General features: G+C 33.1%; 6 protein-coding genes across 13 annotated transcripts in view; 3 read left to right on the top strand and 3 right to left on the bottom strand.

Annotated features, from left to right (window-relative positions):
- Positions 1 to 11830: 11830 nt before the first annotated feature.
- On the top strand, positions 11831 to 14595 carry LOC144551310 (protein-protein interaction regulator family protein). The gene is made up of 10 exons (XM_078299232.1): positions 11831 to 12004; positions 12097 to 12210; positions 12322 to 12381; positions 12480 to 12638; positions 12743 to 12856; positions 12970 to 13041; positions 13145 to 13228; positions 13405 to 13505; positions 13800 to 13884; positions 14014 to 14595. The coding sequence occupies exons 1-10, from the start codon at positions 11924 to 11926 to the stop codon at positions 14392 to 14394; spliced, it is 1251 nt and encodes a 416-aa protein (XP_078155358.1). The 5' UTR covers positions 11831 to 11923; the 3' UTR covers positions 14395 to 14595.
- Positions 14596 to 22271: 7676 nt separating this feature from the next.
- LOC144551307 (phosphatidylinositol 4-phosphate 5-kinase 1-like) lies at positions 22272 to 27790 on the bottom strand. Of its 4 annotated transcripts, none has more exons than XM_078299227.1 (11): positions 27544 to 27790; positions 27073 to 27170; positions 26487 to 26820; positions 25557 to 26245; positions 24950 to 25117; positions 24690 to 24855; positions 24260 to 24370; positions 23605 to 23792; positions 23323 to 23477; positions 22817 to 22988; positions 22272 to 22729 (listed from the first exon to the last, which is right to left on the bottom strand). In XM_078299227.1, the coding sequence occupies exons 2-11, from the start codon at positions 27114 to 27116 to the stop codon at positions 22438 to 22440; spliced, it is 2319 nt and encodes a 772-aa protein (XP_078155353.1). In that variant the 5' UTR covers positions 27117 to 27170; positions 27544 to 27790; the 3' UTR covers positions 22272 to 22437. The 4 variants fall into 4 exon arrangements, with proteins under 4 accessions (XP_078155353.1, XP_078155355.1, XP_078155354.1 ...); XM_078299229.1 differs by having other exon boundaries at positions 22272 to 22726; XM_078299228.1 differs by having other exon boundaries at positions 27540 to 27756.
- A 6493-nt stretch (positions 27791 to 34283) lies between these two features.
- LOC144551309 (uncharacterized) lies at positions 34284 to 37825 on the top strand. Its single transcript, XM_078299231.1, has 6 exons — positions 34284 to 34728; positions 36149 to 36248; positions 36737 to 36927; positions 37031 to 37058; positions 37154 to 37262; positions 37556 to 37825. Exons 1-6 carry the CDS (start codon positions 34444 to 34446, stop codon positions 37635 to 37637), a joined length of 795 nt encoding a protein of 264 aa, XP_078155357.1. The 5' UTR covers positions 34284 to 34443; the 3' UTR covers positions 37638 to 37825.
- A 3077-nt stretch (positions 37826 to 40902) lies between these two features.
- On the top strand, positions 40903 to 44784 carry LOC144551306 (uncharacterized). Of its 3 annotated transcripts, none has more exons than XM_078299226.1 (3): positions 40903 to 41649; positions 43396 to 43567; positions 44035 to 44784. In XM_078299226.1, exons 1-2 carry the CDS (start codon positions 40958 to 40960, stop codon positions 43544 to 43546), a joined length of 843 nt encoding a protein of 280 aa, XP_078155352.1. In that variant the 5' UTR covers positions 40903 to 40957; the 3' UTR covers positions 43547 to 43567; positions 44035 to 44784. The 3 variants fall into 3 exon arrangements, with proteins under 3 accessions (XP_078155352.1, XP_078155351.1, XP_078155350.1); XM_078299225.1 differs by lacking the exon at positions 44035 to 44784 and adding an exon at positions 43666 to 43840; XM_078299224.1 differs by lacking the exon at positions 44035 to 44784 and having other exon boundaries at positions 40904 to 41649; positions 43396 to 43840.
- Positions 44785 to 57866: 13082 nt separating this feature from the next.
- On the bottom strand, positions 57867 to 60171 carry LOC144551304 (tubulin alpha-3 chain-like). The gene is made up of 5 exons (XM_078299223.1): positions 59906 to 60171; positions 59598 to 59812; positions 59161 to 59360; positions 58490 to 58998; positions 57867 to 58395 (listed from the first exon to the last, which is right to left on the bottom strand). Exons 1-5 carry the CDS (start codon positions 60016 to 60018, stop codon positions 58077 to 58079), a joined length of 1356 nt encoding a protein of 451 aa, XP_078155349.1. The 5' UTR covers positions 60019 to 60171; the 3' UTR covers positions 57867 to 58076.
- Positions 60172 to 66996: 6825 nt separating this feature from the next.
- LOC144551302 (uncharacterized) overlaps positions 66997 to 71412 on the bottom strand; it is a 9316-nt gene continuing 4900 nt past the window's right edge. Inside the window, exons 11-22 of one of the 3 annotated variants that reach the window (XM_078299219.1) lie at positions 71164 to 71291; positions 71018 to 71074; positions 70582 to 70743; positions 70026 to 70118; positions 69850 to 69935; positions 69687 to 69753; positions 69351 to 69417; positions 69139 to 69272; positions 68951 to 69042; positions 68779 to 68845; positions 67930 to 68090; positions 66997 to 67245 (exon numbers count right to left, since the gene is read on the bottom strand). In XM_078299219.1, the coding sequence (XP_078155345.1) occupies positions 67173 to 67245; positions 67930 to 68090; positions 68779 to 68845; positions 68951 to 69042; positions 69139 to 69272; positions 69351 to 69417; positions 69687 to 69753; positions 69850 to 69935; positions 70026 to 70118; positions 70582 to 70743; positions 71018 to 71074; positions 71164 to 71291 (1187 nt within the window). In that variant the 3' untranslated portion in view covers positions 66997 to 67172. Of the gene's footprint in view, positions 67246 to 67560; positions 67778 to 67929; positions 68091 to 68778; positions 68846 to 68950; positions 69043 to 69138; positions 69273 to 69350; positions 69418 to 69686; positions 69754 to 69849; positions 69936 to 70025; positions 70119 to 70581; positions 70744 to 71017; positions 71075 to 71163; positions 71292 to 71412 lie in introns of those variants that run through there. The other 2 variants (XM_078299221.1, XR_013510797.1) reach the window with 2 other exon arrangements.

Genomic DNA, 71412 nt, shown 5'->3' with positions numbered 1-71412 from the left:
GACGGATTGATTATATTGGCAGGATTTTGTGGGCAGGAGATTCAGTTTCTATTATCTAATGAGTAATATAAAATTCAAAATAAGTTTCTTAATATTAGTCTGTAGAAATTATTGGACAATCACAAATCATAAAGAGTAGAACTAGGGTGCTCTTAAGCTCACCAAAGTTTTGGTGAGCTTAACTTTAAAACTTATCAAATCGATTTCAAATGACGAATCTGAACCGTTGAAACCCGCCTACCTTACGTGTGATGCATCTACATGTGAAATTTTTAAATATTCGAATTAATTTAGTATAAAGTCAAGCGGTCAAAATTAGAAGGTTAATAAATTAATTTTAGTGCATTCATTTTTTGAATGTTTTTGACCGCTTGACTTTATACTAAATTAATTCGAATGTTTAAAAATTTTCACATGTAGATGCATCACACGTAAGGTAGGCAGGTTTCAACGGTTCAGATTCGTCATTTAAAATCGATTTAATAAGTTTTAGAGTTAAGCTCACCAAAACTTTGGTGAGCTTAAGAGCACCCTAGTTTTACTCAATCATAAATATGTGTTTTTGTCAAGCCCAAAAAGTAATGGGCTTTCGGCCCATTTAATTATTCACGGACCCGAAAAAAGAAATGAAAAAGGGAGAGTGGAAAAAGATTTTTGTTCTCCTGTGATCATTTGCTTCTTGCGTTTTTCCTGAGAGTTTTCTTTCTTATTCTAGTCCATCAAAATATATTAAATTATCTCAAATCTAGTGCATAAAATTGTAAGAGAGTGTGAGAGAAGATATTATTGACTTGATAGTTGATAATGCTCTTGTATTATAAAGATTTGGATTTTTTTTACACCGTGATCTCATCATTTTCTTGGTATAATCACAAGTTAAATATAATTGATAAATAATGGCTTATGTAGTATTTGGCCATTTTGGTAACAATTCTGGTAAACAAGTAAATTGGAAACTTATTTAATTCGCGATTGTAATTGTGCCTAAATTTTAATCATGTTGATGGATAAGTACATTAAACAAAATGAATAAATTAATAAATAACTGGGTATAAATATAACGATAATTGACTTATCTGTGATGCTTATTATCTGATGCTCGCAAGACAGAGTCGCCCAGTCCAAAGACCAGTACCAGTGTACCAGTCTCAGCCAAGTTTCTACTAAGAAAAGCCATCAAAATCTTTTCTAATTTTTTTTCCTTTTTAAAATGGATTATTATTATTATTTTCTTTCCCTGTACTTTGAAACATTTTTTGCTTCACTTGCGAAAGGGAAACGAAAAATTACGACACGCATTTGTTTTTTCTACTCCTGAGAATAAATGTTCCTAAGTAATTAATTTGGCCCCTGAGATATAAAAAAAATGCAAAATTTGACATTTGAATGAATTTGTAAAGATGTCCAATATGCAACCTTCTTCTTTTTTGAGAAGAGGCTTTGAGATTTATTTTAGGTCTTAAAACTTTTACTTTCATACATTTAGTCCTTAAACATCCTTGGATCTTCATTTCACATTTGCGCTTCTTTATCTTCTTTTTTTAGGTGTTGATTCATAGCCTTTTTCAGTTTGAATTCAAAGATATGCTCAATTTATATTTTTCTTATAAAATTTGTTTAATATGTTACTGTATATATATACTTTTTCGTATAAAAGCTAGTGTAAGATTTAGAAGGACATGGCTGAAGCCTGAAGGGAGAAATATAACTTCTGTTGTCAATTAGATAGAAGTAGAAGTATATTAATAGAGAAGGGTTAAAATGCACCATTGGTTTTGTGCCCCAACCATACTCCACGTCTCTATCTCCGTTTACAAAGTTCAAACAGTTGATCCGAACCGTTCATCTTGTTCTACATATTAAAATGTGCTTAGAGACCAAATTTTATATTTTTTGAAATTTGTTTACTATTTGTTTAGATAGGTACAAAATCACTGTTTCTGGATGGTTCAGATGCAGTGATTTTGTACCTATCTAAAAAAATAGTAAAAAAATTTCAAAAAATATAAAATTTGGTCTCTAAGCACATTTTAATACGTAGTACAAGATGAACGGTTCGGATCGACTATTTGAACTTTGTAAACGGAGATAGAGACACGGAGTATGGTTGGGGCACAAAACCAATGATGCATTTTAACCTTACTCATATTAATATGTAAACAAAATGTAAAATTTTCCGCTATTTGATTAAATGAATCGAAAAAATGTATATTATTACTAATAAAATTATCAAAGTGTAAAAAAATTCAGCTATTTGACTAATAGAATTAAAAAATATATATATATATAGAGGAGGGATCAAGTTACAACAATTTTTGAGTTACAACAAGTTACAACAAGCATTTTCTACATTTTCAAACTTCAAATCGTCGATCCAAACCGTTAGATGTGATCTCTACAATAAAATGTGCTTGGAGACCAAATTTTACATTTTTTGGAATTTTTTTATTATTTATTAAGATGGGTACAAAATTCAATGGTTTGAATTTGACTAGTTTTTGTACCCATCTTAATAAATAGTAAAAAAATTCCAAAAAATGTAAAATTTGGTCTCCAAGCACATTTTATTGTAGAGATCACATCTAACGGTTTGGATCAACGATTTGAAGTTTGAAAATGTAGAAAATGCTTGTTGTAACTTGTTGTAACTCAAAAATTGTTGTAACTTGATCCCTCATCATATGATTTTTAATAAAATAAAAACTGTATAATACCTTGAGTTACATAACTCAAAGAAGATAGAAATAGGTATATCATAATTATTGCTCAATTTTAAACATAATTTTAATTAGGACCAAATATCAATGACAAAACGGATTACTCCAATATATCAAACATTGATTAGATAATATATTTAACATGTTAATCAAGTTGCATCTATTTCATTTAAAAGTGCTGGCAATATATTTGATATAAGTTAAAAAGTTCTTCTAAACATTTAGCATTCCATTAAATAATTTATAAATTTTAACGGTTGAGTTTATGTGAATAAATATTTGCTCCTGCACAGAAATTTCTAGTATCGGTTACTTAAAATAGCGAAATTTTCTTGCTCTGGCCTGGTGCCTTGTTCAAGTATTCTTCGGATGGAACTCGTTAATTATTTCATATAAATGGGATGAAATATTGCAAAAGGAGATTAATTAATTAAAACGGGATTTTACCATAAATGAGAAAATCTTGGTAATTAAATAGACAGCTTTAAAATACATCTTCAAATCATATCCAAATTTTAAGGGTACAGATATTACCGATTTTTTTATTTTTATCCAAAAATATTATTATTTTAATTAAAATATCCAGTTTTTCGCCGGAATTTTAAAAATACCCAACCCGTGGAATTTTTCCACGGGTTGAAATTTGAATTCCCACCGTGGAAAAATTCCACGGGCCAGACCCATTTTTTTTTTTTTTTTTTTTTTTTTAAACAGAAATTTGTATTTATTTTTTATTTTTTGTATTGAAATATTAGAAATATTGGATATATTTCTTTGAAAATAGATGGAATACAATATAATTTGATTTATTAGAAAGACTGCAACAAATAACCCGGATCAATATTTTTCAGATCAGATTTTTCGCGGCTGTAAGAAAAATTAATATATTTCTTTATGTGTTATTGGAAAAAAATAAAAATGCTTAGATTCCGAGTTATTGATCCCGGTTCAAAAGTCACTTCTATGTAATTTAGAAAATATTATGATCTTTCTAGTACATTTAATTTATTAAAAGTTTTATCTATTTTGAGAATTATTTTTGAATAATAATCATTAAATAAATTAAAGTTTTTGTTTTTTTTTCAAAATAGATATAACTTTTAATAAATTAAATGTACTAGAAAGATCATAATATTTTCTAGATTACATAGAAGTGACTTTTGAACCGAGATCAATAACTCGGAATCTAAGCATTTTTATTTTTTTCCAATAACACATAAAGAAATATATTAATTTTTCTTACAGCCGCGAAAAATCCGATCTGAAAAATATTGATCCAGGTTATTTGTTGCAGTCTTTCTAATAAATCAAATTATATTGTATTCAATCTATTTTCAAAGAAATATATCCAATATTTCTAATATTTCAATACAAAAAATAAAAAATAAATACAAATTTCTGTTTTTTTAAAAAAAAAAAAAAATGGATCTGACCCTTGGATATAACTTTTGAATAATAATAATTAAATAAATTAAAGTTTTTGTTTTTTTTTCAAAATAGATATAACTTTTAATAAATTAAATGTACTAGAAAGATCATAATATTTTCTAGATTACATAGAAGTGACTTTTGAACCGGGATCAATAACTCGGAATCTAAGCATTTTTATTTTTTTCCAATAACACATAAAGAAATATATTAATTTTTCTTACAGCCGCGAAAAATCTGATCTGAAAAATATTGATCCGGGTTATTTGTTGCAGTCTTTCTAATAAATCAAATTATATTGTATTCCATCTATTTTCAAAGAAATATATCCAATATTTCTAATATTTCAATACAAAAAATAAAAAATAAATACAAATTTCTGTTTTTTTTAAAAAAAAAAAAAAAAAAAAAAAAAGGGTCTGGCCCGTGGAATTTTTCCACGATGGGAATTCAAATTTCAACCCGTGGAAAAATTCCACGGGTTGGGTATTTTTAAAATTTCGGCGAAAAGCTGGGTATTTTAATTAAAATAATAATATTTTTGGGTAAAAATAAAAAAATCGGCAGATATTAACAGCTCCGTTTTTAATTGCCGCAGGGTTGAGATGAGAGAAATTATCTTATTGGGCTATACTGTCCTTATTCAGAAAAGGAAACTGACAAAGTTGAAATTTTGTGATTAAAGAGAGATATTGATCCATGGAAATAAAGGAAATAAATGATAAAACTAAAGTAGATGTGTTATTTATTTTTGTTGACATATTAATAAATATTGTCATTTCTTTTATTTTTCATCTTTTAAATGCCTTCCAGTATTATAATCAACAAAGGTAATTCAAAATGCTTAATTATTTTTATTTTTCAAACAGTTATAAATTTATAATTTTTGTTTATTAATTGTGTACGGAAGTTCTACTTTTATTAAAAAAAAATAGACCAATTTAATTAAAATTTATTGACTATATTTTTGCAGATACAAAATTACATCGACAAAAGTATGATTACAATAATAAGATATTCATGCATATTTAAATTTAAGTGATTTCTAAAATTAAAAATAATTGATTGTTAAATTTAGTAATTCAAATTTTTGGCTTCGTGTTCAGATAGAATTATTGACCCATTAATATTTATCTAGTAAACAAAATAACATATAAAATATATTTTTTTTTATTTCTTTGATGATGGTAAGCACCTTGTGGTACAGACATTGGCAATATAATTTTTTATGATAAGATATCCAGTTCTATTCATGAGATTTGAAAAGTCATTTTGCTAGTATGCACATCCTTAATCTATACTGGTATAGGGACGTTATTGATTTACACATACACATTATGTATTTGGTCTTCAGTGATTTTGGCACGTTGAAACAATAGTATAAAGTATAAACACATTTATGAATAATCTAAAAGCCACAATTCATTTATTAATCTGGTTTTTCTCCACAATAACATAAAATCTCCTTAAAATTTTGAAGTCTGTATATCCGCACTGCACTTGGTGATAAGTTGGGTTGAGAATGATGTCCTCCTTTTCATTAACTGATCACATATGAATATGAGGTCAAAAAATCTTTTAGATGAAGTCTCAGGGCAGATTTACTAAAGCGACCAATTCTCAAGCTGGGCAGTATTAAATATGAACAAAGTTAATTTTTTGAAAAATTGTTGCTGACTCTGTAAAATTTATAAGCTGAATTAACTATGGACCTAATGTCTAAAATGCAAATAATGAAATCAAATTAAGTAACTTGTCTAGAGAAAAAAAAAAAAAAAAGATTTCCTTTGATAGAGTTATGCCAATACACATGTATAACTAGAAAGCCTCTGATAGAGTTGTACAAGTCATTGTGCAATACCATACTACCATTAAAAAAATTAGTGAAACATAATTCTTGAAATAATTAAAAAAAAAAACAAACACTACTTCATAATATAAAACATAAATTACAATCTACCTACAATATCAATATTAATTACGCCTTTTTTACTACACTATTTTCAATCTATTTTTCAAATAAATATATAAAAATATTTCTAACATTTCAATACAAAAACTAAATAAATTATAATTTTTTTGTTTAATTAAAAAAAACTTAAACCAAAACCGCAATTTTTTTTGTGGTTTTGAGATGCCTAAAACCGTGGAATAATTTTGCAGTAATTCGGCCTTACACCGTAAAATAAATCTGCGGTTTATATTTCACGGTTTGGACAGTTTTCAAAATCTTGTCAAGTTAGATGTAGATTTTGAAATTTAATATTATTTTTAGATATTAATAAAAATTTCAGCTGTTTATCTTCTCTAGCGACATGGCCAACCTATGAATAGATATAATACCATTTGTATTTCTCTGTTTTTCCTCAACATATAGATACTTTGAAAATAAATTAAAATATGTGATTAAAAAACTTCTTCCAAGCTTTATTTACTAAGTAGCTTAAATTCAAGTAGCTAGAGTGTATTGTAAATACTTTTCTTTTAATATATATCGTTGCCGACAAATTGTCGACAACCTTCAAAAAAAAAAAAAAAACTTCTTCCAATATATGTTGTTTTCTAAACATAATACCATTTGGATAGATATAGATTTTGAGTTAGGCTGGGGTGCTATGGATAGCATAGTGGCCTCTATGCTACGGCTCAATATTCGAGTTTTCAAAATCCAAATGGTCGATCCGAACCGTTCATCTTATTCTCCATATTAATATCTGCTTGGAGACCAAATTTTACATTTTTCTGAATTTTTTTACTATTTATTAAGTATTTTACAAAATTGTTGATCCAACGGTGGCTGCACAAAACAGTAAAACCATTGGATTAGCGATTTTCAAAGTGGCTTAATAAGTAGTAAAAAAATTCAGAAAATTATAAAATTTGGTCTCCAAGCAGATATTAATATGGAAAATAAGATGAACGGTTCGGATCGACCGTTTGGATTTTGAAAACTCGAATATTGAGCCGTAGCATAGAGGCCACTATGCTATCCATAGCAACCCAGCCTAACTCATAGATTTTTCTCAACATATATATACTATTTGTCCGTCTTGAAAATTCCTTTGTCAACATCAGTAATTCTTACAATATTACTGACATGATTTATGACCGATGCATATTTATGTTATATTATATATATGTGCTTTTGATAGATGATCATTGCCACTATATGGAGATGTGCCACACCAAGGCGGATTGTTCAGCACAGTGCAAGCGAGAGTTATACGACCCGATTCCTGTGATATGCGTCCCTGATCCGAATTACAAGATCGGTCGGGGACTCGGGGTCCCCAACCTAATATTTGTTGCTGTATCAAGAATTAAATCAATTTATGGTTAGCAACTAATTAACATATATTTTGATGATTTGTTGCTACTGAGTACTGATGGAGAAGAAGCTGCTTTCCTGTTTACATATTAATAATTAATTGTGTGTTATTATATCATAATTATTGGTCCATTTTAAACATAAATTTTATTAGGACCAAATATCAATAACAAAACGGATTACTCCAATATATCAAACACTTGTTAGATAATATATTTAACATGTTAATCAAGTGGCATCTATTTCATTTAAAAGTGCTGCCAATATATTTGATATAAGATAAAAAAAATAATTAAAAGTTATTTTAAATATTTAGCATTCCATTAATTAATATATAAATTTTAACGGTAGAGTTTAAGTGACTCTATGATGAGTAACCAGCAGGAGTGAAAACGGAGCAGATACGGAGCAACTACGGATCAGCGGATAGTGGTAAAACTATATTTATCTCTTTTTTTATTTTCTAGATACGGATATGGAGCGGATATCAGACAGATACGGATACGAATCTGAATCAGATCGAATATTAATTAAAAATAATATAGAACATATTAATTAAAAATAATATAGAAAATATTAAAGTTCAAAATATTTATCTAATTATAATGGTGAATAACATAAATTTTTCATAACATATATTAAAATATATGGTATATATCTACTATTCGAATACGGATAATTGAAATGTAAAACCATATCAGTATTCCTATCCACGTGGATTATTCAGATATCGGATATCCACATCTAAATTTTTTTATTACAAATCGAATACGGATCGGATATTACCCATACCGTTTTCACCTCTAGTAACCAGTCAGATTTTAAATTGACTAAAATATGATACATATCTTATCTGTAAATAGTAAACATCCACAATTACTAGCTATTTAAAAAAATATTTGCTCCTGCAACGAAATTTCTAATATCCGTTACTTAAAACAGCGAAATTTCCTTGCTCCCGGTGCGTTATTCAAGTATTCTTCGTATGGAACTCGTTAATTATTTCATATATAAATGGGCTGAAATATTGCAAAAGGAGATTAAAACGGTATTCTATCATAAATGAGAAAATCTTGGTAATTAAATTGACAGCTCACCATGCTTAATTATCTCCGTGACGTAGTCATGTCACTCTATAAGTACTAGCTAGTATATACCTCTTTTTAAAATATAATAATATATCTTCAAATCATATTCAAATTTTAACCAAACAAAACCTAGTAATGGCTTCCAAAAGATCTATGCTTCTTTTTGGTCTTGTCCTTGTCTCTCTTCTCATTATTGCCAAATCAGATGGTACGTACGTAGACACTCTAGTCTTGCACTAAGATATTAATTTCTTACATTTTTTTACCCCCGTGTTATTTTTCGCGACATGGCCAACTTATGGATAGATATAATACCACTTGTATTTCTCTGTTTTTTCTCAACATATATATACATACATACTTTGAAAATAAATATAAAAAATGTGATAAAATTAAAAGAAAAAAAATAATATTTCTTACAATATATGTTTTTCTCGACATAATACCATTTGGATAGATATAGATTGTTAATTTCTCTACATATCTGTACCATTTATCTGTCTTGAAAATTCCTTCGTCAACATCAATAATTCTTACAATATTACTGACATGATTTATCACTGATGCATATTTATATTATATTATATGTGCTTTTGATAGATGATCATTGCCACTATCCTTATAATCCGAGGGGCTGCCTCACCAAGGCGGACTGTTCAGAGCCGTGCAAGCGAGAGTTATACGATCCGATTCCTGTGATATGCGTTCCTGATCCACATTACCACGGTCGTGGTCCTCGATCTAATACTTGTTGTTGTGTCAAGAGTTAAATCAATTTATGGTGAGCATATTAGGACTTGTTGCTGCTAAGGGAGAAGAAGCTGCTTTTCTGTTTACATATGAATAATTGTGTGTTATTATAACGTACCACAGGCTTGTTTTTAACTTAGCATGAATAATCAAATATAATAATTTCAGTTATCAGATTTCTGCTTGTTCCATTTCATGTAATTGCACGTCTATATCAAATGTTTAGTTGCTTCTGATTTAAACACAGCAGAATGCTATTTCTCAAGAAGTTGACAAAAGTGTTTGATTAAAAACACGAATCATCCTATTACAAAGATAATTATAATGTACACAATTGTAGCTTAATTCACACACTGATTCCAAATTCTAAGTTTCAACATATTTTGCATAAACTTTTTTATTAAATGTTTGTACAATATCAGATTGGAGAGAATCAATATTTGGTCTAATAGCAAAACACATATTTTGCATAATAATCCGAGTGAGAGATCTCTAGCAATATATTAAAAGATGTTGGTAGCCCAACCCCCAGTTCACTTATTTATTTTTTTATTTTTTTTTAAAAAGAGAAAAAGAACAATTTCATATTAAATGGAAAGTATCAATTAGGCGAATATTGCACTACTAAATTTATAGAACCAAAAATTAATAAGAGTTTCCGAGTTTCTTCTCAAAAACTCCAATCATGTAACCAATCACGGTTAATGAAAATAGAGGCTCGACCCTGTTGTTTACTCAAAAAAAATTTAATGAGAGTTGGATTCTATATTTATGGGCTTTAAAGTTTAAACATGTTGAACAAACATTTAATTTGATAACCATGCTGGGATTTATGACCTCTATGATTAAATTTGATTTGTAATAACTTAATATATATCTATTAACTATAAAGAAAGAATATATATAAGATGGAACTATGCGAGGTTTATTCCACGTGCACTATATATGTCCGAGGAACTACCTTCAGAATTGACTGTTAAAAAAGAAATAGGATTAGAGGCTAATATTAGCCTGAGAGGACCTTAATGAGTTTATTTCATCATAAGCTAATTTAGAAAATAAAGGGAGCAACTAAATTGATATATAAAGTTACTCAACATTAATTTCTTTTATAGAAAGTCACCGATTATTTTCTCCAATAGCTCTTTTCTTTTCTTTGACTATATAATGCCCAATGTACAAATAAATCCATAGAATGGAATAAATATTTTTCTCATTCAAACTCTTCTGTCTCAGATTCATGGTATCAGAGCGTGGATTGAAATCATAACTCAACACAGAAAAATCAGCCACAAACACCAACAGCTGTAAACCAGAAAAACAACAACACAACTACACAAGTAGCTGTAAACAAGAAAGAAAGCAACAACATCACTCTTATCGGCCCATATCAGAAACAGCAAAACCAACATACGGTTCAAATTATCTCATTGTATAGAACAATGCATCTGTAGTAGTAATAGAGAGGATACGAATTCGATTGCAGCTGCCTGTTTTGCTAGCTCTTCATCTATGGACACGGTCGTAATATAAACTCGTTAAATAATGTTTCCTAATTAGATAAGAGTATAAGACCCTTTTTTTTTTTTTTCTACAATACAATTTTACAGACTTCACATCCGGCCGCATCTCAAAATTCCTTTTCTCAAAAGGTTCTTCACATTTTCCCACTATAATGCTCTCGGAGTTTTGATTTCGCATAGCTTTGAATCGTTCTTCATTTCTCCCCTGCCTTTCGCTCGAAATGTCCATCATAGATGATGATTGCACATATTTATTTTGTCAACCTCTATGATATGTTAATTTGAATCTCATTTTCTATGATTTTATGAATCAAATCTCATTTGAACCAACATTTTTTTTGTTTTTTTGACATAAGAACTGTGTTAGCATTGACGTTCATTTTTTTTCAGCATATCATAGAAGAACCAACATTCATGATTCATCATTGACTCCATTCAGAAGACAAAACCGCAAGGCATACAAGTTCTTCACAGCAACAATATGAAAATATAATCCATGTCTCAAAATAATAGTACAACTTCACAGGACGATAATTCTACTTTTGTTTCATTTTAACGGTGAAGGCTCATGAATCATACTTTGATTGCTTGCTAAGCCAATTTACAGAACTGGGTTTTTCAGTAAATGATATAATCAAGTACGAACAAACATTACACAATACGAAAATTACTTGCTACAAGGCCCATTGGATCCCGCAAGTTCATAACGGAGATGAAATTGGACATTCCCAAGTGAACTTGGGTTTAAGCCCTTAAAATCGTTAATGGGCCTGCGTTAAGTCAGAATGGGTTTTGGCACACAACCCACGGGTAAATTATTGAGCACTTTGCTGTTGTCTTTTTCTTGTTACGTATAGCGAGTCAATATAGAACGGTTCTCGGACAGTCGGACTCTCGGAGCAAAACTGTTCAGCAATACTCTTTCCTTATTCCACCCGGTAACCCGCTACAGATTCAGATTGGTTATAGAAGCAAAGCCCTAACCCTTTGCTTTTCTTCCTCAATGCGTGCCTTCTTAGCTTCCCTTCGACTCTAACCTCGACAGGCGGCAGTTTAGAGAGAGCGAGAGGGAAAGATCGAGAGAGTGACATGGCGAGTGGTGCGGTAGTGGAGAAGACAGCCGACGAGCTACTAAAGGAGCTTCAAGAGCTCCAGCGCCAGCACCGTGAGGTCTCTCTTGATCTAATCTCCCTATATGTATTTGTAGGGGTGTCTTTCTTATTTGATTGCAGTTGGGTTTTCGTTTCTTTTCTTCCATGTAGATTTCGGAGCGTCTGAGGGACCCGAGGGGAATCCGACGTGGAGGTGCTGCAGTTACCGGTGGGACCCGCCAGACCGGTCCTGGACTCCGCCAGCGTGGTCATGTTCGACCACCCGTATGTTAATTACAAACTAATGAATTCAGTTCAACCCTAAATTTATTTGTTTTGAAATCCAAGAGTAAAGAGGTCTATTTTGATTTTTGTTTATTTTGAATTATGCTTTAGGTACTAGAGAATGAAGAACAGCCAGCGCAAAAGAGAAGGCTATTATCTACTCTTGTAAAGGTATTACAAAAACATTAAAAATGTTCAGTTCATTTATATTACCTTTTTACCTGTTACGATTCCTATTTTATTTCTCTTATTGGTGTTTGCAAATATAGGCTGATGGTGCAGAGGTGAAACTGGAACAGAGGATAGCTAGCAATGCAAAGGATGAAACTGCAGCAGAGGCTACAGAAAACAGAAGAGAACCAAGGGCCACAAATGATCAGGCTTCTGGTGGATTGAGACGGGATGCCAACTCTAGGATCAGGAAACCAGTGAGTAATAAAATTCAAATATGTTTCTGTGCGTTTGGTATAAATGTAATATATATAGTTTGTAGGTTTGTTAAACTTGTGTTTATTGACAAATTTGTTTGCAGGATTATAATATGCCACCTCCAGAGCCATTGCCTAGAGTGTTTCCAAAGGATGAAAACCCAAGCTTAGTTAAGAGAAATAAGCGAATGCTGGGGCAGCTTTTGGGTACATTAGAGGTACTTCAATTTTATCTTTTGTTTTTTGGATGTTCTGTTGGTTTTTTGTAAATTGATGTCATTTTAAGTTCTGCATTTACAAATATACTTATATTGAATTGTCCATGTGCCAGAAATTTAGGGAAGAGGACAAGCAGTTATCAAGTACACAGGCTTTCATGCGTAGAAGTGATTCTTTGCGCAGGGTCTGGATATTTTTTATTATTTCAGTATTTTTTTTCATATATTGCTGTTCATAGTGTTAGACTTTGGCCTTGCTTTAATTATTTATTATGTTCTTTTAATTAGGCTGAAGAGAAGGCACGAGAGGAGAGTGAGAAGTTGAAGCAACAAGAAGCAGAACTGATTACTGAGAAGCGTAGACGTGATTTGGTAATTCCTAAACAAATATTTCTTCAATGTTTGTCATTTGACCATCAATGAAAGCTAGCTGAAGGGAATACTCACTTTTTCCTTCATCTTTGCCTTTATTTAAGTGATGATTTACACTTTTTAGAATAATAGTAATCAAATTACTATATTGTGCATTCTTGTTATGTTAAATTCAGACACTGCGTGCTCGTGTTGCGGCTAAAGCAGATGAAAAAAGACTGGAGCTGTTATTTCTTGACTGGACTGAGCATCATAAAAAGCTATCCAATTTTTTAAGGTAATTCTTTTAATATGCCTTTTGTGAACAAGTACCTCTCGTTATATATTTTTAAGCTAGAAGCTGACTAGCAAATTTTGTGATGATGTGCAGGTTAATTTTAAACTTCGGTGTGCATATTGACACAATTTGTTGAGAAAAGATAGGTTAATCTTGGCATTTCATGCATCTCGAGGCTTTCCTTGTGCTGACGTGGCTACTTGAACTACAGCTCTTAAGTTGGGTTTTCAAGATCCAAAATATTAGCATTTGTAATACTTGTTTGTTTTGTTTCATGTTGGTTTATTTTATCAGGACAAAGGCTCAACCTCCTATTTATTACATGCCAGCTAAACCACTAGTTGAAGATGCAACTGCAATTGAGCAACGTAAAGAGAAGGTATGGTATTGGAGTTCTTAATTGTTACAGTTAAGACATCTTGACTAATTGTATGAGTTTCTTTTTGTTCAAAGAAACCTTTATGTCAGCATTCAATACTTTTTGACTAATTATATTCCTGTATCTAAGGAGTTGGATGAGTGGAAATCAGCACGAAGAGCAGAACTGTCTGAATACCGAAAGAAACTTGAGGAGCAATATCTTTCAAATGTAGAAGCAGAGATGGAGAGGTGGCAGAATGCTCGTAAAGTTAGAAGAAATGCTCCTGTCGGCGATGCTGCTTCAGCTGAGACAATGGACAAGGAATTGGAGACGCACAGGTTAGAACATGGGCCAAAGCCACGGCGGATCCCAGGAAGTGAGAATATTGACGAAGAGGATGTGGATGACATTGTCGCCGAAGATGAGCTCACAATGGATGATGTTATGCTTGGTGAGGCCGGTGTGAGGTTTGAAGGTGGTGATGTGGCAAGGGTTTCTGAGATTGAAAATGGAAATGCTAAGGGGTAAATTTCTATTAATGATAGGAACCTATTTGGTATTGTTGGGTTGTGTTGTAGTTATACCAGTAAACAGGTGATGTCAATTTTGATTGTTTGTCATGTGAAATTCCTACCATTTAAGATGGTTATAGATTGTAGTAAAAACTGGATCGTAGGACTTTGTATGCGTATTATTTTGATTTATGCAGCCTTAATGTCTTATATATTACCTCAGGTGAGTTTTCTGCAGTCTTCTTAATGACTGCATGTAGGGGTGCAAACGGATCGGATAGTGCTCAACCCATATTCGTATCTGTATTTTTTTTTCGGATACGGATACGGATCGGATATTAAACGGATAAAGATACGGATCGGATATTTTCGGATACGAATACAAATACGGATATAATTCAAATTTCTAATTCAAAATATATATCTAATTAATTGTGGTTGAAACCTTTTTTTATGTAATTAATCGTGGTTAAAAAAATATAAAAAAGAACTTGCTACATGAAATTTAATTGTGGTTAATTGTGGTTGATACTTATTTTAGCTGAAACCTTTTTTATGTAATTAACTGTAGTTAAAAAATATATAAAAAAGAACTTGCTACATGGAAATAATTTAACATTACTTAGTTATCAGTTATATTAATTGATTACAATTTTTGTTGTAAACAATAACAAAACTTTGGAAGAGCAGATTTTTCTTCTTTTGAGAAATAATAATTTTTTAAGGCAGTAATGCAAATCAAATTATATTATGGACCTATATGCAAAAATAGATTATGTGTATGGGAACTTTTTTCTTTTTTGAGAAAAACCAAAGATGGATGATGACTGGTGAGTGCTGAGACATGTGTTGCTGCTCAACAGTTCATTTTTTTCTTCTTCTCTTTTTCTGAGATAGATGCCCTGTAGGTGTTGCTGCTCTGCCTACGGGCTTTCACTCAAATAAAAAAAAGGTGTTACAGCTCAAGTTTTATTTTCTTTTTTTATCGCCATAGATATATTTCATTGAATGAGTAACATACATCAATTACTTCCTATCAAGAGAAAAAAATCTCCTACCAAACCAGAAAACAACTGAAAATAACGTAGCCTCTGTCCCAGTCAGTACCATAGTGCCTACAAACCTCCTATATTACTTACCGAAATGAGAGAAAAATAAAAGAAATATGCCCTAAAAAAGTTCCATAATGCAGTAAAGGAAAAAAAAATAAAAAATCAAGTTGTGCGCGCCCTGTTGTTGTTGTGTACTTTGGCTATTCATTGTGTAATCCGTTCAAGCAATGGCTGAGGTGCGATAATATGCTGGCAGTATGCTTGGTAGTTGGTGCAATATCCAGTTCAGTGATGAAGCTGTCAAAGAGTTGGCCTTTAAAGTTCTGTCTTGTTGTCCTTGCCCAGTTGGCAAGTTTCTGTGCGCCTTGTAGTGCTCCCTTCCTTGCGTGTTTTATTAGTCGTTGTCGTGAGGTTGAGAACAATGCAATGCACTCCGCCACTGTGTTTGCTGCCATCAATGCTATCTTGTATCACCGCTCGTACCAGTACTTGGCAATCTGAGAGCAGTGTGAACTATGGTCGGTGAGTGCATATATTTAGTGCCTCGAGCAAGGCCATTGCTTCAGTTTGTACCAATGTTGAGGTTGTAGTTGAGTGGTAAAGTGCATGCATTAGCCTTCCTGTCTGATTGTAACACAGTACCCCCGTACCTGTTTTGTTATGGGCGTCACATGATGGCATGTTCTGTCTAGTTGAATCAAATTTGTACCTACTCAAGTTGAATTTAAACTATGCAAAAGGTATGAGGAAAAAGCTAGTGCCAGTGTTGGAACTGAGAAGGTTGATTTGCCTATTTAGGTGAAATTGTATCAATGGAGATGCATTTTCTAAAATCTCTGCATGCATTTGTTGGAAGGTATCTATAATAATTTTTTGGTTTTAGCAATGCGCCTAGGTCAGCCTTTCAGAATTCTATTGGTCGTCTCTTATTTTACACAGATAGAAGTGGTAAATGGGTCAATATTATTTCGGTATATGTCGGATTGATGAAACAAAAGTATATATTGGTAATATTTCTCTCTAAAACAGATGTTATTAGAAGGACATGAGAAGTATTAATTATATCTAAAAAAATAATAATTGAAGAACAAAATCTGTGTGATTTTCCCAATATGATGAATATAATGTATGAGAAAAGATAATTCACATGGTCATAACTTATAGGGGTACTTCCAAGATAATTCACAATTCACTTGGATATAAATGATAATTGTTCGAACATGTGTCATTCCCAGCAATTACACATAAAGATAGATAGATATTCTTATAAGCAGAAGAGCGCGTACTAAGCTCTCTAATACAAAACCAGAGAGTATATCCAAACAAGGGACGTTCAGAGAATTTTAGGGGACAAAGGAGAAATAATGGAGGTGCAGTTTGATTGTTTTTCGTTTCCGTCTAATTTCAGCCATAATTTCAATCATAGATCCGCCAATCAACACGCTAGCTAGATTTACTCATTTAGTTATTTCCTTTTATGTTAAAGTGTGCAGGTATTAATGATTCTTAGGCATATATAGAATTTAAAGAACAAGGGCAAATTAGGTATTAGAGTGAAAAAAATTCTCTTAGCTCTCAAAAATTAGAATAAATGCCCTCAATATAGCACTCCCCTTATTATTGAATGTAAATAGTAGTTGAACATATTACATGTCTTTAGGGAAGGTTAAAAAACGCCTAGTTATAATTAAGGACAGTGATAACAATCCCCGCAGGTTTATCCCCGCATTTATCCCCGCAGATACTGCCAAAAAAATATGGGGGGACCGCTCAATCATTAATGAGCGTTTAAAAAACTGCGGGTATTTAACTTGAAGCATTAAAGTATTTACCTTGAATTTGTCAGGTATTAAACCCTATGCAGTGATCTCTATTTATGAAAGAATAAATCAATCCATTAATTGTCCCCGCACAAAATTTCCTTTTTTTTTTAATCGTCCCCGCACAACTGGGGACCATTAAACATGGGGGGACCGCTCAATCATTAATGAGCATTTAAAAAACTGTTAGTATTTAACTTGAATTTATCAGGTATTAAACCCTATGCAATGATCTCTATTTATGAAAGAATAAATCAATCCATTAATTGTTCCCGCACAAAATTTTTTTTTTTTTTTAATCGTCCCTGCACAACTGGAGACCATTAAATAAACAATCCTCTCACCCAATGATAAATACTCTGAGACATAATGATAAATACTTTATGTTACATGGGTAAATACTTGACATTATATGGATAAATACTTTATGTTAAATGGATAAATATTTCTCAGGCATACTTGCAACTTTCAGTAAAACATCAATGATAAATACTCTCATGCATAATGATAAATATTTTATGTTACATGGATAAATACTTTGTATTGCATAGATAAATACTTCTCAGACATAATTGCAACTTACAGTAAAACATCAATGATAAATACTTTCAGACATAATGATAAATACTCTATGTTACATGGATAAATACTCTATGTTACAAGGGTAAATATTTCTCAGAAATAATGATAAATATTTTTTTGAACATCAATTAACAGATAAACATTTATTAACAGTGATTGTTATTAGATAACAGTATAATTAATGCGCAGATTGTTTTTAAAGCAATAATTAACGCGGGAATTATTATTAGAGGAATGCATAATTAATGCAGGGATGAGAGTGGGGGGTTCTTATAATTAGTGGGGAAATATATGGCAGTTAAGGAAGAGAGAGAGTGCGAGGAAAATGAGGAGATGGAGATGGGAGTGGGGGGTTTGTTATAATTATTCTATAATTAAACAGTAAAAACTAGAAATTTAAAAACTACATAAAAGGCATAGATGACTAGCCTATCCTAATTCTACAGGAGCCCACTTGTCATGAAATTGGAAACTAGCTTCTCCCATTCCTTCTTTTTGTGATATTAGGAAAGTTAGAGATCAGTTTGCTAAAAATTCCATAATTCTTTCTGACCGCCATTGTTGCTCTGTCTCTAATTTCGCCGGCTGTTTGTAGGTGTCGTCGTGCAGCTATTGGATGGAGGCTGTCAGAATTCCTGAAAAAAGTCAGTCAGTCACGTGTTGTTTTTTTATTTAGAAATAATCATAACTTAGGATCAATATAATTTATGCGGATATCTGAAATACTAATTTATGCGGATACAGATAATTATCCGTATCCGTATCCGATTTCGAAACTCAAACCATATCCGTATTCAAATCTGCATAAAAAATATCCGTATCCGTATCCAAATCCGCAACTATCCGTATCTGCATATCCGAATCCGCAAAAATTCGGATATGGATCCGGATTCTGACGGGTAATATCCGACCCGTTTGCACGCCTAACTGCATGATTGAAACTACAAAAACTCAAGTTTTTATTATTGCTTGAAATATATGTAAATTGTCAGTTGATAGTCTGCACAATGTTTCCCCAAGATAGTTTCTGAACTGCATAGTTTGAAATACTGACCGGGTACAAGTTGGATCAGCTGTCAAAGCTGATAATTTGGATTGGCCTCGCCTTTTAAACTGCAGCTATAGCAGTGACCAGTATTTGTACATCAAAACTTGTTCGGAGTACACAATATTGGATGTGTTACCTTGGCTGATAATAGCAGTCCTTGAGGGACCAAAGGATTAAAAGTTTAATCTTTGCAAGGTGCTTTTGTTTGGCGAGGTGGTAGAATTAAAAATGAAAGCTTAATACGAGTAAAATATATATTGTAGTATGTAATGACTTAAATACTCTTGTGTTGTTGTTGTTGTTGTTATATTAACTAAAATTCAAGATAATTAAGTTAATAATCAATAAATAATTACATTTAGCTAAACTTTATATTAGACGGTCAATGATCATTCATCAAAAATATAAAATGTGAAGTTATACAAAATCACAGCAAGAAAACGTAAATGTCAAAAATAATTACAATTAAATCAGAAATTTGTCACAACGAAACTGGTACCAACTTATATTTGGTATTTGAGAAACTTTGACAGCATCAATATCATCCTTGCTTGTCTTATATTTCTTGAATTAGCAACCATCGCTTATTGTACGCAATAAAGCACCAATTGGTGCATACTCAGGTTGTACCAGTTGCACCAGTTGATATCGGTTCCAACAAGAACAAACTGATCCGTACCAGTATCAAGTAGCAACAGGATAATCATAGACTGGAATTGAAATTAACAGAACATTAAGAAAAACCAAATACGTCAAATTAAGAATCAAATTGAGTCTGCTTTTTAATTCTCTACTTTGTTCCTCCAGTGGCTGCTTCTCCAATTGGAGTTTTTCATTTGACTCCGCTATTTTTTCATGGATGGCCTAGTCAGTCTCATCTCCCACACCTTCTAGGGTATGTCTGGCTGGAAGCTAAAATAGTGAAATTTGAGAATAGTAAATGAGAATAGGAAAAAAAATGGTGATTTTCAAATTAGTATGAAAATGGTGTTATTTGGATTAGTAAAAATGTCGTTTGGATTGTACATTTGAAATAGTGAGTAGCTATAACTGATAAAAAATAGTGTTAACAAGATGCTAATTAAGAAAAAAGATATGCAATTGGAGTCTCAAACGAATTGTCACGACGTGGAGATAACAGAAGTGGTGTCGTCATTTCAGAACTATGTTAGCGGAAATTCGAAAATAAAGCATTTTTTTCTATCTCTTCACACTTTCAAATAGTAGTTATTCCAACATGTACAAGGAATAGAGAATAACAATTATTCTAACTATTCCGAATAACAAAAATATTATTTGAATGTACATTCCTCTATTCGAGAATAGTACTCTATTCTAACTATTCTCACTTCATCCAAACATACCCCTAATTCATGACCTTCAAAGTACCATTCAGTTGCTTCTACGGGTGTAGCGACTTGGTAAATGCCTCCTCTAGTTGAACCTTTTCTATACCATCATCACCAAAATTTCAATAAATGAACTAAGGGGTAAATTTCAGCAACTTGGTAAACTGACGAAGTGGAGAGTAAGTGAACTGATGAAGGGGGTCGGGATTAACGAAGGCAAAGGAAGAAGAAGAATATCTATCAAAGTGGATGTCAAACGATAGAGCATTTCAAAACGAAACTTTCTGTGGCGTCGGTTTAATGAGTTCGTCAATGAAGCACCGATGATCATAAGCGGAGAGGAGAGGAGGTACTTTCTTTGTTACTTGAGAACTTGAGAATACATGCTGGTGTGGAAGAGAGAGAAGTGATAAAAAAAATATTGAAGTAAAGATGCTAATGCTATTATGGACGATGATCAGAAGTCCTCAACATAGTACTGTCACCTGGATCTGCACCGGAACTGCGAAGCAGACCTGACACGCTTATTTTCATCTATGCAAGGAATGGTTTGTTTACTGTCAGCAAAGCATATCAGCTGATAAGGGGGGATAGTGGATCAACTGCTGATAAGGATTTTTGGATGTGGATCTGGAAAAACAAGAGACTATTACCCAAACTAAAACAGTTCCTATGGAGGTGCATTCACAATGCCTTGCCTGTAATGGAGATCTTGAGTGTCAGAATCCAAACTGTCAGCTGTGTGGTGTGGAGCCAGAGAGAATCTGGCATGCATTGTTTGGTTGCAACTTTGCAAGGGCAACCTGGGGAGCATCACATTTCGGCCTGAGAACTGAGAATTTGCATGGATCCTTGAGTCAAATTCTGGAATCGATGCACAATCAACTACCAGAACCCGAGGTGTGCCAGTTTGTTTGCATGATACGGGCACTGTGGAGAGTGAGAAACGATGCAGTCCTAGGGGGTAAACAGCAAAACTCCCACCATGTAGGCAGTACTACAATCAGACAGAAGAAAAGCATGCACAACCATAGCATGTGAGACTGTAATTACCATACCACCAAATCAACAGCAGCAGGGTATGCAAGGAGTCGAGCAAGGTATCAGTTCTGATTTTGTTTGCTATGTAGATGGGTCCTGGTCTGATGATGGCCGAGCAGGTGTAGGTCTGCACCTTACCAAGCAGGGAGTACCAATTAGATGGGTATCAGAGGTGGTGCAGGCAATAAATCCAGCTCAATCTGAAGCAAGGGCTGTACTTGAAGCATGCATTCTCCTTCAGCAGCTGGACTGCCAACAGGGTATGATTCTCTCAGATTCAGCTGAGACTGTCGACTCTTTATCCCACACAGAATCTGTCATACATCATACATGACTGGAGAGCCTCCAATCACATCTGGAGAACCTGGACCCTTCAAAACCAGACAGCAAGGAGGCACAGTATAGCATACCTAACCAGAGAAAACCAGGGTATCAAAATAGCACACACTTTGGCTAATCAAGGAAGATTGCATGGCTGGATGAAGGAACTGGCACAGTGGGGGTCAGACTTGAAGAATTGTGAGGGAAATAGAATCTAGATAGGTAGTTGATTTGTAGGCCTACGGGCCATGGCTGAAAAAAAGAAAAAAAAAAAAGAGGGACAGCAATTCGAGGATAAAACAGTCCGAAGAAAACTCAAAAAGGGTAAGAAAGGGGTTCAGATAACTTCATATTTGGTCTAAAGTGAGGTCTCTAACTCTAATTAAAGAACAGATGTTATTAAGCAAGATTAAGAAATAGAGGAGGGTAAGCGAGGATCACCGAATAGGTACAAAATGATATGTAAGAGCTTTATTTTGAACCATGATATTAAAAGGATAAAAGTTCCTGAGAATCGAGACGAAAGGTTTTTTCAAACATGACTTTAGTTTAAATAAATAAATGATATCAGCGAGAGACGAGAGAGAATAACTGTTCAAAAAAAAAAAAAAAAAAAAAAAAACAGAGACAGAGACAGAAAGAGTGAGTGAGACTAAGCGAAGCCAACGGCACTCCAAATGGATGGCTTGTACTCGCATGATTTATCGTAAAAACGACAGTCTAACTACGTACATAACAAAAATAAAACTACATACACAAGGAACTTGGATATTGACGATTTAAAATGGTTACATCTCAAATAGTTTCACAGAAGGTTTAAAAAGAAAATAAACCATCTGGATGCGATTACACTTGCTGCTGCTCTGGGAAAACTTTCTCCAAGAAACTTATGAACCGTTTTGCATATAAACTCGGTTCAACTGCTGATATGGACAATGGATCATACTTGAGGGATTTAACACAATGCTCAATGTGCTTTTTGACATTGTATTCTTGTAATATATCAATAATTCCGAGATAGAGAACCACATCATGGACCTCATATGTGTCATAGTCTTCATTGGACCCAGCCATTTTATCTTGAACTTTCAAACAAGCTTGAGCTGGCATATTAACACCCAATTGAACTCGCAACCTGCTATTTAAATTACTAGGTTAGTTTCTGTACATAAGCTGAATTTATTAGAAAACAAGAGGTAATAAAGATGCTTAATGATTGACAGACCTCCCAGTGCCAGGTAGAACAAGATCAACTTCTTCATCACCGGCTTCAGATGCTCTGACCATGCTGCCCCTGATGTGTGAACCAGGAGCACCACTCACTGAACCTGGTTCATGAGCAACCAGGAAAAATCCCTTCTGGCGAAATGCTTCATCAGGATTCACAGTATCATCAGCTAAAGAGAAGAAAACAAAATTCTTTGAACTGTAAGAACCAGAAAATTACTGATAGTAAATGTACTTCTACAAGGAATGTTCATATAGTATCTTTGCTCTTTCTGGATTTTATGAGAGCATATCAGACATTGAATTAATAAATTAACTTCAGATATTCTTGTGTTGTGCCAGCTTATGTGCTATTATCTTTTTGCAAGGATACAAAAGGGCATTTTTTTTAGGAGGATTGCTTTATTTTTTTTCTGCAAATTCTTGCAAAATCAGAAGGAAAGCGATAAGAAATAAAAAGAAGCTCAAATGTTTTAACAAATACAGAAGAGATGGAAGTATCACAGTTTCTGGCGACAGAATTTCCACTTTCAAGAAGTGCAGTATCCTGATCTAAGTGCGACCTCAAATGCTCAGGAGCTCTAAAATGAATACCCAAAAGCATGCTATAGTCTATTATTGACTGTGATTCTAAAAACATGCAATCCAGAGAAATTTGCCTGAAAGGGAGCAGAAAGAAAATCAGCAAAAGTGCAGAGGTGAGGTTGCAATGCAGTATTCCGGTATTACATAAGCCAGGCAACCAATTTTTGTACAATACCAACATCATTTTGGCATTTCAATTACCTAAAGAGTGCCTCTCGCCACGACTTCTCCACATAGAAAACATACGACAGATCCAAATCCTTTAAGGTGCTTGTTTCCTTAATGTTTTCTTTTTTCGTGAATCTTCCCTGTGTCGATCCTTTTAAGTCATATCTACGATGGATGCGTAGCTCGGTACAAAACATATTCCCCATAACAACAAATCGCACCTACATTAAAAGCATCTCAATAGACAACTTTACATAAAGATACTACCTATATACCCCCACCACACCTAAGTACTGTTGCTATACCAAAGACACCAGAAACATCATGTAACCCATTCAAATTATGGAAAATATTGTGAATAAACCCAGGTACATGAAAAATATCCTTCATACTCTTGCTTCCTGTTTGCTTAAAGAATTTACAACTTACCCTCAAAATATTCCATCAATACAATGAGAAAGATGGACATGTACTTGGGTAATATTCTTAAAATATAACGAAGAGTGTAAGTCCCAGTGTTTTAAAAAATAAATGGGATATTCCATTTAACTCATTTTAACAATGTACTTGGTATTTTGAAGTTTTGCAGAGGCCAGCATGACTTTTTTCTCTTGAATGTTCATACGATGGAGTAAAATTACTATTCAGGATATAAATTAGTTATAATGAGTTTATTGAAAGAGATTACCTTCCGTCCTGATTTCAGTGTTATACGATGGAGGCCAAAAAACTTAGTTATAAGTGTGTTCTCATAAGCTCCAACGTGAACATAATATTTTGGTAGCATTTTCAGCAAAACCTACAACAGTTACAACTTTTTTAATTAGTTTCAAAGACAAAATGGAGGCAGATTAATATTCTGGAAGGCACTTGAAAGCGTCCATAATCCAAGGCCCTTATACACATCGTACCCAAGATTGTCTTTTGTCTGCTATTTGAAACAATGAATAAACTCTCTATTTGCGACTACGAACCAACATTTTTAGTGATATTTGTAAATAAGAACCAGTCTTCAGATAAATTGGATGAGAATGGTATAATATGTTCAAATATATTGCCAAAAGATGAAAAGTCGTGTGTCATTTGCAAAAGAACTATCTCTACGAACAGAAAAATACCTTAACTTCAGATGTCTTCAATGTTTTAATCACAAATCTTTCATCTTGTGAGAGATAGAAGATGCTGCCACTTTTGCCGGGTGAAGAGAGCTCTTTCAAACTATGACCTCCACATATTGACATCATATAGTCGGCTGCATCTATTTTGAACATCTCACGGAGATTCCTTATATAAAACGAAAAATAAAAATAACACACTCGTGAGCAAGGCTGTGAAACACGAACATTACATACAAATTGAGAGAATGAGAAAAGTAAACCTGAAAACCATGGGGCAGTAATCTTTCCAAAAGAAATTAATAGAGTGATGTGGAGGTGTGTATTGTGTTCCCTCACAAGGGAAATGCATCCTTATTCTTGCACGAGGCCCGAAATCTGATGAGCGAACCTCACGCAGTGGCACTGGTGTAATTTTTCCAGTAGTATACCTATACAAATATGGGTAAATAATAACCGGTCAATTTTTACTTTCTCAAAATAATTGATCATCTTTTAGAATTTAGCAGAGTATCACAAAGAGATCATAATAGAGGACATGAAGTTGCGAATTTTGGGTAAAATAGGGTCAAAAGAAATGTGTAAGTCATGCGTGTATTGAACCAGTAGTCAAGAAGTATATCACCAGTGTTGTACAACCAACTAATGGAAACTGAGCCAGTGAAAGAATTTAGGCAAATATTTTAGATGTAAAAATTTGATCACAACAATTTTGGGAAATTCTGCCGGATCCCTTGCAAAACCAAGAAAATGGGGTCAATTAAAAAAAATTGCTATGTTTATGAATATTTATTTATTCCAATTTCACAAAAAACAATCCATCTAAACTATGTACGAAGTGTACCTGAAGAAGTAAAGTAAACATGATACCTAATTCCTAGTTGTAGGTTAAGCATCAAGAAATAGCTCTTGTGACCTTTATAAATAGTCTCACCAGGCCCCTTAACATGTCTTCTCCACAAATTTTGCTTCCAGTTCTTTGTTCTCATTGCTTTCAGTTCATCCCAATACCTTGTTCTTTCCATGATCAAAACCCCTTGCATATACTCCCTTTCATACACCAAATCCCTCTCCTTTTCAGTCCTTCTCTCTCCTTCAGTTGATGAACTAGCGGTATTACACACTTCTTGTGATAAAGCACATCCTCCCTCGATAACCGAAACATTTCCATTTGAAATTCGTGGGGAATGCCTGAATAGCCGTACAAAAGTTAAGATCAAAAACATAACTTTCTCTGGGCACAGACTCTTAATATTTACCACAGGACTATTGTTTGTGTATCCAAATAATTCAGAAAATAATGGGTCGCAAGGGATTTCAGACCCAACTGGATAAAGGATCCCCTGACCATCCTTTAAACCTTTGTTCCATGTCCCAACATAGGAGGTGTCATCACTGTAACGGTAATACCCGATTCCATGCATTAACCCATTTTGCCAGTAGCCATTGTAAAGATCTCCATTTGTCCATTGCATGACACCCTTACCACTCATGTTGCCACATTTCCAGTTGCCTACATAAGTTGTTCCATGGCTCCATGTGTACTTGCCAAGACCTTCCTGTAGTTTACATACAGAAATTGATCAAAAAAAATTTTTTTATTATATTACCGCTGCAACACATGGCATAAGTGTAAGAATATATTATTCATACCCCCAATTATTCCACTAGAACTCATATTTAGTTTAACACAAGTAACAGTGGAGCCTCTCAGAAACTACTAAAACCCTGGTACCTCTGAAGCCAAACCAGAGACCATACATGCAGCTTAGCATAAGTTCGTTAAAAATAAACTTTTACCTGTAGCCCTTCTTTCCAAAATCCCTCATATACGTCGAAATTTGGGTAAGTTTTCATCCCCATGCCTTCATATTTGCTCATGTGCCAGGAACCGTTATAAACAGATCCGTCGACTTCTTTTGAGGTTCCAGAACCTTCTACAAATCCTCCACACACTTCTCCTTCATATACAGCCCCTGATTGCCAAACAATGCAGCCTTTTCCAGTAATTCTGCATTGGTCCCACTCACCCTCATAGAGTGCACCATCCGCCCATGCATATTTTCCAAATCCATGAGGGACTGGTCCATGAAAGTTACCAATATAAATGTCTCCATTTGGAAGATGCTCCTCCCTGATATAGGTAAGAAACCAACATTATTAAGAGATATCAAGCTTTCTAAGGGATTGATTTGTACTTAGAGGAAATTCTCAAATATCTGGTATATCCCTAGAGCAAAAAAAAAATGTTGCACAAGGAAAAGAAATCTATTATAATTCAATATTTCTTATTGTATAATAATATCCAAGATAGTTGGAGGCACTAGAATTGTGTAAGAAGATTCTTATAATATGCAAATCAGATATTAAATAAGCTAAGCTTCACCTTATGATATCCTCGTTATTAGGTATATCAGCTGTATGTTCCATTAGAAGAAAGGATTTTCACAGAGAACAAGTTAGTGCTGTAGGAATTTCATTGATCTGCAATTCCAAAAGGTCAAATTAGAGAAGCATAGACAAATTCAGATGAAAGGAAGTACCCTTCATACATATAAAATTTTCTTGACATAATCCCAGGCCTGTGCTAAACTAACTGTAACTGGAAATGAACTTCAATTTACTAAGCAGTTATATAAAAAAAGTTGAGAATTTTTCAGACTATTTTGCCCCTGATCCTGCTGATATGTGGGAAAAGCATGAGAGCAACTGGGAGTCAATCAGAGATTTCCCAAATTAACTGCTTTCTTTATTAGCCAATATGAGACATCAACCTACTTAAAGCTTAAATCAAATTTCCAAAATTAGAAGAATAATCAAACAGAAGGGAACCAAACTAAAATGTTCGATTACATACCTGATTAGCAGGATCACAGCCATTGATCCCCGCATAGATCTTTCGAAAGGCTAGTGAACTGATATGACAGACGCATAGAGAGAGAGAGAGCGAGAGAGAGGAGAGAGATGGAGATTCTTTTCGAGATGAACAAAAGGAGAGGAGGCGCAACTGCGCAAGTTGGAACACGTTACGGTGGGAGATGGGATGGCGCCGACCAATGATCCTCTTTCCGGACCGGATTTCATGTGTCCCTCTTTTGTGTAGTGACTGCTGGGGCCCAAAGCCTTTGTTCTTATTCCACTTCCACCAGTGTCCTCTTTTGGGATCGAATGATATTCTCTTTCTTAGGAGAAAGCATGGCATTTTGACGGGCTGATATTTATTCACGGCCCTACAACAAAATAATTATTAGCATAATGTTGATAATACTAATAATTTTGTAAAGTAAAGATAAATTTAAAATCTAATATTGTTAACATAATTTATTTTATTCACATCTCATGTATATAAATGATGAGATGTTATATATGTTTTATTATACATTAAATGTCTTAAAATTTTAACAGTCTAAAATTACCAATCCGATGAATTATCGAACAAAACAATGCATTGAAGTTAGATTATTTTCTCTCTCAGGTATGCGCTACTTTTTTTTTTTGATTAAAACTCTTAGACATTCACACGACTCGAACCCATGTTCTCTCGTGGAAGAACGGATGCCTTATCCAACTGCACTAAGCAGTGTTGGCATCAGGTATGCACTACTACGTACAAACTATCTCTATCTCTCTAAAAAAAACAACAAGTAGACTATTCTGCATCAGATGGTTGAGATGACGCACATCTCTGATCTAAACTGGTTTAAATAATAATACTTAATCAGTGGTCCATGCATCCAGTTGACCCCTATAAACCCACAACCCGATAAAAAAAAGAGCTAAAATAACATCAGTTTTGTTCCGTGGGATTCCCGACTACCGAACTGCGCGCGCATGATATATACTGCGAACAGTTGTCACCTGTGCGATATTTTCAAAGATATGTTAAGCATCGCCCGGAGAAACCCCTGGTGAACCATATATGATGTATCCATCCAACGGTGAGGGAGTTTGAACTGTAAAAGTTTATGAATTATTATTTATAGGTGGCAAAAATTGGTTATATCTATGTGATTTAAAATTTTCTCCACTATATATTAACTGATACACATCGTATATTTATAAATATCAACAACACTTTATTGATTAAGTTCCAAGTTTTTCGTTTGAAAAATGCATGCTTAATTTAAAATAGTTAATACTATTCTAAATGAATATAGATGATAGATTTTTCATCTTTATGAAATAATTTTGTTGTCAATTTCTAGTGAATGACTAAGATATTTTTAATTTATTTATTAGCATTGCAATTAGTACAATAACTACAAATCTATCATATTGCTAAATTGTTATTTTTTTTTTGTCCTTCATCACACTTTTTATTAACATTTTTAACTAATTCAATCAAAATGATGATTGTTTGACTTGTGAGAAGATTTATCATAAGAATTTTAATATATTAAACGAGGGTTAAAGTGCACCCTCCCTTTTGTGCTCCTAACGTGCACCCTCCCCTCATATCTTCATTTTCAAAGTTCAAATAGTCGATTCGAACCTTCCAACGTGTTCTTCATATTAAAATGTACTTGGAGACCAAATTTTATATTTTTTGGAAATTGTTTAATATTTTTTCAGAATTTTTGATTAAACTAAACAATAAAAAAAAATTCAGCAAAGTGATGATTTTCAAAAATTCTGAAAAAATAGTAAAAAATTTCCAAAAAAATGTAAAATTTGGTCTCCAAGCACATTTTAATATGAAAAACACGTTGAAAGGTTCGAATCGACTATTTTAACTTTGAAAATTAAGATATGAGGAAATGATGCACGTTAGAAGCACAAAAAGGGAGGGTACATTTTAACCCTCCCCTATATTAAATATAATTTAAAATATCTACATCTTTTAAGCGTACTACACGAATCATCCACTATCCGTAACAACACTTGAAAGTAACCATCTTAATAAGAAAAAATCATAAAATAATAGCATCAATAGTTTATAACGTAATTAAATTTATGACAAAATATATATATTTGGTTGCACAAAAGTATGAATCGATCGTATAAGTTACTAAAACTATACACATAAATAATTAACATCAGAATGCATAGTTTTGAATTAACACATTCAGCAGATGAGTAAGACTTGGAGCTTGATAAAAAAATCATCTATATTCTTTTATACATCTCCAACCTACATCACCAGACAGAGAAAGGTGTAGGTCCGATGCTCATCGGACCTAGTTTGGTTCCAATGAGTAGATATACCGTCTAATTTGTTTTAAGATTTGTGTGCACGAATATTAAAACAGACACGAAAGTTTTGATGCGAATCCTAAATCCAATCCGACAGTGAGTGAACCCGTTGGAAACAAAGTAGGTCCGATGCCCATCGGACCTACTCTGTTTCCCACCAGACACTAGATATTTTCTCAAGCTGCTCCGTTAAATTAAATATGAAACACGACTCTTCGACGAAGACTTGAGAAATGTTTTTAAATTAGAACTGGAGATTGATTTAGACAATGCTATTACTAGAAACTGGTAGAGAAAATGGAGCATCTTAAAACAGACACTTAATGTTTGCGTCGGCAGTGTACGGTGTGACAGTGTCCTTTATACAATTGATTGAATGCAGCCATTTCAATTCATGAAAATATTTTACTTCGAATTCGAATCTAGTAAAATGGCAGATTTCAAATTTTAGTTTAAGAAATAATTATACTAATAGAACTGAGGTTCAAATGCCTTCAATTTTTGTGCCTTCATTTTTAAAAACTTATATAACTCAAAATTTAAATTATAAATGTCAAAATAAAACTGTTAGATGTGATATACGTTATTTTTTCAATATGCTCATAAAATGTTATCACATTTCAATTTTATTTTCATGTGAATTAATTGAAAAATTAACGTCTTGAAATTATCCACATTAGTACATTTTTTACAATCTCTTGATGACAACTAAAGCAAAGTTGAAATGTCGTAATAGTTTACATGTGCATAGATAAAATGATATAGATCATATCCAACGGTGTCATTTTGATTTTTAAGTTTCAAATTTTTTGTTATTAAAGTTTATAAAAATGGAGGCATGATGAAGGCACCAAAAATAGAGGCATTTGAACCCTCCTTAATTATAACAAGATAATTAATTTCAATTGTTTGTATCAACGATATGTATATAATTATTTAAATGTGTTGTAATGAATGATTAATATTAGAGAATTAAATAATATTCTCTGAGCGAACGACCCAAAATTTTCAATTGAGAGATTTTCAAACAATATTTCAAGTTTAAACTCTTAATTTTAATTATTTTATTTTAATAAATGATTCATTTTACCTGAGCAAGTATTTTTTTGTAAATCTTGGATAGTTGTTGCATTGCTCCTATAATTTCATTCATGTAGAGTGCACTAAGGAAGAGTCAAATTAAAGGTTATAATCAGCTGTTCTATTTAATATTTATATGATAGTAACGAGGGTAAGTGTTGCTGGTTGGTAGTGTAAAGTCGTTATCTGTATCGGAAAAACAAGATCGTCTTTGATTTCGTGATGAATACAATTTAACTAAAAATAGATAAGAGAGTAGTGGAGGGAGAAAAAGGGGAGAATGTACAAATTGTCTTTCATTTTTTAACCAACAAACAAAATATCTCTCTTCATAAATTATTAACAAAATGTCCTTGTGGGCTCCACTTTCTCTTCCCTTTTCTCTCCCTCTCACTTCTCCTTATTTACTCTTCATCATTTTTTATTTAAAATGAAGGGTTATGCAACATACCAATAAATATAAACACATTTCCTTATTGCATAATTTGTCGTGTTTTATTTAATAAACCAATCTCTTTATGCAATTTTTTTTTATTTCAAATAAAGGATTATACAACAGATCATAAAATATAAAATGCATCAATATTGTTTTATTATTTAATGTTGGTCATTAAATTGCTTTCAATTTAAAAATTGTAATAAAATTATTTATTATTATGTTATTAATATTTTCTACTAGATTCACGAAGTCTGTAGCGAATATTATTTTCTTAATATTTTGTACTTTATTCATAAAGTTTGTAGGATGTAGTAGATATTTATTAATTTTTTTGTTGCTGATTAAATTGCATTGAGATTGTTTCATGATGTGTTAAATTAGTTTATTATTTTGTAGCAAATATGAATTTTTTTGTCGCAAATATTTTGTACTTCATCGCATCAAGATTAGTTTATTATTTTTGTTATATCATTTTTCAAGTTTGCGTACAGAGCAGGAACAGATGCGTTTTATATCATTATTTATAATGTTTTTAATCATCCTTTTAACTACTGTTGTTATGTTAAATTCAACTATTTAAATTTCAATTGTCGTTTCTGGTAATTTTTTTTTCCTACTGCACATTTCAAACTGGTACAAAGAATGTATGGGGGTGTCATTCATTTTAATTCATGTCATGGAACTAATTTAACACTTCATGAAACAATCTCATACAATTTAATCAGCAACAACAAAATTAATAAATATCTGTTACATCCTACAAACTTTATGGATAAAGTACAAAATATTAAGAAAATAATATTTGCTACATATTTCATGGATCTAGTAGAAAATATTAATAACATAATAATAAATAATTTTATTACAATTTTTACATTGAAAGCAATTTAATCACCAACATTAAATAATAAACCAATCTTAATGCGTTTTATATTTTATGGTCTATTGTATAATCTTCCATTTGAAATAAAAAATTGCATAAGGAGATTGGTTTCTTAAATAAAACACAACATATTATGCAACAATGAAATGTGTTTTATATTTGTTGGTATGTTGCATAACCCTCAATTTTATATAAAAAATGATGGAGAGTCAATGATGAGAAGTGAGAGAGAGAGAAAAGGAAAGAGAAAGTGGAGCCCACAAGAGCATTTTGTTAATAAATTGTGAAGAGGGGTATTTTGTTTGTTGGTTTAAAAATGAAGGGCAATTTGTACATTCTCCCGAAAAAAAAGGGGGTGATGAACTAACTAAAGTATTAAACAAAAGGCAGCGAACTGAGAAACTGGGATTAGACAAATTAAAAAAAATGTATTTGAATCTAGTATAGACAAATTAAAAATGAATCAGTATGAATTTCTGTCTATATAGACAAATTAAAAAATAATGATCAATGAACCAGCTTGATTACATTTAGTATAGACAAATACAAATAAAAAGATAAGGTCTAGCATGAACTCCGATAAGATATTGTTTATATGCAATTATATTTGAATATTTTTTGAAATTATGCAATTATGTTATTTCACATTTTTTTCTATTAATTTCTTCTGTTATGAAATTATACGATTCTGTAATTTTTTTTTAGTAATTACACGACTCTTGTATTTTTGTGTGTTATTTCTCATTGGTAATTTTTCATCATTTTTCATTCTTTGCAAAAACTTACCTTGTAATTTTGTACTACTATATTTCAATCATGATTCTAAATTGCGTGCTATAGCAATGTTATAGCGTTTTTTTATCATAAAAACTATGACACTATTGACGATATTGACACTATAGCGATGCTATATGGACATAGTATCATTTTTTTAGCCGTTCCGTTATGATGCAATCAACACTATTTAAACTTTTGATTTCAACTATAATTAAGCTGTTACTATAAAAGCTTGTTTGAATTGGTACCAGCATTTTGTATTATGCTTTGAGGTAATAAAAAATGAAATTATTTCAGTTTTCTTTACCTAATTTTTGCTGTACAATCAAGTTAAGTTAGGTAAGTAAACAAAGAACAAAACAAAAAAAATAATTAATGGACAAGGTAAGCCAAAAAAATTGCAAGACCTAGGCAATTTTTCCATTAAACTTACTGCATTAGTGGATGCCAAAAAAATAAAAAATAAACTATACTTTAAGCCATAAAAATCTAATCAAATAAGAAATAATTTAAAACAAGACATAATTTTAGACCTCAATCAAACATAAATAATTTAGGCCGACCTAAGTGAGAACAACCAACTTAGACCTCCTAAATTTTAGGTCTCAACCAAACACCACCATTAGAATTAAGTGTAATCTATTAATAATACTAACTTGACTGATTTAATCAATCAGACTTGAAAAATGAGGGAATTATTTTCTGATTGATTATGGATTCAATCCTGATTAACTTGACATAATTTTTTTTATTATAGATTCTGTAAAGAAGTGTAGTTACTTGTTAATTACTTTGCTCATTAAAGCGACACTTTCAAATGAAGACGATTGTGTTAGTATATTATATAGATTAGTGCCCCGTGCATTAGTGTTATTATCAGTACTATCTTACACCGTTGTTAATAAGGTCAATTTTTTTATTTTTTATTTTTTTATTAGTACTATCTTACACCGTTGTTAATAAGGTCAAATTATCTTGACAAGGTCACATAAAGGCATGAAGTTCCCATCTTTTTATTCTAAAACCAATTCATGAGAGAAAAAGGATGTTACCAACCGGCCTGATGGGCCTATTTAAAATATTGCACTCCTGGCGTTGCTCCTTTACAAATCACACCAGCTCCTCCCTAATGGGCCTAAGCCCAATCAAGCCCAATACTGATATCTCGACAATGACATTCCCAAGTACTGCGATATAAACATTGGGACCGATTTAACAGTGGTATTGGTGTACACTTCCTTGTGCAGGGAAAAATATCTGGTTTAATAATTACACGCCATCTTTCCCCGTCCCCGGACGATTTCGTTTGACCTCCTGACTCCTCCATTGCAGCCTTGCAGGAAGAGAGTATAATTTCTCTGCTAGGGTTTCTTCTTTCCGAACAAATGGGTCATGGCGCGCATACAAACCCAATGGAGGTTGTTCACACGGTGATTGAGGTGGCCGAGCTAGCACGCTACGCCGCTGAGCACTGTCCCAGCAGACACAAGACCTCCGCCGCTGCTCAGGATAAGGATGACGTGGCGGAGAAGGAAGGTAATGAGAAAGGAGAGGAGATCGAGAAAATTCGATTGGAGAACCTCAAGCTTAGGAGACAGCTGGCCAGGAATTTCGTGCTGATTCAGGAATTGTGTAAATCGCCTGATTTCTCAAATGAATGCCCTCCCGATGTAAGTGAACTCAATCAGTTTGATAGTTTGTGAACTCTTTGATTTGGAACTATATGAGATTCTGGATTGAGTTGTACTGGGAATATGGGATTTAAAATTCCATTTGATGCCAAACTGGTTCTCAAGAAATTTCATTATGTGTCTAAATTCACAAACTGTATAGTTTATTGATTGACCAGTAAAAGATAGGTGCGGGTATTTTAATGATCCAATGCTCATGTGATGGTTACTGTTTCAGTACTCAAAATTAATTTCTTTAGAAGTTTCAAATGTTGTATCATGAATTAGTTCTGAATTAGCTGTTAGCTACTATAATCCCGCCAACTGAGCTTAGACAAGTGCAAGACTGATAGCTGCTACATTAACTTTCACAATTGCCACTATGGTACTAAAAAAAGAGCTTTAGAGTGACATCAAAGTATGAAATAAGTGTTTTTAAGTTGAAAAATTGTTCATGAACTTTGTTTTTTCAGAAGTGAAGTTTGGTATTGTTAACTCTGTTATGAAAAAATGATCTGTGAACAATTTCCAGTGAAATTGAATCTATTGTTTTAAAGCAATTGTAAGTTTAATAAAACATGAAAAGGTGTGTCTTTGTATCTAGGGTTAATTGTTGTCATACCCATAACAAATTCTAAACATTCAATTTTCCCATTAAAACTTGAAAATTGTGAGAACCAGACTTTGGTCCAGTGGCAAAGGCAATGCCCTCTGAGTGGGGAGGTCGCAGGTTTCGAAAGCCGGATGGGGGAATCCCTTGTGGATATTAAATAGTTGGGTGGCTTGACCTCCAACCTTTACTAAAAAATAAAAAATTGAAAATTGCTTATTTCCCCACTAAAACTAACAATCTTTCTCATTTTTGCTTTCTTTAATCTAATTTTAAATTCTTATTTGAACTTATTATTAATCTTTTATTATTTTATATTATAATGAAAGGACTAATTACCATTCTTTTCAACGAATACGTTCTCACTGTCGAACTACGAGTAATATTCTTTTGCATTCTAATTAATCAAATGTTGAGTGCTAATGTGCAAGTTTAGCTACTGAATTTGTATTGATGGAAAAACTGAGTTTGTATTTGGTAGAAGTGATAAATTTGACAATTGATGGAAAACTGAATTCTAATTAATCCAATTGAAATAGAAAACAAAATGTTATAATGAGAAGAAGAAAGTGAAATTCTGATTCAATTGTCATGTTTGACTGGGAAAATGTGATTTAAAATTCCATTTGATACAAAATTGAGCACTAAATGTTGCATATTTTCAATCGTGAATATGTGAAAGTGAAACTGAGTAAACAGAAAGATTATGAATCTGGCAGTCAAAAATAGAACTGTACCATGATTGTGACTTGTATAGATATATCTGTTCTTTGCTTATTTTCTTAAAGAACGTAATGGTTTCTTATGCAGTTGTATACCCGGCTTGAGGCAGCAGTGAACAGCACAAGCTTTCTCGGCAGGGTTGAATCAGCTCATGAAGAATCTGCGGCTGCACTCAATAAAATGACAGGTTCTTTCACAGTAGCTAATTCTTCCTGTTACATCTCTTTATTGTGTACCCGGATACTTCTCCAATCTGCCAAAGAACAAGGAATAAATTTCTTAAATGGGACAGGTATATATAATTTTTGGGCCTATACATCAAGAAAAGCTTGTGTTGTTGTACGAATCTGTTCATATGGACCCTGTCTTGGCAGTATGGTATCATTCAAGTTTTGTTGGGTCTCTGTTGTGATTACTGACCAAATTTTGTGCTTTATTATTTTCAATATCTATCCAAACATGGGAATCTCTTACGTTTATCCTGTGGTCAGCCAGAAGTAGATTTTTGTGTTCCATCCAGAAAATACATGCTTTAGCATGTTTTGTTGCAAGGACGTTGTAAATAGTAGCAGGTGTTTAAATGCCTATTCATGTCAGTTTGGTGTAGTAGTAGAACTTGATAGCAAATATAATATAAATGTAATGTGTAATGATATTTCATTTTATCCATTGCAGAGGCCGTTGAAGTCCCAATTGTAATTGGTGAAAGGGAACCGAGCTGGTGGGTCTGGCTACCTGACATTGCCAACTTAGAAGAGCCTAGTGGAATAGATAACTCAAGTTATGTTGTAGTTACTCAAGAGGAGGTTATTGACGGTATTGCTAATTTTGTTGCCAGATGCATTCTAGAAGACCCCAAATCTAAGGTTCATTATTGTAATTAACATTTTTCTTTTTGAAGGTCATAATTACTATTTTTCCTGAGATATTAGATATGTTGTGTTTGACATTCTTTTGTTTGTTCATCAGGAGTTGAAACCAGAAGAAATTCAAAAAGGTAACATAGCCTTTGTCACGTAATTATTTGGATATTGATGTTTGCACATGTTGTACCTGTAATCACGTTGAATTACTCTACATGGATTTTGGCAGCTGTGGCAAAGGCCTTGGATGACATCAATTGTAGGTTGAAATGGAAAAGTGTATGGGAGGCTGGAAAAATCATTTACACCCTGTCTTCATGGGGTATTGTTTTATATGGGTAAGATATGTGTTTCCACAGATTGTGCCTTTGCGTTTCCTTTTCATTTAAAGATTTTGTAAAATACGGGTGATTTGGGGGGGTTTCTGTGTATTATTGCATCAAAATGAATTTGAAATACCAGACATTTCAGGTTGCTTGTAGTGAATGTAGTTCATTTTGAACAGATTATTTTGTCATTTGAGTTTTATAATGTTTGGGTTTATTTCATTTTTTTTAAAATCAATAGGCATGATGCAGGTGGTACATATGGAAGCATTTGAACACTAATACTATGATGATTTGATATGCAGATTGTACAGTAACCAGGCTTTGGTCAAAGCTGCTGCAAGGGGTGTTGGTGCAACTGCTAATGTTGTGCTAAAGGCCTTCTGAATGGAAGTTGAAGGGGAGTGCAACTGTGCAAGTAGTGTGAGTTAATAAGGTTGCTACTGTAAATAGTTTGTTTTACTTTTATAATCTGTAAATGTGAATATTACTATTTGTCTTATAATACAATGCCAAAGTGTGGTACGGGGCTTTATATCAGTCCCCAATATAAAGGTATTGATTGCTATCTTCAACTCGTATTAAAAAAAAAAAAAAAAATCCTGTACCTATGTTTGCTTAAAGTATATACTTTCTTTAAACATGATTTTAATATGACTATCTCAGGGGGCTTGAATACCGATATTTTCTTCTGTAATTTCAGAGGTTTTCTTATTTTGAAGTTTATTTAGCCTAGAGAAGTCACGATAAAGCATATTCCTGAAAACCTATCCGGCTGAAATTCAATGATTTTTTGGTATCAATTGAATTTCAGCCGGATAGGTTTTCATTTGGAAACAATTCTATTAAAATTATATATAAATAATTTTTCAAAATATTGTACAACATTTGGGTTGGGTTTTTTACTCTTATCCTTTTTACAAAATTCGTATCCAAAGTTTATTTGCGAGACTAATCAAAATTAATCCGTAACTAACTAATTAAATTTTGAATTCATAATTTTTAAAGTGAAATTATTCGAATTAAGACTTACATCTCTGGAATTAGAAGAGAGGAGAAGAAGTCAAAATGGGTGCTGGACAAAACTTGAAAGTGAAACGGTAAAGTTCAACTTCATTTTTTTTTTTCATTTTAGGGGCAACGGGTAGCAGGAGATACGATCCTAACCGTTCGATAACAAATATAGGAGCAGATGCGGATCACTATTTAGGACGACGTGGAATTTAAACTCAATTTTGATATCAGACATTCAGACCCTCATATTTGTTTATTATACATTTTTTAACATGTGTATGAGAATCGAGATTTCCGGTCCTTTAAAATCTTTTTTTTTTTTTTTTTTTTTTCATATTTTCTCTGATTTGATTTAAAATGGAGAAGGGATCAAATGTCATTATTTTTTCATATGCCTCCAAATTTTTTAATGCCAAAATAAAATCATATTTCGTTTTTCTTTATGCACATGTAGAATATGAATATTTATAACATTTGAACTTTATTTTGATTTGCTATCAAGTGCTTTAAAAATGGGATTGAGTTTTTTCAAAAAGCCCTTGAACAAAAGTTATCCAAAGGCAAGCTTAAACTGTTCAATTTGTTTCTCTTTATTTGCCACTGAGCGAATTTTTAAGCCTTCGTTCCAAGTATATCCGAGCTAGCACCCTGCGGGCTGCGGCTCCTGCCTCATACTCCCTCTCTCTCCATGGCGCCCGCCCCAAAATCCACCAGAAAGGAAAAGACCCCGACCCTCCCCGACGAAAATCCAAAACCCGATAGCAAATCTCCCAAGCCCGTTAACGAGATCGACGAGATTTTCCAAGCGACAAAGTCCAAGAAGCGAAAGGAGAAACCCTCGCAAGAGACAGAACTAAGCGAGTCGGAGAAGAAGGTGAAGAGAGATGGAGAGAGTAAGAAGGGAAAGAAGAAGACTAAGAAAGGCGGATCAGGTCGGGTTTTAGACGAGGGACCCGACGCAAAGGCTAGGAGGCGAAGGACGAATGATGGGTTGGCGATTTACTCGGCCGAGGAGCTTGGGTTTGGAAATTCCAATGCGGGTGGAACCCCACTCTGCCCTTTTGATTGCGAGTGCTGCTTCTAATTGAAGATTTAAGTAGGGTTTTGTGCCTAGTTCTTTAAGATCAAGTCTTGATTTTGGGTTTGAGATGAGATTAGTGTTTCACTTCTAGCTTTGTTTGAGTAGTTTTTAATAAAAGAATTGAAGGTTTGGAAGGGCGGGGTTGTATTATTTGATAATTTTGTATTATGGTGTTTTAAGTAGGTTAGTTTTGAAACTACTTTTATAAATTTTAAACAAATCAATTGTGAAAAATTTTGGTGGAGTGGGTCTGACAGTTGATAATTTGTCTCTCTTTATTGTCATATTATTTAAGCAAGATAGCATGCATTAGTAATTTATCTTTTGAATTATCTTTCAATGCTACATCAGCCAAGTACTTGCATCATATGTTGAAATAATAAATTTTACAGTATTACTGGTACTAGAATTCAAAGTATACCTCAAAATCAATTTTATGCCTTAATACATGGTAATTAAGCTTTTTAAAAATGTCTGTAAACACAAATAGATAAGATGTGATGCCTGTAAATCTTTATTCATAGGTACTTGTAATGGTGTAGACAGATCATTGTTGCCTTTACTACTGGTATTAACATTAGACTGGTTCTGAAGAAAATTCATTCTGCGTATAAATTCACAAACTCTATAGTTGATTGATTGAACAGTGAATGATTGGTGCGGGCATTTAAATGATCAAATGCTCATGTAATGGTTACTGTTTCAGTACTCAATGTAATCTCTTTAGAAGTTTCAAATGTTGGATCATGAATTAGTTCTGAAGTAGCTGTTAGCTGTTATAATGCTGTGTCTATAGTTGAGAAATTTCATAAATGATTTTGTGTATTGCTTGAATAAATTGTACACAGGGAATACATCTGTTTATACAGTCTAAACTATAATTCATATCCTCTGTACTAACGCACCATTTGAGTTTAGATCCGATCAGTTTGTTACATACTAGCACAAATTTTAAAGGGACCATGCATTATAGGCGTGAACCGGATTGGTCCGAACTTTGATCGGACGGCTCAAAGCTAAACTCAAATGGTGCGTTAATGCATAGGATGCAGACTCTCTAAACTATCCTTGAACCTTGTTTAATAAATAATAACCCGGGTTAGCTGTTACAAGACCAACAGCACAAAATTCAGTTTCTTCGATTCTGTTTATATTCTAGCATTGTTGACTCAAGTAGAGGCTGAATGGGAGATGTCCAGTACAGGTTATACTGTCTCCGTTGTCTTGCTAATAAGAGCTTCCAATTCCATCTTCAAACTCATTGTGCGAAAATGGGCTAAAAGCCTAAAACGAATATAAAATGGGCCAGATGACCGATTTAATCCACTATCCTCTGTTCGACGTAGCTAGTCTCTCAACCACGTAATTTTATTATTGAAAAGTACCGCTCTGATTTTGTACAGCCTTCCTTACCTGACGAATGATGGTTGGATATTATTTAAATTTTCCAACAAAAAGCAGAAAGTATTGATCCTAGTAGAATAACGTGAATTAATAAATGTGAAGTAAACAGTTCAAGTTTTCAGGAACTGTTTCCATCATCCCCGAGCAAGCACGCAGAGAACTCGGTACTGGTAAGATCATCAGGAAAAAAAAAAAATCCAATAGAAAGATGGCAATGATAGAAACTCTCTCAAGGGCGTCCGACTGTCTACGCTGGTACCTCGTCGACCAGCCGACCATCTCCGGCTTCCACTGGCAACCGGGCCCCACCTTATTTGCTTCCTCTCTTTTATTCGCCACCACTGCAATTGTCACCTATCTATCCCTCACCCTTCTCATCTATTTCAACTTCCTCCCGCTTCCCTCCATTACTCATCCTCTCCTCAAATTTATCTCCGCTCTCCACAACCTATTCCTTCTCTCCATCTCCATTATAATGGCCACTGGATGCGCTCTCTCCTCATCCCTCCTCCCGTCTCCTAAGTACCTCTTTTGCTTCCCCCATAATACTCCCCCCTCCAGTTCAGTCTTCTACTGGACATACATCTTCTACCTCTCAAAACTCTACGAACTATTTGACACATTTCTCATCCTCTTAGCAAGAGATAAGAGAAGGCTTACATTCTTACATGTGTACCATCACGCGCTGGTGATTGTGATGTGCTATGTATGGTTAAGCACGTCTCAGTCTTTGATACCAATCGCAATATTCACCAATGCCGCTGTGCATGTGGTGATGTATGCTTATTATTTCTCGTGTAGTGTCGGACTGAGGTGGCCGGCCAGGTGGAAGCGGGTTGTGACCGAGGTGCAGATTGCGCAGTTTGTTTTTAGCTTTGCTGCTTCAATTGTTTTTCTATGGTAATTCTTGCTATTGCAACCCCGAAACTCTCTTTATCTGAATAAATAATGACAGTTTGATTCCATTAGTAATATGGAAATGGCAATAAAGTGGAACATTTAAGCCCAATTAAACCTTATTTTTGGAATTACTCTGTTATGTTTTTTCTCTTATACTTAAATTTCTACAATACTTGTTTTTCCTTCAATCACTTTCAGGAAAAAAAAATAACAACAATATAGGCATACAACTTATATTTTAGCTGTGGTGCCTTTTTTTATTTTATATATTATTGTTGAATAACAGAATTTGGCTCTTTTGAGTCTTTTTGTAAATGAACTACCGTGTTTTCTTAAATGTTTAGTTGGGAATGTTTAGCATCATAGATTCTTGACAAACAAAATTACATCTCCAGAAAGTGGGATCAGACAGACTTTTATTTTCAAATTTAGGGGGAGAAATAATTACCCTCTCAAGTTTCAGTAAATGCCCCAATCTAGTATTAAATAATCACATTTCTGTATCGTACAATTCAGGTCTGGTGTTGGTTGCCTGGTTGGTGCCTGATCCATACCAGAATTATAGAGATAATTTTCTTTTTCTTCCATTTTGTTATTTGGATTCTTTTTCTTTTTTTTAGTTGTTCCACTGATAGAGGCCATTTTTTCAAATTTTTTTAGAAATTAAAAACTTAATTCTTTGGGAAAGGGAAATATTGTTTTTTTTTTCTACGACAAATAAGATAGAATCACACCAATGGTACAATTCCACCAGGTGCAAGTTTGTACAGTTCAAGTGTTTTTCAGGCATTAAACCCCATCTTGACCCCAAATTTACACAAATGCTGCTGGGACCGCACCATTGATGCAGTGGACATATATTTTTTTGAAGAAAAAAAAACAATCAATCCCTTTCTCGAAAATTTGATTTTTTTTATTTCTAAAAAAATCCATTTTTTCTGGTAAGGGTGTTAATGATACCCTTTTAACTGTTTATCTGACCCGTACCGTATTCGATAATGCGGGTATTGGTAAATTTTTTTTTTTTGTTAGCTTATTGGATAAGGGTATGGGTAAGAGCTATTTCGTACTCGTTACCCTATAGGGTAATTAATACATACAATATTATATATTATAATTGTTTTTATTTATACATATAACTATATAATTTAATTATTATAATTAGATTGATTTATATTACATTTCATATAATTTTTTTATTTGGTAATTTATGATAAAATTAATTTATTCAACATGTTATATAGTTTTTTAATTAATAATTTATGACAAAATTGATTCATACAATATTTTATCATTTCATTTAAATAATGACTTATATATTTTAAATAATGGGATCAAAATTATAAATGGGACATTTTTTTTATATTTTGTGATATTAGGTATATGATGTATTTAATATATATATTTATTTGTTATATTTTTTGATTAAATTATATATGATATCAATTTATTCGCTCATTACCGTTATTTGTTCCGTTACCCGTTATCTTAATGGGTAAGGGTAGGGTATGGATAAGCTAATATTTAATGAGTGTGGGTAGGATATGAGTAAGACTACTTTTAAGTGGGTATGGCTATGAAAATGTCTCCACCCGACCTGTGTTGTACCCATTGACATCCCTATTTTCTGGTGCTTGTACTATTGTACTTGCACAAGAATCATTACTGTAACTTACAATTTATAAAAGAGTAAAAGACCCAAGCAAATAAAAATAAGGTATTTACATCTTGTCTGGATTTGAACAGGTACCATTTTGCTGGTGGGGGTTGTGAGGGGATGAAAGGGTGGCTGTTCAATGCCGCTTTCAATGCATCTCTCCTCTTTCTTTTTCTCAACTTCCACACTAATGCCTACAAAGGCAGTAAGAACAAAAAGGAACATAAGAAAAAACTATAGTTTTATGCCAGATCTCGTCAGGTTCCTTTTTCCCCTCATATTTCCTTTTTGATTGATGAGGTGTCATGATTTGCTGAGAAAATTATGCCAGGTCTGACATTATTTATTTTTTTGTAAAGCTTTTTCAAAGGTTGGATGAAATTATTTTGTAAGCTGTTTAGGAAAACTTGTTATAGTGAACTCATTAGAGTTGTTTTGACATTTGAGGTTCTATGTTGTTTGGTTTTGTCTAAAGCCAATATGAGCTGTTTGGAAGTTATTTGACCTAAAATTTAGATTTGTTTTGTTGGTTCTTTTTGGAATTTTTTTTAACCTTTTACAATGGTTATAACTGAACTGTCTGAACTTATAATGTTGTATACACTGTTACCATATCCGTATGTCATGTAAATTGGTGTTTAGCCACTTCCATGTCCCCAGATAATTAAATTAAGAAGCTTTTCAAACTTTGGAAAAATGAAATTAATGTTGTTTTTTTTCTATGGTAGTTGTTGTTTGACATTAAGCTTCCATACTAGCATAATTCGGTGTCTAATACCTGGAGAATTCGGCGCAACCTGGTTCCCTTTCTTTTTTCCTTGTTAAGCACAAGGAAAAGCTGGAAGTTGACTTTTTCAAAGGCAAACTGAATTTATAAAGCTTTTTAACAGAAATGTTTTATTCCTACCTAATTCTACCTATGATGTCTAAGTCAGACCTAAAATTTTGCAGGTAATCAGCTGTACAATTTAATCCTACCTAGTGGAACATGTAATTGTATTATATAATATGTATTTGCATATATGTTATGGTCGATAATAGATGGAAATATTCCTGATGTGTTCTGATCTGGTTCTCCCTCCTAATGTTCAATCTAAAGAGGAACTAATTATTAAATAATTTTACATTTTGGTTAAAAAAGGAAAAAACAATTTTAAGAGTTAAACACCAATTGAAATCTGACCCAATCTGAGACAGAACTGATCTACCCAATTCAACCCAAACTGCAATTTGAGGTGCACTGCCAGGTTGCAGTAAAATCAAAGATGATCCTGTCAATTGACATCTCTAATCCTTTCAACTTGAATTCTGACTTTGGATGCAATTTATGGCAATTATATGCATTTAATGTACATCCTTCCAGGCAAAATAGTAGGTAATAGGTATACAGTTACTTGTGGCTTGATTGAAGGATCTAGCAAAGTCAATTAGTTCAGAACATAGCATTGAATGCTTTCTGGGGGACAATGACGTGTAAAATTTTAAGATAAATTTGGCTCTATAACATCTCAAAGTATTTTAAGCACAAATGAATGTAAGAATGAAATATTTTGTTTCAGTATATGTGTCAAGCTGTCTCTAATTTATTATTTAATTCTCACATTTATTATGACCTGTCTGTCTGTTGAATGTTCTGTGTATATATTTCTGAGGACCATATTCTACATTCTTCCTACAATTATAAAGCAACTACTTCAAATTCAAATTCAAAGATATAGTCTGATCTTGTCTGTTCTTGAAATTATACTACTTGATATGCATAAACATGAGGCCATACCAGATTAAATTAAACCCAACAAAACGGGTTCTAGGATTTCTTTCTAGTATTAATGTATTATCCATGTAGTTAAGTTTGATAATATAGCAATAGCCAAATTTTAGTCTCCAACCACATATGCAGCTACTAGCTACAGGGTGTTTTATAATTTAAGCAGCACTGTATCAATCATATACCCACAGTCACAATTGCATCTTTCCACAATTTCTCACCTTCACCTCTGATGTCTGATCTCTCTGAGTGTGTTATTCTTAGTTCTAACCAAGTGATGTACCACACCAAATTACACCAAACACCCTAGAAAATATTTAACAACAATAGAGAACTACTCTGTTCTCCCTTGATTCATGACACCTTTCTCTCCTTCTATCTCTACCTTTTTCTCCTTCTCTCTGTCTCTGCCGTGCAAATTGCAACTGAATTCCTCCACCCGAACTTCTCCAGCTCGTATTGCCACTACATCGACCGCTCAGGAGTATTTCTAGTCTCACTAAACTCCATCTTTGCATTATCTTTTTCCAAGCCTGATGCACAAGCTTCACTGTTTTATCTTTCTCTTAATTAGTTACAATTACTTGATTCAAACCGATGTTTCTCAGGTCATCTTTCTCTCACCCAACCGATACAATCCTCCCTGGTCAGGCACTACTGACTGGTGCTTCCTTGCTCTCTGTCACGTCAAGTATTGACCTAACTCTCAGACCCTACTGCCTCACTAGTGCTGATGCACTTCTCCAGTGGTCTACTAGTAATAACTCCTTTCTTTCCTATCGAGCTCTCTTCTTAGACATTCGTGCAACCAATAACTCGAATAAAATGGTCGCATACCTCTTTGTAAATACAACTGTATTATACCTCATTTTAAGCAATGCAACCAACTCCGTAGTCTCTGGTTTCCTTTTCCCTCCACTGACTTCAAATAAAGAAATCTGATTTCTACAACTAGATGCAACCGATTAGTTACATATAATGAGTTATTACTTTCCTAGCAGCTCAAAAACACAAGCCTCTGATCTTAGTCCTCTCCTTTTGGCTCCTGTGAGTCAATGTGACCTTCCTTTCACATGCGAAGTGCTTGGCCTTTGTTCAGCCGGGTCAAATGGATTGAGATGCTCTTGCCCATTAAAATTAATCCATTAAACAGCGGTGAAAGTATCTTCATAGCTACCTTCTTTCTCGTCTAGCTTTCTTTTAAACAGGTTTGGCAAGGGAGAGTTGTGATTCTTGTGATGTACAATGTCTACATCAATGCTGCACCTTTTTTTGGCATAGTCCTATTTACATCTAGGGGCAACAATTGCTGGCAGGTGTAGACCTGCTGATGGTTCATTTGCTCCTTCATGTAGTAGTGGCATAGATCAAGAATCATCAGTCTCTTATCAGAGTCTCGGCATTGGGATTGATTACTTTGCAAATAGGTTTGTTTCCCCAGATCCATCCATATATAAATAATATCTCATCGTGAGAGAACATTTGTTCTGGTAATTGCTCATGTCTTGGTTTCTTCTACAAGAATTCTTCCAAGTCATGCCACCTCTTAGAGCACAAATTGGGCACTCTGTTAAATACAGAGGATCAATCATCTGCGGTTGGCTATGTAAAAACAATTTGCCAACCGCCTAGTTAGATACAAACAAACAATTCCTCCAGATTCTCCACCATCTTAGTAGTATTTATTCCATGTGTGATGGGTATTGTGTGTATATACTTATTTGTACAACACTTATGAAGTGGCGTAAGCGAATTTCAATTGGTGGTGGAACAAGAAGCAGCAGAGAAGTAGAAGCAATTGGGGTTGGGGGTGGGGACACGGGGAAGGAGGGTCCGAGGCAAACCATGATCCAAGTACACTAGTCAAAACTAACTTAGGAATAGATGAGATCTCCATTCCGTGACTTCCGACTCAATTCACCTACTCAGACCTAGAAATTGCAACTGTGAATTTTAGCCAGCATATTGGGTCTGGCGGGTTCCTGTTAGTGTACAAAGGCAATTTACCAGACAAAACCACTGTTTCTGTTAATCACTCAACATGGGCAGGCAAGCAATGTTCGTCATATCAACCTGGTGAAGTTACTAGGCTTTTGTGCAGAGGGGAACTACCGCATGCTAGTATATGAATACATGAGTGGTTCCCTTGACCAACCTCTCTACAGATTCGACTCAACCCCCCCACCCACACCCACCACACACACACACACTTGATTGGTCTGAACTCTGAATAGCCATCAGGGCAGCACATGGTCTTGAGACCACAGTGGTTAACAAATTCTAGAATAGCGGATAAGACCAACATTTATAGCTTTGGCATGGCGTTGCTAGAAATAGTTAATGGGAGAAAGAATTAGAGTGAAGGTAGCTGGTGCAAGCTGGGTTCAAGCACTAAAACCAACGCCTACTTTTCAATGGTGGCATTGAAAAAACACCAAGGAAAGAGAATATGATGAATTAATGGATCCAAGAATAGAGAGAGATGGATAAAGTACAGATTGGAAGGGCCATAAAAGTAGCGCTTTGTTGTTTACATGAAGAACCGTGCTTTAGACCAAGCATGAAAGCCATGGTAGCGATGTTCGACAGGAGCATTGAAGTTTGGGAGTCAAGAGTCAAGTCCTGTCATCTAAGTATGCATGAGAGAGGATTTGTACAAACCGGCTCAATGGAGGGAAGAACACAGAGTCGGCAAGCCCGGCATGTTTTGAGAGTATCAATAATAAAAGTGCGTGCAAGTTACCGTCTTACTTGTCAGCTGAGCAGCTGTCTGGGCCGCACTAATTGGATCGAGAATTTGCATGTTTAACTGTATGCGAGGAAAAGAGAATTCTTTTATGCAGAAGTTTGCTTTGATCAAGGCTAGACGAAATAAGTTGATGTTTCCTCATTTGTACAAATGAATTTCTCTTGTTACTTGTCAGTGCAAGTATGGTAATTTTCTAGTAAAGTTTTTGAACAATTATATTAGTCCCCCCCATTCCATCCCCCCACCATCCCCCCACTCTCTCTCTCTCTCCAAATTAGTTTTTATCGCATTTCAATCTCATTCATATTTCTAATGATCTATGATGAATTTTGCGAATCCAAAATAATGAACGTCTTCTATATAATTTTCTCTTTCAAATGAGATCCATGGTGACATACTTTCGGGCACGTTGTTACACATGTATTTATCCATCATTGTACAAGTATTTATAACTATACTTGCAAATATTTTTTACATATGACAGTTACTGACATATGAAAGTATTAATATCAAGTAATATAAGTATTTATACTGACATATAAAAGTATTAATATCATGTATTATATGTATTTATACTGACATATGAAAGTATTACTATGAAGTATTATAAGTATTTATCCCTCATTGTGCAAGTATTTATAACTATACTTGCAAATATTTTTTACATATGACAGTTACTGATAGATGAAAGTATTAATATCAAGTATTATAAGTATTTAGAATGATATATGAAAGTATTAATATCATGTATTATAAGTATTTATACTGATATATGAAAGTATTAATATCAAGTATTATAAGTATTGTATGCAAAAAAATACTTTCAAGTATAGGGATAAATACTTGCATGATGAGGGATAAATACTTCTGTAACGACTTGCCCGAAAGTATGTCATCATGAATCTCATTTGAAAGAGAAAATTACGTAGAAAACGTTCGTGGTTTTAGATTCGCAAAATTTCTAATAGATCGTGAGAAATGTGGACGAGATTGAAATGAGATAAAAAAAAACTCATCTCTAAAAAAGTGCATGGTCCCCCATGTGATTTGAGATTCCCCCCACCCTCCATGAAAAAAACATGCATGGTCCCCTAAATACTTTCATGCTTAGGGATAAATACTTTCGTTCATGGAGATAAATACTTCTGTACGTAAGTATTAATACCTTATGAAAAAAAATGACAGCTGGAGTTTTTTGGCATTTTGTGTGGGGTTAATTGCGGGGATGGTTTTGCGGGGTTAATTATCACCGTCCAAAGTTTTTGTACATAAAAAATTTGAATGCATTATCAATCTTGAACAAGCTTTAAAATCGAAGTACATGATTATCCTGCAAATAAACACTCAGCGCACTCTGTTGTTCAATTGTGGCAGAAATTACAAAACTAAAGGTAGAAGTATTAAAATCCAAATGTTCTATGTCCCGGTCAAATTGGACAGTTCTTTTCTGGAGCACAGAAAATTAAAAGCCTTTATTTTTTTATGTAAAGGTTAGAAGTGAAGACAATCTACTATTAAACATTCTTGTTATTATAATAAATAATTTTTCTTATTCCGATTTTGAACACATATCTCTCAGATAGAGATTATCTGTCTTTACCACTAGACTATTTGGATCTTAGATTCTTAGTTTATAACATGTCTTGACCAAAAGAAAAATGACCAAACTCCAATGTAGGAATGTAGGGGTGTCAATGTATATGGTACGGGTCAGGTGTCTGTAGGGTGTCAACGTATATGGTACGAGTTGGATGGAAATATTTTTATACTCATACTCATTAAGCTAACGGAAAAAAAATTATCCATACCCATATCCGATAACAAAAAATATATTTTATCATATCCATCTTATCGAATACATATAAATCGGGTAAATGGATAAGGGGTGCCCTTGACATCCCTACATGTGCCACTAATACTTTTTTTTTTTTCTAAAGTAAGAGAAAGAAATAAAAAAATGAATGAAAAAATGGATGAAAAAATAAATAAATTTAGAATTATATTGTATATATTTGTATCATGAATAAAATTATAATCTTATCATGTCTCATTCCAATATGATTATTTATCTATATCGATAATTATATTTTTTGCAATGTCGTATAAAATAACGGATAATATTTTCGGTATCCTTATCCGTTAAGCTAATAAAAAAAAAAAAGAAATCTTATATCAAGGAAACGGACAAAATTGTATCATTGACAACCTACTACAGTTGTTTAGAGTTGAGAATTCCAAATTCTGTCAACCTCTTTTCTTATTTGTTCTATTATTGTCATGCGTGTGGAAAAATGTGTTATTTATTTGTCAGATAATTTTTATCTTGTAATTGTTGTTATGCAATATCCTTGACTGCATCGTCAAGTTTAAAAAAAAATTGTTGTTATGCTAGGAAAATGTGTCATCTATTTTTTGGGTTGAATAATTTGCATCCAAATTGAATTATTTGTCATCTGGTATAATTTTATTTGCCACCCTTTGATGCGACCTGGAGCTAATGGACAAAACATGAGGGAAACAATTACTTCATGAGTGATATTTAGTTGAGAAAATGTTGAAATCTAATACTTATTGTTATTGACAATATGAGGTTCTTGTAACATATATAATTTTCGGCCAATTGTTTTTTTTCCCCATTTGTAGTCAGCTATGCCTATCATCAATCACTAATTTCATTAGATCAAGGAAACAAATCTATACCATCAATGCATCGAGTTACAAAAAAAAAGTCCCATCCTGAGCAAGATTAAGAATTAGTCTCTTCTATGTAATACTTTTTGCTTGATTCCTTAAACTACCTTTTCTTTTTAGTTTAATTGGAAACGGGGGTATGTTATAATTGTGGAAATATTGTTGTTTGTATTAGAGGCGTAGGTATATTTAAAGTCCTACATATTCTCAATTTAGAACATTCTATCGGTGGATATTAATAAAAAGCTTGGATTCAATGACGAGTTAACTTAATAATTTCATTATTTTTTATACATTTTATAATTTTGAATAAATCCAACGGTTAGGATATAATCTATAAACTTTTTAATTTTTAATTTTTTTTCAACTTGATTTAAATAGATACTGTCAATAAGTTAATTCTTCATCAACAGACCTACTTCAATTAATAATTGAATTGTTATTGGAATTCAAGATATACCAAATCTTTCTTCCTAATTATAGACCGCAAGCGACTTTTGCTGAAACATTCTTTTTTATTTCATGTAAAATAAGTTATGGTAGTTGTGGTTGGTACAAGAGCAGCGTCGGTGTCGGATATCTATCTACCTATATCAGAACAAAATTGTCTCTCCTTTTTTTTTTTAGGAAAAATAGAGGTCAAGCTAGGGGTGAGTAAATCGCTCATAACTCGTGAGCCGCTCATAACTCGCTCATTAAAAGCTCGCCTAAACTCGCTCATTTATCCGCTCATTTAAACTCGCTCATTTACAACTCGCTCATTTACTTAATGAGCGAGCATGAGCATGACCCAACTCGCTCATAACTCGCTCATTAAGCATTTGCCACATCTAATCCTTGCCACATTTAATTCTATGTAATTCTGTGTAACATCAACCTTGCCTCATTAAGATTGATAAATAGTGAGCATAGTTTCATATTTGATCCTGTGTAATATAGTGAGCACAATGTAACATTTAATCGTGTGTAATATACTAATATTCATAGTTTCATATTCATTTTTTTTTTGTAAATCGGCAGAACCAAAACCTCCGCCTAAATCCCAAAACAAGTAATAGTCATAACAACTCGCTCATTTAAATGAATTATGACAATTTGTTGGATTTTGTTATGATGACTTTTAACAAATTTTGTTATGCGTGGGCACACTATATAATTTTGTTATGAGTCATAAGTCATAACTCGTGAGCCGCTCATAACTCGCTCATTAAAAGCTCGCTCATTTACAACTCGCTCATTTATCCGCTCATTTAAACTCGCTCATTAACAACTCGCTCATTTACTTAATGAGCGAGCATGAGCATACCCTAACTCGCTCATGCTCGCTCATGCTCGCTCATTAATCACCCCTAGGTCAAGCCTCTATTTAATTTCATTAAATATGTTACAAGATTTGTAACATTGAAGATTACAGATAAGTCCAACTCAAGAGTTTTGAGTTTGAGTGAAAATAAAATAATAAGGTGCTAAATGCAAAACTTCTAGTTAAAAGGTGCAGAATGTAAAATTATTACTGTCCGCATAGTGGCATAGTGGCCAATTTTTCATCAGTGTCATCGGTTACATCATTTCTCAGAACCTTTCAAAATAACTATAATAAAATTATTACTGTCCGCATAGTGCCATAGTGGCCAATTCTTCATCAGTGTCATCGGTTACATCATTTCTCAGAACCTTTCAAAATGACTAAGTCCATAATTTCTATACCGGACATGTTACGAAGATTTATTTTACATCAAATAATTGGGAGTAGGGCTATGTGATGAACATATATCGGATCAAATTCGGTTGGATGTCTGATCAAAGCTATCTGATTCGCATTAAAATGTTTTAAATTTAATCTAATGTCCAATTGAAACCATCAAATTCACATCAAATTTATATAGATTTGATCCATACGAATTTTAAAGTTATATGTACAAATCATGATATGGAGCAGACGAATTTTTTTTTTTTTTCCCGAACATCGAATCGATTTTTATCCGATATTCATCAGCCTATGATAAAACTACCAATTGATTTTTTTAATTAAAATTTAGGTCGCAATATTACGAATATGGAGCCTGATAATTGTATCCCAGATAAAATTCCCGAGAGTGTTCCCCAAGTAGTTTAACAGAAAAAAACTTTCAATGTTATCGAACTTCCATTTCCAGCACTAATATCCAAACATTTAAAGCTCTGTTTATAACATTTTACAATGCTACTCGCAAGCATTTAAACCTCTGTTTGCAAGCATTAAAATTCTAAATCCGTATAGTTTTAACTCCTAACTACTTTTGTTTTCAAGCCAAAAACGAAAAGATTCCTTTGACCCACTTTTTTTTTTCTCTGATCATTCTCATCCATTTCTCGACGATCCGTGATGAATTTTGCGAATCTAAAAATATGAACGTTTTTTTATCCAATTTTCTCTTTCAAATAAGGTCCATGAAGAATAACCTTCGAGTTATATTTATGACGTAATTTTTTTTTACCACTTTAAATCTTTGTGACTTTTAGTTTTTTTTTTTAATTTTGATTCAAAATAATTTAAACCTCATGTACAAGCATATAAACCTCATTAATAACACTTTAAATCTCTAGAATAATACATATAAAGCTCATGTACAAAGAATTAAAACCTTAACAATACCATTTCAAAGCATATAAACCTCATGTACAAATAATTAAAACCTCAACAATAACATTTCAAAGCATATAAACCTCAACAATAACACTGCATTTATAAAACATATAAATCTCATGTACAAAGAATTAAAAATTCAACAATAACATTTCAAAGTATATAAACCTCAACAATAACACTGCATTTACAAATCATATAAACCTTGTGTACAAAGCCTTGAAAATTTTAATGGTTGTAGACTGAGATTTAAAAACTTGAAAATTTAAAGTCTCATGAGTTTTACTGTAAAATTACTCAAAAGTATTTCTTCATGGATCTTATTTGAAAAATAAAATCGAATAGAAAACGTTCGTATTTTTAGATTCGTAAAATTCATCATGGATCGTCGAAAAAATAAATTATAATAATCAGAGAAAAAATAAAAAAGAATGGGTGAAATGAATATTTCCGTTTTTGGCTTAAAGACAAAAGTAGTTAGGAGTTAAAACTATGCAGATTTAGAATTTTAATGCTTTCAGACAGAGGTTTACATGCTTGCGAATAGCATTGTAAAATGTTATAAACATAGCTTTAAATGTTTTGATTAACATTGGAAATATAAGTTAGACAACATTGGAAGTTTTTTCTGTTATACTACTTGGGAGATGCGCTCGGATATAATGGCTTGGGGTACCAGAACATTTCTCTACGAATAAACATACGATTGTGTTTTTGTGAGATGGACAATTAATCCAACAAAAGCATTAATTATTGCATTATTCATAATGAACGGTTAAAAAAAAATGCAATAAGTAGTAACCAACAATGCAGATGGCATATCAAAATTAAAATTATTTGATCTTATTATTTTCAAAATTCTAATACTTAAATATAGTTTTATTGTATAATTTAAATTAAAATATTATAAATATTGTAAAATTGACCTTTATATATATTGTTAAAATTATATACGATTGACTTCATATTTTTTTTTTCTGTTTGACTCTCATAACTTAAAAGTATGTAATTAGAGCGGAGATTTTCAAACTTTGGAAAATCAAACACACAATAAGAAATAATTATATAAATTTTGTATACTAAGAATTAAATCAATTTATAATATCCATAACTTTACTCATAATTATATAAAATATCATACATATATACACAACTTTCTAAGAAAATGAAAAAACTTTCTAAGAAAATGAAAATCAATTGATTCCATTTATTGTACTTAACTCCGTCACTGTCTAATCATGTATGAAAATTTGGTGATGCTAATTTATCAAGCTGAAACTTGGAACGAACTCAAACAAGCAAAGCATGCATGTATGATGTATCTCTTTAGAACGAGATAATACATTAAATGAGAATTTGTCCCTTTTGTGGAGGAAAAGAAAAGAGAAAAAAAAAGAAAAAGAAAAAGAGAGAGAAATGCCGAGCTAGCTGACGGAACCATTCCAACCCACTGCAACCGACACCAAATTATGATTCTGTGGATCCGAAATAAAACAAAAAAGATATAAATCATAGAGTGGATATCATATAGCCTCCAAAGAAAACAACATTTGAAGCAGTAACCACAGTAACAAATGAATAATTTGGGCTCGGTTCGGCGAGGTCAAAAATTCGTGTTTCAGGAATAATTCAGATATAATTCGGAAATGATTTGGAATTATCCAACCAGATATCATAGTCCTGCAAGATAGTAAAATATATATATATATGTAGAGAGAGAGAGAGATGGACTATGGTGCATTGCAATGAATGGAAGGGTTTGTGCATTGGACCATAAATCTAAAATTCAAAATTCAAATGGCCAATCCAAACCGTTCATCTTGTTCTCCATATTAATATGTGATTGAAGACCAAATTTTACATTTTTCTGATTTTTTTTTACTATTTATTAAGTATTTTACAAAATTGTTGATCCAACGGTGGCTGCTGATTTTACTGTTTTGTTAAGCCACCGTTGGATCAACAATTTTGTAAAATACTTAATAAATAGTAAAAAAAAAATCAGAAAAATGTAAAATTTGGTCTCCAAGCACATATTAATATGGAGAACAAGATGAACGGTTTGGATCGGTCATTTGGATTTTGAATTTTAGATTTATGGTCCAATGCACCAACCCCTCCATACATTGCAATGCACCATAGCCCATCTCTTTTTTTTTTTTTTGAAAAACTTGGCAGCGGCTGCCAAGGTGCACCATAGCCCATCTCTTTCTCTCTCTCTCTCTCTATATATATATATATATATATATATCCATCGTGGGATCAACGATTTTCAAAGTGGCTTAATAAATAGTAAAAAAATTTAGAAAAAATGTAAAATTTGGTCTCCAAGCACATTTTAATATAGAGATCAACTTGAACGGTTCGGATCGATGTTTTGAACTTTGAAAATTGAAAAACAAATTGGTAGCACCAAAGCTCAGGAACTACCACTTTGATCTTAGCCAACCTCTCTCTCTCTCTCTCTCTATATATATAAAACAGTCGATCCGAACCATTTATCTTGTTCTCTATATTAATATGTATTTGGAGACCAAATTTTATATTTTTTGGAATTTTTTTACTATTTTTTTAGATTTATTGAAAATCGCTGTATTTTTATGGTCCAGATTTGCTGAAAATAGCGATTTTCAATAAATCCAAAAAAATAGTAAAAAATTCAAAAAAAAATGTAAAATTCGGTCTCCAAACACATATTAACATGGAGGACAAGATGAACGGTTCGGATCGACCGTTAGAATTTTAAAAAGTCAAATATTGAACCGTTGCACGGAGGCCCTCTATGCTACGCATAGCATGCTAGCATATTCCTATATATATATTCTGAGAAAAATTCGGAAAAAATTCGCGAATAATTCGGAAAATTCAGAAAAAGTTCGTAAAATTCGCGAATTATTCGGGTTTAATTCAGTCAAAATTCGGTCAACTGAATTATTCGACGTTCAGTTCGATATCACAAAAAAATGAATTATTCAGATATAATACGAATATAATGCGAAAATCTTATCAATATGCCAGTAACTACTGACTAGCGGCCAGACATGCAAAACAAAGTATAGTTGCCTGGAATTCTGGATGGCCACACATACTCGAATTTGTTTTATGACAAAATTTTGTTCTCCGCTTACTCTCCTTTTCCAAATCTATCTTAATTACATTTTTGTAACTTTTTTTGTTAACTTTCTATTTTTTATTATTTTAGTATGTGTATTATTCTTTTTTCTATTTTTTTTTCTTTACTTGTTTTTTCTGACAAAATTTTGTTCTCCTCCTACTCTCCTTTTCCCAAATCTATCTAACATTTTTTTTTGACTGAATTTCTATTTTTTTATTTTTTTTAGTTAGTGTATTTATTCGTTTTTCTATCTTTTTTTCTTTTAGCACATACATATTTGATGCATTTATTCGTTTTTTTAATTGACTTCATACTTAAAGAACTCGAGTCTTTATAACCGTGAAAGAAACAATTATTTATGATATTTTTAAATGGTTTAGTATTTACAAATTAAAGTCTTAATACTTGAAGAACTCTAGTCGTTATATTAAGAGGAAGTTTCAAATGCTTTCATTTTTTTTGTGCCTTCATCATGTTTTTATTTGTAAGTGTTTTAATAATAAAATTTTAAACTTATTATATATCAAAATAAAATTGTTATATGTAATTTATATTATCTTTTTTCTACATGCAGATAAGAAAATATTATTTTTCAAATTTATTTTTATATGAATGCATATGTTTTTTTTTAAGGCTATATGAATGCATGTGTTGAGAGGCGGTATCTTTTCTCTTCTTTATTCTTATGGTTTGGAGGTATAATCATCAGCTGGTGATTTTGATTTTCTATCCAAAATTCTTACAAAAGTAATCCAAATTTAATAATTATTAAACTTATATAACATCTTTGGATATATGTTATTGAAAACAATATTTATGTCAATATCAATGGAACATGCATACATCAATGCATGTCAGAAGAGTTGAAATATTCTTTTGTGGATAATTGTAATCATGTTTCTTAATTTTCTCGCCTCTGAACATGATCATTATCACCATCTGAGACCGAGTAACCTTTGTCAATCAAAAAAAAAAAGAAAAAAAAAGGGAAGAAACTTTTTATGAACTGGATTGACATCTTAAATCCCAAAACCAATTAAATCAAGCTGGTTTGGCAAGCAGGAGATGAAAGTCCCTGCGCCAAAAAATAAATCACCAAAATACAAAGAGCCTATTTGGAAGCACGACTAGAGTTGTGCTTTGTTCATGATCTGCACTACACAAAATTTAATTTTGCTCCTGTCAATCCAACCTTTTCGTTAAGTTCTGTTAAGTTGTGCTCTCATCTCATGTTAATTTTTCTTGATTCGCCTTTACCATTAATTTATCCCTTTGTTTTTTACTCCAAGCTCGGCTATTCATTCTATGCTTGGGTATAATCTTCACCATCTCAATAATCATGTAAATTATTAATATTACTATAATATATTACAGAAAAGTGAAAGCTTTACAATAAAATGACTTCATTTTTCTCAGCTTAATTTGATCGACCAGCTGCATTGTACGACTTGGTTCTCCTCTCTCACACAGAAATTGATTAATTGCTTACAAATATTCTAGATTCCGTTTAATTGCTTATATGTGGTTTACTAGTTGCAATGTTTAGGTGCATATATTTTACTGACCCAATAAATAAGGATACAAATTTGATCGAAAGAAGAAGGGAACACATTTACAAATGGTACAAATTGATTCGACTATAACTTCAGTTCATTACATCCTCAAGCAAAAAAAGATTGAAAATAGCTTTCATACACCATGCCACAATAAAAATATAAGCTACACAACAACAAATAAACTTACAACGAATTGAACTCATGAAAAGTAGAAACAATTTCGAAGCGCGTTTACGAATTACAAACATAAAAAATAAAATATAATTTAATAATCTTCACCCTCCTCTCCTTCGTAGTCATCCTCACCATCAGCCCCCACCTCCTCGTAATCCTTCTCCAGTGCGGCTAGATCCTCACGAGCCTCAGAGAACTCACCTTCCTCCATACCTTCACCAACGTACCAGTGCACGAATGCACGCTTCGCATACATCAAATCAAACTTGTGGTCAATGCGCGAGAACACCTCGGCTACGGCAGTGTTGTTGCTGATCATGCACACAGCTCTGCGTACCTTTGCCAGGTCACCACCTGGGACCACTGCTGGAGCCTGGTAGTTAATACCGCATTTGAATCCAGTAGGACACCTTTAGATAAGATAAGAACATCAGTTATACCTAGCTGTCTTGTAAATAACATCAGATTTTAAATAGATAAATACGGAACACTTTTCGTTCTTACCAATCAACGAATTGAACTGTCCTCTTGGTCTTGATTGTGGCGACTGCGGCATTGACATCCTTTGGTACGATATCGCCACGGTACATCAAACAGCAAGCCATATACTTCCCGTGCCTTGGATCACACTTCACCATCATGCTTGAAGGCTCAAACACAGCTGTAGTGATCTCAGGCACTGACAGCTGCTCATGGTACGCCTTCTCAGCTGATATAACTGGCGCATATGAAGAAAGCATGAAGTGAATGCGGGGGTATGGTACAAGATTGGTCTGGAACTCGGTGATGTCCACATTTATGGCGCCATCAAAGCGGAGAGATGTGGTGAGGGAGGAGATGACCTGGGAGATGAGGCGGTTGAGGTTGGTGTAGGTCGGCCTCTCTATGTCAAGGGATCGGCGGCAGATATCATAGATTGCCTCATTGTCCAACAGCACAGCGACATCTGTGTGCTCGAGCAAGGAGTGGGTTGAGAGTACACTATTGTAGGGTTCGACGACAGCAGTTGATACCTATATTACATGAATTGATTTTAGAACAAATTCTCATTTTAATCTGTTGAATGCAGTTCAATTTCTATGATGTTAGTGATAGCCATACAATTTATATCATCACTGGGGTCATTTGACCCTTATTTAAACCCTGATTCTTAAAATTACAATGTACTTAATTACCTGGGGTGAGGGATAAATGGTGAAACCAAGCTTTGACTTTTTGCCGTAGTCAACAGATAGGCGTTCTAGGAGAAGAGATCCCAATCCAGATCCGGTACCACCACCAACTGCATTAAATACCAAAAATCCTTGCAATCCTGTGCACATGTCTGCCAATTTGCGGATCCGGTCGAGGCAGAGATCCACAATCTCCTTACCAACTGCATCAGATGATATTACCAATGTCAGATCAGTATGAAATTGGTCAATTCAGGGTAGTCAGATCTAATTATACAAAAAAAAAAAGATAAAAAACTTTGACTGTGTATGGCTTTTCAATCACAAAAATATAATTGACCAGAGATCCAATGGACAAAAAACTTAACAATGGTAATTGTAAAAACCAAAGAAGATCTCAAACAAATCTACATCTCCAACTGTTTATTGCATCTATTTACCTGTATAGTGGCCTCTAGCAAAGTTATTCGCGGCATCCTCCTTGCCAGAGATGAGCTGCTCCGGGTGGAATAGCTGGCGGTACGTACCGGTACGTACCTCATCAATCACAGTTGGTTCGAGATCAACAAACAACGCCCTGGGCACATGCTTCCCTGCACCAGTCTCGCTAAAGAAAGTGTTAAACGCATCGTGCGCGACCCCTACAGAAGTATCACTGCAAATAAAAATTCAATTAATTGACATCAGAGTAGAATGTAATTGAGTAGATAGATCTAAAGGATGTGAAATTTCGGAATGAATCAAGTACCTGGGCATCATGCCATCGGGCTGGATACCGTGCTCAAGGCAGTAGAGCTCCCAACAAGAGTTGCCAAGCTGGATCCCAGCCTGACCAATGTGAACACTGATAATCTCTCTCATTTTACTCTCTGTAGAGGAGGCAAGATCTCAGAATGGAGCAATGTGGAGAAGAATAGAGATGCGAGAGAGAGAGAGAGAGATAAGAATGGTGGAACGGGACGGGTTTGGGGACAGCGCAACGAATGAAAATAAGACAGTTAAAGAGGGGAGGGCGACAGCGAGGATGGAAAAATATTTTTTTTAAATTTAAAGTCTCGATTCTCTGAAGTAACTCAATTTTTATTTTAGATTCAGACCGTCCGATCAGAATCTGTGCAATCCGATCCGAGGTAGAATGCATGGGTCCTCCTTTAATAGTCGTGTCAAAACAGATCTGACGATCCAGATCTAAACTCAAAATTTGAGTTACTTTAGGTGATTTGAATTCAATTATAAAGGGGGTGTAAAATGGGAAATAATGCAGAGCATGAGAGGGAGGGAGATCGAGCCGGCTCCTCTTTCTGTTTTATTTATTTATTTAATTATTTATTTTTGTTTGTTTTGGTTTTGTTTATGTTATTGTTGATTGACCGGAATTAGTTAAGAGAGAAAAGATCTGGCTGGTGCTGCACTGCAAATTCCGGATAAATTTATCTCTTTCTGTTGTTACTGAGTAGTTAGATGATGGTTCGGGTCAAAATCTGAGCTGTTTAAGTAACAAACAAACAGACCGCATCTGCTTAATTATTAGTAGAGGGATCCGAGGCGCTGTATAATGGAGCAACATTATGTCCCAGGAATTTGATCGCAGATTCAATGAGATTGTGGAGACCTATAAATTGGTGTGGCAAATCTATCGACGGTACCAATACTCATAGTGATCACACAACTCGTGTTTATTCACGAATTATTCGTGTTTTATTTATTTTTTACATTTTTGAACTGAACTCTGAATAAAACAAAAAAAAATGCATAATAGGTTTCATTCGCGAATAAAACGCGAGTCATGAATTATTAGCGAGAAAAACACAAAAAAAAAACATGATTTTTTTAATTTTTAAAATAGTGTCATTGACTTTTAACATCCCTAGCGTCCGTTTTAATTTGATACAAATCTTAAAGCACACCTCCCTATAATCCAAATAGTAGGAGTGAAAATGGAGCGGATAGTTGTTAAACTACATTGATATCTCTTTTTTTTTCATTTTCCGACTACGGATGTGGAGCAGATATTAGACGGATACGGATACGGGTCCATATCAGATCGGATATTAATTAAAATAATATAAAAATATTAAACAATATTGAAACGTAAAACTATATTATTATTTTTATTCACGCAGATATTCAGATATCAGATATCCACGTCTAAATTTTCAAATACAAATCGGATATTATCCATACCGTTTTAACCGCTACCAAATAGACAATGAAATTATTTTGGCCTGGCTGAAAGAAAGCGTAGTACCGCAAATGATATTTGCGCAGAAAAGAACAATCTATATTGTTAAATTTGTATCTTTTGGAACATTCCGTGGAAAAAGTTGCAGAATCAAAATTCAGTATTTTGCCAATAATAATTTGAAACTTGACTCTTATTTTATGCAAAAAAAAAGAGTTATATCATTGATATGAATTGGGTGTAACTAAATTTTTTTGATAAAGGGGACTGAAAATTAAATGTACAATGTGTGAGTAGAATTTAAACTCAAGACTTTTCAACTACATAATAAAATTCTAAATACTAGATTACAAGTAGATATTTGATTATTATTGAGGGGTCTGAAATATATAAAAAAAGTTATAAAAAAACAAAATTTAATTAAATTTTAATATACATAATTAAAATTTTAAAATCATAGGGGTGGCTTAGCCACCGAGATTCACTCCTGGATACAAATAGAAAATATTATTCATAGATTGTTATGAAAAGTAATCTCATATTTTTTTTTAAAAATAAATAAAAGCATTATAGGGTGTTACTAAAATTTTCTTAGATGAAGATAAGAAAAAAACATTAAATATTGACTACTTGCTATTTGAGTGATCACTATATGCACATGTTAATGTCAAATTTTATTCTTCATCATTATTAAAATAATGAAGATGGTCTAGTTAGGCATGTATTTGATTATATATGGCGATTCTCATTTTCTTAGAGGTCGTTGCTCTGGTAATTTTGAGAGAGAGACCTAGCACGATAAAGAGGTTAATTTTTTTTTTACAAGGTTTAAAATTTGGAGGGAAGAGTTCCCTAAGTTTATAAAATAGATTTGGATCCCATCAAAGAAAATTTGCTCGGTAAGTTGAACTTTAAATTTTACATAATTTACGGCGTTTAGTACTTGTTAATTGATATCGAGGATGGTGATCAATTGATTTTGGTATACGGGATAAGCGTTACCTCCTCTTCCTTGATATGTAACTCAAAGCAATTTTGAACAATGAAACTAGATATGCTCAAATGCATGCCTATGGGTCAAAAAAAAAAAATGGGCAAGATTTTTTTTCAATGAACGATATTAATTGCTTGAATCAAGCATATTCTCAATATGTAAAGGGGCCAACTTAAAAAAAAAAAAGATGCTAGAAAATATACATAAAAATTATATATTTTTTCAAATCGTAGGAGTTACCCCTCCTAAATACGCTCCTGCTAGTCTCTGGCATATTATTGTGACCTAATATATATTACTATTCAAATTAAAAATTCAGAGGAGAATAAAAGGTATCATATGAATATTTAAAATTAAGAAATTTGACTCTTATCTTTATCTTAAAAAAAAAAAAATCAAACAATCGTTTAAATGTACTTGTTTGTTTGTGTTTAGATATGTATATATGATTCTTGCTCCTCTCCATGGATGGGGCAAAAATCGAACACGGCATCACGGCCTTCGGTTTATAAGAGGGATGTGAATAGAATTTCAGCAATTAATTGAAAATAAATTTCAAAGCAGAATTTATCGACCTATAGATTTCCTAAAGCAACTTCTGTATCAATATTAGAGTGAGGTTGTGTTACTTTGCAATGAAGTTTTCAAGGATAAGTAGATAAGAAAACACCCACAACACTCGGAAATAAATCTCCTGCGATCAAAATTAGATGAATATTACTTTGAAATCTCTGATTTTTCAAATCTAACCATTCAACTTTTTCTGTGTACGTATCTCGAAATAACTAGTTTGTCTGTGCATACATCTCAAAACAAATCAACAGTTAGATTGGGAAAAGCAGAGATTTCAAGATACTGTTTATCTGTTTCGGATCACAGCAGATTTATTCCCCACAACACTCGGTGTAAAAAAAGAAACACAAAAGCATAATTTACAGTTTACCCCTCGGCAAAATGAGAAATTGAAAAATAATAAAAACCACCAAATTAGCATAAATTTAACCACATTCTCATTTTCTGAGCACATCTGACTGCCAGTATCATAGGGGGTATTCGTTTCCCCTAAAAAAACAATTGTGTTTCGATGCTTCCAAATGTGCCACACAGTGCATAATACCCTTGCTGTCAATTTATTTTTGCTCAAAACTAGCTCTTCAGTAACCAATAGAAAATTTTAGAGGCCTACTAAAAGCAAATTTAGGAGGACAATGCTCAACCATGAAATTCTGAAAAGTTTACAATGCTATTTGCATGAAGAACATGAGCAACAAGGGGCATTTCTGGTAAAACATGAAAATAATAAGTTCTGCGAAATCAAAATTGATATCAACACTAGATAGTTCGGCCATCAATTTCCACAAAAGCCAAACCTGAAATTGATGATAGAAAGAATCAATGCCCCAAAAGATGATTTCATTGCAACCCATGCAAAGAAAATGGCACAAAATCGGTGCAAACATTATCAACTTAAAAGAGACCAATTTTAGTGGGAACGAAAAAAACAATAAAAATACTTACCGTAAATTAAATTTGGAAGGCCTATGAAGAAAATAGAAAATGGACTAGCAGAAAAAAGTAAGAGGCGAAGAGAAAAATGCAAGGTGTATGAAGAAATGAGAGAACGGACTAGCAGGAGAAAAAAATAAGAGGCCAAAGAAAAATTAAGAGAGTGGAAAAATAAAAAAGACAATCAACTTCTTTATATTTCTATCTTTTATTATTTTAACTAAAGATTTAATTATGGTTAATTTAAGAATTATTATGTAATGGATAAAAAGGAAAGAGTTTAAGAGTTTAGAGGCAAATTAAATATATTTAAGTGTTGAAGGAGTATATAAGAAATTAGAGAAGTCTATAAGAATATACTAAAAATTAATTCTTCTATCTTTGCTTTTCAAAGTCAAAATAATTGATTCAAACCTCTTAATATGACCTTAATATGAAAATACACTTACAACCAAATTTTACAATTTTGTTTAAATTTTTTTAACTATTTATTTAATATCGGATGGTCCAAAATCTTTAGATAATATTATTTTTTACATATTAAAAAAAATAAAGAAATGTAAAATTTAAGTCCAAAGTACATTTATAAAGACCATGTTGAACGATTAAAATTGATGGTTTGAACTTCAAAAATATAAATATAAATTTATAATACGGATCTAGGTGTGCATTGCAAAATACCATAGCCTCAATCTTAATATTATGGACTATAGCTCTCTTGTTCTTTCTTTGTGTTATTATTTTTCTTTCTTTTTTCGGATCATCCCTTGCAATTAGTTATTCGTAATTTTTTTATTTAATGAATGCTTAGCAAGCAATTGGCTTACATTTTGCCAACATTTAACTGTTTTGTTTTTCTCACTTTAAATTTTCTGTGCCGTTTCCCAGGGAGGGGGTGTGAAGTGATCGAGGCTCCGAAATTTGTATTAATAGAAAAATAAATAAATAAATATTGATAATAAAAAATAAATTCAGAAAAATTCGACATATAAAAAAAGTGATAATCTCTATAACGTTCAGTGGACATTATAAACCATCACGAAAAGGTTAACTCCTAACTAAAGAGCAAAAAAACGAAAAGAAAAAAAGAGACTTCATTGCCCATCACAAACAGAGAGGCGAAAAAAAAAAATCCTAGACGTTTTTGTCCATCATGGCCAGAGAGGTGGAAAAAAAAAAGAAAAGAAAAATATTAATCTTACTTATCCCGTTCAGCTTCTGTATTGGTGCATGAGGTTTAATTATGTAGTTCATGAAATAGTTATCTTTTTGCAGCCTCAGTTCTCGGCTTCATGCATAGTTCCAAGCTACATAAATAAGCTAACAAGGAAAAGAACTCAACAAGAGAAGTTTTTTATAATTAAGCTAACAACTTTGGTTTAATTATGTAGTGCATGAAATAGTTCAGGTATCTTTTTGCAGCCTCAGTTCTCGGTTTCATGCATAGTTCCAAGCCACATAAATAAGCTAACAAGGAAAAAAACTCAACAAGAGAAGTTTTTTGTAAGCTAACAGCTTTAGCTATTTATAAGCTCTTAAACTTAATTTAAGAACCAATTTCTCACCTTTGTATTTCTTTTCCACCTTTCTGGTTGTGATGGACAAAAATGTATAGAATTTTTTTTTCCCACCTCTCTAGCCATGATGGACAATGAAGTCCCGTGTATTTTCTTTTTTGCTTTCTCGTTGTTTAGTTAGGAGTTAACTTTTTCGCTAACTTGGACGTGATGATCTATAACGTCCACTGTCATGTTTTTCTTATATGTCGAATTTTTCCGAATCCCTTCAACATTGTCAATATTTTTTGTTTTTTTTTCTATTAATAAAAATTTGTGGATCGAGGCTAGAGCTATTTATTTATTGTTTGTTAAGCTAAAATAGATTTGTCTGACGTCAAACAATTTTGGGCTAGTTTCTTCTATAATACCCCTAAATTCTATTTAATTTTCTTATTCTCCTTTCTACTCGATCTTTCAAATTTTCTTGTAAATATTTTTTATATACTCATCAGATCATAAGTTCATAACCTTAAATTTAATAATAATTATTCTCTTAAACAAATATTATTCAACCTTATATCAAAAAAGAAATGATAAATATGCCCTCTTATCCTCCCTGTACTTTTTCGCGCCATCAGGTTTACTGTCATTTTTCACTTTCAGGTCATTCTACTGTGCTGGATTTCAGCAAAGCTCCATCATTCCCGAGTGTGTATCCTCTGAGATATCTCATATTTTGCGTGACCGACGTGTCCGGTGCCTATTTGGGGGCGACGCAGGGGGCCAGTATTATTTGAGCTTTGAGATTTGCGCATAATGTATTACAACGGTTGAAATTTTCCAAAAAGTAACGCAAAATATGAGATATCTCAGAGGATGCGAATTCCATCATTCCCTGACTTGTAGCTCTGGGTGGTCAGATGGGTATTGGATCAGATTCGGTCCGATATTCGATCGGAGCCCTCCGATTCTCGTCAAGATTTGTGCAAACTTGATTGGAGCGATTCTTAAAGTTGCTGCACAAATTTTGATGCGGATCGGAGGGCTCTAACTGGAAATTGGACTGAATTTGGTCCCATGGACTGTCCCCGGTTCCCTCTGACTTGGCCCTTGCTCCTATACCAGCGCCTCTTTTCTAGTCCAATCCCCAAAATTTTGAGCGCATAAATACTACAAATTGTCAGAAATTAAAGTCATGGAGAAAGGGTAAGGAACTACTGGTGATCAGTACTCATAATAATTCATATTTTATCTAGATACCCTGAGATGTAAGGCTCATCAGTAGATTTAATTGATTAATCCCAACATTTTACCAGAGATTGTCCAAATTAGTATTAATATGCATAATATGTTTTACTTTATTTATCTACTGTCAACTAAAATTCAATCCAACTAATGCCTCCACGAAACCTCAAATTTGCTCAGTATGAACTTAACTAAAGCCTATGTCAAAACTAAAGGAACTTAATTAAATAACCAAAATTAATTTTATGTATTCAAATGAATTCATAAAATTGCATAGCAGTTTGAAATTGGTAATGTGCCAAATAATTCAAGAGAATCTGATAAATCAGCCTGATACACAAGCATCAGACCAAGGTGATCGCGAAGGGAGAGTGAAAAAAAAAATAGAAGGAATAATAACATATAAGGATAAGTAATCTGGAAGAGAAAAGATCTCAAGTTTATTATCATATAACGATTCTTGCAACATTACAGCCTTTTATATCAATTAGACATGTAAGATATAGCAAAAAATACCATCCACCAGTTCCTCTTGAATGAATAAGACAGACAAAACTCTTTCTATTTCTTGAGTACTGGCAGCCTCCATTTAGTAGCTATGTACAGCTGAAGCTAGGCCGTTGTTGTCAGAATGTTTGAACATTCTATGAGCTCTTGCACCACTAAGGGATTGAAAGCAGGAGGAGAAGAGCACAATTTAGAGAAAGAAAGAAGAGGGCATAATTGTCACTTCGTTTTGAATTATGATTGAATTTGACTACTAATTTTTAAGAGAATAGATAGTTAAACTTAGGATTTTAACTTGATTGGCATATAAGAAACATTTGTAAGAGTCAAGTGGCAAATAAGGAAAAAATTTAAGAGTAGAGGCACAAATAAAAAAATCTTCAGGGATATTGGAAAAATTAATCCGTTTACTTATTTAATGAATGCCTAGCAAGCAATGAGCTTAAAAATTCAATCAGAAACACCAGCTAGAAAATGCACAAAGTATAAATAAATAGATAGATAACGTGATTGAGACCAACTAAGTTTCTCGATTGAATATTGACTGTACATTTATATTATTTTCAGTTACTACGAGAACAAATTGTGTGCCTTATTTTTCACTTTCAGGCAATGATTGAAAAATAACATCAAGACTTTTGGATGTGAATTCTTGAAGAGGGCACATCTGGTTCTAAAAGGATCGAACTACCAAGAAAAGGAAAAAGAAATGAAGCAAAAATAGATAGATAACCAAACAGCAACCAAAAAGTTGCACCACAAACTGTATACTCGGTGCATGCCAATAAAATTTAATGTAAATTTGACCATAGTATGAGTCTCATCAAAAGAACAATTACCGTTTAATGATGGATTTAAAGGCAAGCTGGTGCTTGTTACTTAGAGATGACAAGGTCTCGCAAAGAGTAGATTGAGGCATTGTATCTTTTAATCTGTTTAAGAACTTAACCATTCGATTGCGTGTTTGTTCAGTTGCTAGACCCTGGCTGAAACTTAATATCTGCACAATAGACAAGTAGACACATGTATATAAAGACATACTATATACTACCTGATTGACCCAACCAATAATTCCCTGACCTGACCAAAGACCAACCATTTTAGGTCGACTTGCACTAAGAACTGACCAAAACTGACTTGGTGCAATTGCAATAATATCTATTGCAGATAATACAATTAAGGGAAAATTTCTGGTGTACCCATATAAACTTTTAAAGTAGCCATTTTCCCCATCAAAACAACATAATATCCAATATCCCCTTACAAACTTTAATTGAAGGTGCTTAGAAAGGCTTTTATCTATTCGACCAATTAAAGTTTTGTATGGAGATATTGGATATTATGTTATTTTGATGGGGAAATTGGCTATTTTAGAAGTTTATATGGGCAAATAAGGTATGTTTTTTTTTTGTCAATTTTAGTTCCAAGATTCATATATTATATTCCTTTCTGACTTTTATACAAAATTGGTAGTACACAGCAATTTTCCTAAATTCTGGTATAAATTTTAAAATTGGACATCTCCATTAAAACCTGGACCCCAGGAAATGACTGACCAAACCCAGAGGCAGTGCCCAAATGACTGACATTTTTATTGGTTAAAAGTAATTTTAATCTTTCAATAAGTAACAAAAAGTAGAAAAAATAGGGAATCATTAGCCTAACATAAAAATGAAGACTCAATATACCTCAATAAAAAGTGAAATTATCTTAATGAGATGCTTATCGTTTTCACCAAGAAGTTGTCTATCAGATCTGTGCAATGAATGGCAAGAACAACTAATATAACAGAACAGAAAAGGACAAAATTGAAACAAATAACTTGTTTTATTTTATGATGAGAATTTAATATTGCAATACCTCTCAACCATAGAACAAAGCTGCTCATGTACCTTCTCAGCCTCCTCAAGGTCATGACTTATTGGCAAGCAGTTCAACCAAGTAGCAATAGCCTGATAAACAACGGAAAAGTGTATGGAATTTGTGTCTTTGGTTACTCTTGAGTATCCTAAAGTAAAAGCCAATAATAAGAAATATAAATTTAGTACCTTTGCTCTTGCATGAAATCTATGGAATTGACATATCTTGCCCAAGGCTGAGACAGCATTATCATATGCCAAAGCATAATCCGGTGCAAGAGCATTTGGACTTAGTATGACATTATTTAACTTTGCTAAAGCCTCTGCATAGTAAACTCTAATCTTAAATAATCAGCCTTTTTAAAACAAAGAAGTTACAAGGAACTTTTTATAATTATCACCAGATATAAATGGTGTAAATTCTGAACCACCAAATTCAGCACAGATGCCAACACCATACACGCCACTCTGACAAAAAAAAAAATTAAAAATCAAAGAGAAAAGAAGTTGATTCTGTTCCAAAATTAATGATGAAATTTTGACAAATAATTATATATTAGAATTTTAATGGCAGTTATATAGAAATATTCAATATATAATGTCCTTCACAAGAATTGCATCTTCATTTAAGGTAGATGCTTCTATGTTCTTAACTTCTAAATCTCCTCGTGTATATGTGAAAACTATTTGAGGATTGAATAGAAATATGAAACCTACTATTTTTCAACACAACAAACCTGTCTGATGGTAGGATCATCATCGTTGCATGCGACTAACAAATAAGGCAAATATGCATCATAGTACCTGAATAATATAGATCCTAGATAGAACTTGTAGCAATTTTAAGACAGACAAAAAAAATAATAATCATAATAATTATTGTAAAAGTGGTAGTGGTACCTAACAGCTGCATAGCCGCATTCCTCAACTAGGTCAATGAAAACGTTCAGAGAAACCGTTCTTGTCTGAATTGAGTCCTCTGCTACCTATCATTTTCAATACAAGTAAATTGAGCATTTGCAAATTATTATTACTACTATTGCACAAGTACAAAAGGTGGTTCTGAGGGAACTTACCAACATAGGAGTTAAGTACATGGAGAGTTCATCAAAAAATGGAAGAAAATCTTTTTTGTAGGTCTTGATTAAAACAGTCAAACACTCACCAATCTGTAAATGCAAAGAAGGACATGCATACACAAGTCAAAAAAGCTGCAGAAAGCTTGCGTTTCAAGTGGCACAACACAGACAAGAAGATTATTTATTTATTTATTTTGCAAGTACACCTATGTATTTTTGTACCTAATGCCTAAAATTTTCTGTTAATTGCAAAACACGCCCTAGTGAATATATGATTAATGGCTAAGTCAAGCTAGCAATGACAATTGCCTATAGCTTAACTCTTATATTATATTTAGTTCATTTAAATAAGGTTATCCTAAATAGAGGTAAATTTGTCAAAAACTTACACATAATATGCATTTTTAAAACCACTATACTGAAAAAAGGTTAAGTTTACTAACAAGTAAAACAATTTTTAGATATTACCTTGGATGAATAAATACTTGATGTTGTTTGCAAAATAAACAGAACCAAAAAGGACAGAAGAAATGCATGAAAAGTGATTAGGTACAAGTGCAAGAATGACGTCCTCATGTTTGCTTTCGTCACCATGATAGTCCTCAGTTTTGATTTTTTCCCCTTTGCTCTTCCTGGCATCACTTGAAGTGATCAGGTACTTCATTTCTTCCACTATATTTCTGACCTGGTATTCTTTTAGATGTCTCGCTGACAGCTAGAACCACCAAAATGTGAAAAAACTTATCAAGCCCCAAGTAGGAAACGAAAAATCCCTGCTTACTATAACGTACATAGGCCTCATATGCAGGACAGAAAAAGTAAATTGAAAATTGAAATAAAAAATGTTTTGGGCAAATATATTGGACAAGGAAAATTCTCAAGGAAAAATATTAAGAGACAAAAAAAGGCCAAAAGCTTAGTACTCTTTCAATTATGGACAAGCCATGGGTATAATTTGCAAAATTCATTATAATAATACAAAGGAATACCTCAAGGCATTGATTCAGGGACTCCAAAATGATCGCGCAAGTTTCTTCGTCCCATTCCTGTAATATATTAAGCAAATATGAATCTTCACAGAATTTATTTATTCAACAAATAAGAAAGAGAAGCAAGATGCCCTGCTTGAAGTAACCTTATGGATGCTTTCTAGAAGTGTAGGAAGCATGAAACCAAACATTCGCTTAACAGACAACCCATCGTGGTTTTGATATATTCCCTCTTCTATTGCAATCTTGGCGGAGTTTAGAAGCTCAGGCATTGCTAAACATGGTTGAAGAAAGAGTTATAGTTAAAAAGGGATGTAGCAACAACTCTGAATAAATCATACAAGTTATTTTTGTTTTTATATTATACCCAGTATTTCGTAGTTGAAAGAAAGAAT

Source organism: Carex rostrata, chromosome 3 (genome assembly GCF_964058835.1).
Source record: "Carex rostrata chromosome 3, lpCarRost1.2, whole genome shotgun sequence".
NCBI classification, from domain to species: Eukaryota; Viridiplantae; Streptophyta; class Magnoliopsida; order Poales; family Cyperaceae; genus Carex; species Carex rostrata.
This window is presented reverse-complemented; position numbering and strand designations above follow the sequence as displayed.

Bases quoted from the DNA above. Each gene is read 5' to 3' on its own strand.
- LOC144551306 (XM_078299226.1), top strand. From the start codon at position 40,958: ATGGCAATGATAGAAACTCTCTCAAGGGCGTCCGACTGTCTACGCTGG. The intron at 41,650-43,395 runs GTAATTCTTGCT...GGATTTGAACAG, and splicing joins GCTTCAATTGTTTTTCTATG to GTACCATTTTGCTGGTGGGG.
- LOC144551304 (XM_078299223.1), bottom strand. From the start codon at position 60,018: ATGAGAGAGATTATCAGTGTTCACATTGGTCAGGCTGGGATCCAGCTT. The intron at 59,813-59,905 runs GTACTTGATTCA...TTTTATTTGCAG, and splicing joins CCCGATGGCATGATGCCCAG to TGATACTTCTGTAGGGGTCG. The intron at 59,361-59,597 runs GTAAATAGATGC...CATCTGATGCAG, and splicing joins TGCTAGAGGCCACTATACAG to TTGGTAAGGAGATTGTGGAT.
- LOC144551309 (XM_078299231.1), top strand. From the start codon at position 34,444: ATGGGTCATGGCGCGCATACAAACCCAATGGAGGTTGTTCACACGGTG. The intron at 36,928-37,030 runs GTTCATTATTGT...TTTGTTCATCAG, and splicing joins TAGAAGACCCCAAATCTAAG to GAGTTGAAACCAGAAGAAAT. The intron at 37,059-37,153 runs GTAACATAGCCT...GGATTTTGGCAG, and splicing joins ACCAGAAGAAATTCAAAAAG to CTGTGGCAAAGGCCTTGGAT.
- LOC144551307 (XM_078299227.1), bottom strand. From the start codon at position 27,116: ATGGAACATACAGCTGATATACCTAATAACGAGGATATCATAAG. The intron at 24,371-24,689 runs GTATTTTTCTGT...TAACTGTTGTAG, and splicing joins TGAAGACATCTGAAGTTAAG to GTTTTGCTGAAAATGCTACC. The intron at 22,989-23,322 runs GTGATACTTCCA...TCTTCTCTTTAG, and splicing joins AAATTCTGTCGCCAGAAACT to CTGATGATACTGTGAATCCT.
- LOC144551310 (XM_078299232.1), top strand. From the start codon at position 11,924: ATGGCGAGTGGTGCGGTAGTGGAGAAGACAGCCGACGAGCTACTAAAG. The intron at 13,042-13,144 runs GTCTGGATATTT...TCTTTTAATTAG, and splicing joins GAAGTGATTCTTTGCGCAGG to GCTGAAGAGAAGGCACGAGA. The intron at 13,229-13,404 runs GTAATTCCTAAA...TGTTAAATTCAG, and splicing joins AGAAGCGTAGACGTGATTTG to ACACTGCGTGCTCGTGTTGC.